At 33.5% G+C, this 72,089-nt stretch overlaps 2 protein-coding genes, 1 long non-coding RNA gene and 1 pseudogene across 5 annotated transcripts; 1 reads left to right on the top strand and 3 right to left on the bottom strand.

The window, feature by feature from the left end:
- The first annotated feature begins 17,568 nt into the window (after positions 1-17,568).
- LOC124836742 (GTP cyclohydrolase 1) lies at positions 17,569-21,601 on the top strand. The gene is made up of 2 exons (XM_047311932.2): positions 17,569-18,198; positions 20,118-21,601. The coding sequence occupies exons 1-2, from the start codon at positions 17,991-17,993 to the stop codon at positions 21,308-21,310; spliced, it is 1,401 nt and encodes a 466-aa protein (XP_047167888.1). The 5' UTR covers positions 17,569-17,990; the 3' UTR covers positions 21,311-21,601.
- Positions 21,602-34,878: 13,277 nt separating this feature from the next.
- On the bottom strand, positions 34,879-38,743 carry LOC124836740 (P-loop containing nucleoside triphosphate hydrolases superfamily protein). The gene is made up of 9 exons (XM_047311928.2): positions 38,620-38,743; positions 38,471-38,540; positions 38,191-38,394; positions 37,517-37,698; positions 37,206-37,392; positions 36,918-37,129; positions 36,103-36,228; positions 35,897-36,000; positions 34,879-35,225 (listed from the first exon to the last, which is right to left on the bottom strand). The coding sequence occupies exons 1-9, from the start codon at positions 38,648-38,650 to the stop codon at positions 35,061-35,063; spliced, it is 1,281 nt and encodes a 426-aa protein (XP_047167884.1). The 5' UTR covers positions 38,651-38,743; the 3' UTR covers positions 34,879-35,060.
- Positions 38,744-46,492: 7,749 nt separating this feature from the next.
- On the bottom strand, positions 46,493-54,339 carry LOC148197559 (uncharacterized). 3 transcript variants are annotated; one of them, XR_015786625.1, is made up of 7 exons: positions 53,995-54,339; positions 52,426-52,619; positions 48,728-48,805; positions 47,867-48,230; positions 47,584-47,788; positions 47,331-47,468; positions 46,493-46,720 (listed from the first exon to the last, which is right to left on the bottom strand). It is a non-coding gene; the product is annotated as an uncharacterized LOC148197559 (long non-coding RNA). The 3 variants fall into 3 exon arrangements; XR_015786626.1 differs by having other exon boundaries at positions 47,584-48,230; positions 52,426-52,472; positions 52,549-52,619; XR_015786624.1 differs by having other exon boundaries at positions 47,584-48,230.
- A 12,786-nt stretch (positions 54,340-67,125) lies between these two features.
- LOC148197558 (secreted RxLR effector protein 161 pseudogene) lies at positions 67,126-67,914 on the bottom strand (annotated as a pseudogene).
- Between the last annotated feature and the right edge of the window lie 4,175 nt (positions 67,915-72,089).

Below are 72,089 nucleotides of genomic sequence, written 5' to 3'. Positions count from 1 at the left end.
TCATTTTGTGTGCATTATTTTGTTTTCAGGAGGAACTGCAACAGGTTAGGGAGAAGTATGTTTGTGATTGGATTCTGGACATTGACAATGTGCTCAGGGAAGAAGTGTTACAACATTTAGGGTTGTTGTAGATGTTGTACAATAGAGATTCTTTCAATGTCATTTCTAGTATTGTTAGAACTGCTTGAGAATGTAATCACTAGGTGTGTATGTACATATTTTTTGTTACAAATTTTCAAAGAAATGTATTTGTTACATTTATTGATAATCAAATTCCAGATTCCTATATTTTAGTGTCGATTTCAAAGTGTTCCAACATGTTGATGATAACAATGATTAATTTGTGTTATTTTTTATGTTGATTATGATAGGGTTGAATTCAAGAATGGACATTTTTTGTCTTAGACATTTGTAGTGTAGCCCCCACCAAATGTGGATGTGATTATGTGTGTTAAATGTCGTATGTACACGATTGTATGTGAATTAATTGTTAAAAAAATGCATTTAAAAATGACTGGCATAACCTTTGTTGACCAAGATGTGCAAGGGTCCTCAGTTATTTGGCCTTTGGTTCCCATGCAATTTTGTACCATAAGTTAGAGAAATTGGTTCCTTCGGGATGAAATTCGATATAAATATCGTAATCATTTCCTCAAGATGAGTTCTATGTACTTTAATTATTAAAAAAAATTCTGCACTTTGAAATGAATGACATTTTCTTTGTAAACCTGGTTGTGCAAAACTTTTGCCTTAGGTCCACAGTTATTTAGCCTTTGGTACCAATGCAGTTTTGCATGAAGAGTTATAGAAAAAATGGTTCCTTGGGGATGAACTTCAATATAAATGTCATAATCATTGCCTAAACATCAGTTGTATGTCCAATAAGTGTTAAAAAACAATTCTGCACTTAAAAATTAATGGCATTTTCTTTGTTGATCTCGTTGTGCAAAACATTCGCCTTAGGTCCCCAATTATTTAGACTTTCCTCCCGATGCAGTTTTGCATAAAGAGTTATGCAAAAATTGATTCCCTGGGGATGAAAGTGGATATAAATTTTGTTATCATTGGCTTAAGATGACTTGTATGTAAATTAAATGTTAAAAAAAATTACAGTTGAAAATGGATGACATTTTGTTTGTTGATCTGGCGGTGCAAAACATTTGTCTTAGGTCCCCATTTATTTAGCCTATGGTACCAATGCAGTTTTGCATGAAGAGTTATAGAAAAAATGGTTCTTTACGAATGAACTAAATGTCATAATCATTGCTTGAACATCAATTGTATGTACAAGAAGAGTTAAAAAAACAACTCCACACTTAAAAGTTAATGGCATTTTCTTTCTTGACCTCGCTATGAAAAACCTTTGCCTTAGGTCCCCAGTTATTTAGCCTTTGCTCCCGATACAGTTTTGCATGAATAGTTATGCAGAAATTGGTTCCTTGGGGATGGAGTTGGATATAAATGTCGTTATTATTGACTTAAGATGACTTGTACGTACATTAAATGTTAAAACAAATTGCACTTAGAAATGAATGACATTTTGTTTGTTGACCTGACTGTGCAAAACCTTTGCCTTAGGTCCCCAATTATTTAGCCTTTAGTACCGATGCAGTTTTGCATGAAGAGCTATAGAAAAAGTGGTTTATTGGGGATGAAATTTGTTGAAAATAGAATGGCTTGATTTCTCACACCAAGAGGGGAGTGAATTGGTGAAATGTAAAAACAAAGTTTTCTTTAAATTTCTTTCTCAAAGTGGATGCCTTTAAAAGCTTTCTTAAAACGCAAGGAAAAAGATTTGTTTATGCAGTGGAAATGTAATCGATTTAATGCAATATGTAGTCGACTAAATAAAAGTGCAGGGATAGAAAGATCAAACACTTGGTTTTTATACCGGTTCGGCCAAGCCTACATCCAGTGTCCTTCCAACCACAGGAAGCCAATGCACTATAATGATTAAGGTTTTTAAACCAAGGTTTTTATAGCGACCTCACGTCAAAAATATAAAACACCTCTCTAACCCTCTAATCAAAATATAGGCATATGCAAAACAGACTAGCATCAAGAATCCCCACTCCTACAAACCAACCCTTTGAGCCACCCTCAAAGTCAAGAACGCAACACGCTCTTCTTCTTGTAATCACAATAGGGAAACAACAAACCAATCTTTACAAGATTGTAGCCTCTGATCTCTCAGTAACACCCAAATGTGCATATATGATCAGCCTTTTGTAAATGAAGTTAACTTGCTCTTCACGAATCCAAAAGTAGATGAACACCACAGTCACTTCTTGTTTCTTGGAGGTTTTCCCATTCCTTGTAAGAATGCACTTTCAGCAAAATATCACAAAACTGTTAGAATCACAAAAGTTTTTACAAAGATCAAGTTTGCGTCAATTTATAGATTTTCACAATTGAGACGCATTTTAATCGTCTTAGCTACTAATGAAGTCGAATGTAACAATTCAGTCAAAGCAGTTAGCAGCAATTAATGCAGTTAATTGAATGTGCAATTAATGCAATCGATCCATAATAAATGCTTGGTCAACATATATAAAAATATAGTCGTTGTAACATTTAACACAAGCATTAACAGAATTTTAAAACTGTAAGAGACTTAGTCAAATGCAAGTTGCATATAATCGACTATGTAACACAATTAAACACAGTTTTGAAAAACTTCTTCTTTGAAAAACCTCACAGCACACTTTTAACAAGTTTGTGCAAAGCCACGAGTTTTAATCGATTCACCCCATAATGAAGTCGACTTAAAACTGTTGTTTTGCCACACAGTAAAAAGTTCAATATAAGTGCTTGTGGTTTTCATTTTGTAAAACATCAGACATGCATTCACCAATAAAATCAATTATATAGCACAGTGAAACGCAATGTATCAACACAATCATATTCTCCATGCTTTAGACAGATTTATACATTGATTAAAACATGTAGCATGTAAGCAATAGAACTTGTAACACATAAACATCACATGTGTTATTAATTATGTTGTCATGATAAAAAACCAGAAGCTCTGAGATATAGGTTCAGCTAAACCAGTGTTCTTCCTATCAACAATCTCAACAATCTCAACAATCTCAACAATCTCCCCCTTTTTTTATGATGCACAACCATGATTAATAAACAACCATGTTGTACAAATCCAATCATATCATGACAAAATGAATCAGTGCAAATGATTATCAAATATATCAGATCATGTATCAAAGCAAAACATTGCAAACATTTTGAGATATTCTCATTTGAATCAGCTAAAATAATCAATTCATATTAGAGAACAAGCGATTCATATCAAAGCACAAACAGAATATAATCATAATATGAATATCAGCGACACTATCAAAGCATTCTCCCAACATTATCAGAAAGATTAACACATACCACTCTTTTTCCAGCATTCTCCCCCTTTGTGCATTAGGAAAAAAGGTATGCCATATGATAATGATATGCTGACAGAGATTTATTGAGAGATGCATCAGTAGTTATTCCAGAACCAATGTTCTTGCAGAACCTTTCAAGATCTTTTCAGATGAAGCATTTTAGAATTATTGTAATGCAAGAAATATTACAGATATAACCTATGTGTGTAAATGTATGAGTGCAATGATAAACAATAAATTAATCAACTTCATACATCACACAATCGATTTCAATCAGATATAAACAGTTACTCAACTTAAAACAAACTCTGATTTCATTGATGTGAAATATGATTACAATCAGATGGTGTCAAAACAAAATGGCATACAAGGCCATTTACAAAACAAGTACTAAAACAAACAAAACATTAAACAAGCAAACTTATATTTTCTTCTTATTCTTTTTCAGATATGACTTAAGGAGCATGTCACTGTTATTTTCTTCAACAATCTCCTCCTCTTCACTCTCATCAACATTCATTCGGGAAGAATCATTAGGTGTACTTCCCTCTTCACCGGACTCATCTTCGTTGTCATCCTCATCAAGAGTGTTCAATTTGAGATGCTCTTTTTTTCCAAGACATAATCTCTTGTAGCTTGACACATAATTTTGAGAGCTTTAATTTCCCTCAGAACTGCCCTTTCAAATTCAGAACGAGCTCTATATGGAATAAAAGACTGTTCTGTATCATCTTCATTTTCATCAACTTCACTTTTAAAATGCCAACCCTCAAATGTGTGCTGCAACCCATCATGTGTAGAGTAGCTTTGTTTATCAGACTAGTACGGTTATAAGATACACTTGATTCATCAATACAATCTACACCAAAGTGGACAATAATCTTTTATATAAACACACAATACGACAGCTTTGCATATTCAAGTCTTGTTATTTTCAACATGTTTTCAGAGATGGCAGCAGGCCAGTCAACTTGAATGTTATCTTTCAACGCTTTCAGCAGAAGTAAGTCTTCAGTGGTAGCTTGGGCGTGATTGCCTCCTCTGGGTAAGAGTATCCATGAAATGATGAACACCGCTAGTCTATCATCCTTTTTCATACCCCCGGTCTTGAAATGAGAATAATCTTGAATGTCATCACAATTTCTTAGACAATCTTGATAAATAGAGAATTTATGGAAGCCATTTATGCCTAAATGTCATTTTTCTCCTTCCATTTTTAGACCAGCAATATCAGTCCAGACCTCTTCAGTGAGCTTGATATCTACCCCTTTTACTTTGGAACAGAGTATTTCGTCACTGATCTTCAAGTTACAGTAAAATACCTTCACAAGCTCCGGCTACCAGGGATCCGCCATCATCATAAATTTCTTTAGTCCCTGATGTTTGATCCAGTTTTGGAATTCAAAGCCTTCATTCCTGAAAAACTTAGTTTTAAAAATTTATGCGTTACCCGACTACACATTTTCCAACAGTCGAGAAACTTTGATTGCACTTCACCATCACTAATCCATCCATCAAGTTTTGAAGGACACTTCTTATTCTTCAGACCAATTGTCTTTACTCTTTTGCGTTGAGGAGAACTAGAAGCCATTTGCAAGAATGAATAATAGTGTTGATCACCGAGTGAAGGAGAGTGATGATTCAAATGTTGCAGAGAAAGCTTAGTAAGTGAACTCCGGTTAATTAGGTTTTTTAATCAACACAGAATTTGGTTTTGGAGGGAATAGTTTATGTTTAATTTCGCACCAAAAATTTTCTTAATCGATTCAAATAAATTTGAAAGATTAATCAGCACAGAAACAACTTAGTCGATTTTATTATTTTCGAAGTTGACTACTGTATGACAAATTTTCACAAAACAGAAACAATCATATAGTAACATAATCGACTATACATATAATTCAATCGATTAATAGTCGTAAAATTGATTTTCACAGAAAACAATCTCAAACAATCAACCAGCAAACAATCAATCATCAAACAATCATTCAAGCAGATAACATTCATGATGCAATGTAAAAATGATTGTTACCACTTGCAAATACTCAAGAAGTTTTATATCATCAAATCAACTCATCCTTGAGTTCTGTACTGCTACAACAACTACTGCTCCTTTCCTGTACAACAATTAAAAGTTTTTTACGTTGGTACCCCTTTGAATTTGGGTCCTCTCTGTTAGTAGCATGAAGGTGTTCCTGGGGAACCCATTTGTACTTTCCCTTTGGAATGCCAACATTTCTAATATAGCATTTTCTAACTGTATGACCAAGTGTATTGCAATAAAAGCATGCATTAGTATTAGGCTTACTCAGATCAATACATTTCTTTGAGTTTATCGTATTACTTTTGGCTTTGTAACCAATATCTTGTCTGTAGATAGCTCTTCCAGAAGATCTCAGCACAACATCAAGATTTTCTTTTCCTTGAGTGAATTTTGCCAATGTGTTGGTTAAGTACTGAATTTTCTCAACATGTTGAGAACAACTATCACACTCTTTCTGAATAATTTTTACTTCAGTCTCTACTGTCTTTGCAGATTTGAGAGCTTCTTCAAGTTCTTTCTCAAGCTTTTCATTGTCCTTCACAAGATTGTTAATCTTGTATTCATAATCTCTTATCTCGGATAGTAATCAATTGACCTTGTACTAAAGTCGCATGGCCTCTGCATGAGCTTTCTGAAATGCATCTAGTAGCATATGATACTTGACTTCTATTGGTTCATTTTCAAAGTCATCATCACTGTCATCATCAGATTGTACCGAGCCAGCCATGAAGCACATATTTGACTCTTCTTTGCGATCACAATCTTCATCACTTGAAGAATCTTCATCATTGTCTTCCCATGCAATATAGGTTTTCCTCTGTTTCCTGTTCTTATCTTGAGGATACTTGGAGGATTCTTTCTGCTTGTTCTTCAAGTCTGAACAGTCAGGCTTGATATGACCATCCTTTCCACATTCACAACATTGAACAACATTGTTTCTTGAATTCTTCTTTCCTCCTCTAGAGAAACCTGCATTGTTAGTTGCAAAATTATTACTTTTCATGAATCTGCCAAATTTTCTTACCATCATATTCATCATTTCTTTTTCTGATATATCAGCATCTGATTCAGACTCATGAACTCTTGTAGCTTTCTTGCTTGTGGCTTTTAGAGCAATAGATTTCGTTTCTTCAATTTCTTCTTCCTCCTTTAGCCTTCCAAGCTCCAATTCATGTTCTCTCAGTTTGCCAAACAAGGTTGTCATGTTCATGCTTGTGAGGTCTCTTTATTCAGATATAGCAGTGACTTTTGGTTGCCATCTTTTGTTGAGGCTTTTCAAGATCTTTATGTTGATCTCTTCTTTATCAAGTACTTTCCCGAGAGCCATGAGGTGATTGACTATGTGTGTGAATCATTTATGTACCTCATAGATAGTCTCACCAGCCTTCATTCTGAGCAACTCATATTCTTGAATAAGAGAATTCTTTTTGGCCCTTTTTACTTCATCCGTTCCTTTATGTGTCACTTCAAGTACCTTCCACATTTCTTTGGCAGTCTTGCACTGTGATATCCTGAAAAATTCATCCATGGTTAGTGCAGAAACAATAACATTTCTAGCCGTAACATCATATTGAGCTCTTCGATTCAAATCTTGAGTCCACTCATAAAAGTTTTTCAAAATAGTTTTTCCATTAACAACATGAGTTGACTCAAATCGACCGTTTAGAGTTGCATCCCAAACTCCTTTATCCACGGATTCAAGAAAGATTTGCATCCTTATTTTCCAAAAAGCGTCATTTTCTCCCGCAAATAGTTACTTTCCCGAGAGCCATGAGGTGATTGATTATGTGTGTGAATCGTTTATGTACCTCATAGATCGTCTCACCAACCTTCATTCTGAGCAACTCATATTCTTGAATAAGAGAATTCTTTCTGGCCCTTTTTACTTCATTCGTTCCTTTATGTGTCACTCCAAGTACCTTCCACATTTCTTTGGCAGTCTTGCACTGTGATATCCTGAAAAATTCATCCATGGTTAGTGCAGAAACAATAACATTTCTAGCCTTAACATCATATTGAGCTCTTTTGCTCTCATCTTGAGTCCACTCAGAAAAGTTTTTCAAAACAATTTTTCCATTAACAACATGAGTTGGCTCAAATAGACCGTTTAGAGTTGCATCCCAAACTTCTTTATCCACGGATTCAAGAAAGATTTGCATCCTTATTTTCCAAAAAGCATCATTTTCTCCAGCAAATAGTGGTGGTCTATTTGTGGATGAACCTTCACCAAAAGTTTGAAAATTTAAAGCCATTTCCTAGGATCAGTCGATTTCAGGAAAAAGATAATCGACTTGTTTTTCAAATATCTTATGAAAACTAGCTCTGGTGCCAATTGTTGAAAATAAAATGGCTTGATTTCTCACACCAAGATGGGGGGTGAATTGGTGAAATGTAAAAACAAAGTTCTCTTTAAATCTCTTCCGCAAAGTGGATGCCTTTAAAAACTTTCTTAAAACACAAGGAAAAAGATTTGTTTATGCAGCGGAAATGTAATCGATTTAATGCAATATGCAGTCGACTAAATAAAAGTGCAGGGATAGAAAAATCAAACATTTAGTTTTTATACTAGTTCGGCCAACCCTACATCCAGTGTCCTTCCAACCACAGGAAGCCAATGCACTATAATGATCAAGGTTTTTACAACAAGGTTTTTATAGAGACCTCACGTCAAAAATATAAAACACCTCTCTAACCCTCTAATCAAAATATAGACATATACAAAATAGACTAGCAGTAAGAATCCCCTCTCCTGCAGTCCAACCCTTTAAGTCACCCTCAAAGTCAAAAACGCAGCACGCTCTTCTTCTTGTAATCACAACAGGGAAACAACAAACCAATCTTTACAAGATTGTAGCCTCTGATCTTTCAGTAACACCCAAATGTGCAGATATGATCAGCCTTTTGTAAATGCAGTTAACTTGGTCTTCAAGAATCCACAAGTAGATGAACACCACAGTCACTTCTTGTTTCTTGGAGGTTTTCCCTTTCCTTGTAAGAATGCACTTTCAACAAAATATCACAAAACTGTTAGAATCACAAAAGTTTTTACAAAGATCAAGTTTGCGTCAATTTATAGATTTTCACAATTGAGACGCATTTTAATCGTCTTAGCTACTAATGAAGTTAATTGAATGTGCAATTAATGCAATTGATCCATAGTAAATGCTTGGTCAACATATATAAAAATATAGCGGTTGTAACATTTAACACAAGCATTAACAGAGTTTTAAAACTATAACAGACTTAGTTGAATGCAAGTTGCATATAATCAACTATGTAACACAGTTAAGCATAGTTTTGAAAAACTTCTTCTTTGAAAAACCTCACAGCACACTTTTAACAAGTTTGTGCAAAGCCACGAGTTTTAATCGATTCACCCCATAATGAAGTCGACTTAAAACTGTTGTTTTGCCACACAGTAAAAAGTTCAATATAAGTGCTTATGGTTTTCATTATGTAAAACATCAGACATGCATTCACCAATAAAATCAATTGTATAGCACAGTGAAATGCAATGTATCAACCCAATCATGTTCTCCATGCTTTAAACAAATTTATACATTGATTCAAACATGTATCATGTAAGCAATAGAACATGTAACACATAAACATCACATGTCTTATTAATTATGTTGTCATCATCAAAAACCAGAAGCTCTGAGATTATAGGTTCAGTTAAACCAGTGCTCTTCCTATCAACAATCTCAACAAACTTCTATATAAATGTCATAATCATTGCATGAACATCAGTTGTATGTCCAATAAGTGTTAAGAAAACATTTGTGCACTTAAAAATTAATGACATTTTCTTTGTTCATCTCGCTGTGCAAAACATTAGCCTTAGGTTCGTAGTTATTTGGCCTTTGGTCCCCATCCATTATTTGGTTTAGTTCACAAATTGACACGTGACATATCATCAACATCCTTAATAATTTTTTAAAAGAAAGCCTAATTAAGGCACGCTTTTAAAAATTAAGATTAAATTAATTTTTTTTAAAACAAGAATCAACTTAACACGCTTCTATTAAGACTAACTAAGCATAACTTAGACAAAAGAAACAACTTAACATCTCCCTAATATATAGATTATCTATTAATTCTTGTGTGGAAGGAATTGAGGATTTCAATCAAATTAATGAATTAAAATTTTAATGCAAATATTCGAAAGCGATTAACATGAAATGTTGTTGGCTATATAGATTATGGATATGGAACATGAAAACTTTATTATCATAACAATGTTTTTTTCATTTTGGTTGTAACATCAATATCAACAGATCTACAACATATTTGTATGCTTTTTTCATCGTCCAAAGTCCAATAAAATATATATAGGACTTTAGTTACAATGAAAGAATAATGAAAGAATGAGAAGAAAGTTTGGTTTCTTTCTTGAGAAAGTTCTTGTACCACATTGAAGATAATTCTGAATCATGATGTATAACCCGAAGACCATACAAAATTGTCGAAGAAAGACCACACGTAATATCCCTTCGCATTTGCTCCATTCCTATAATAGTGAAATGAATATAAATTAAAAATATATCAAACAACATATATAAGAATAAATTTTTAATATTATAAAGAAAAAATTACTTACCTAATTGTGAATAGAAGATAATAGAGATGGCGATAATGATAATTTATTCTGAAAGTGTCCATAACAGATTCTTCAAGTGATAAGGAGGGTTCATTATACTCATTGACACCTATAAAAGTGAAGAAGAATAGGTCAAAAAAATTATGATGCACATTGAATTTCACGTTCTCACGGGTTCTCTCGCGCAAATTAGGTTCTCAATTTTGAAACCCAAAAAATGAACCCCACCAAATGAAAAAAACCCTGAAACTCCCTCTAACTTGCATTTCCACGTCATTTAAAAATTTTCAATTCTCTTCTATACGGACCATTGAGAGCTCAACATGTGGGCAGCGTTAAAAGTTTGTCCAAAGATGGAGTTAAACTATCATTATCCATTAAAATATTATGAAAATTGAAATAAAACTTTAATCTTAAATTTTATTTTTACAAATGGAGAATAGATCTATGAAGAAAAGTATACTATTTTATTATTATTTAATTTTATGTATTTTGTTATTATTATTTTAAAATTTATATTATCAATATTAATTTATATAAATTATTATATTGCACTAAAATAAATAATTAAAAAATAAATAAAATAAAACAATTTTATATTTAATTATAAATATTTGTATATTATAAAGTAAATAATTAAAAATCAGTAAAATAATAAATAAATTTTAATAAAATTGAATAATTCCATATACAAATAGAATAAGCAATAATTAATTAAAATAAAATTTTACAAAAGTAAAATAATTTAAAATTATATATTTCATAGAGTAATTTATTGTAAGACATTATTATTTTAAAATAAAACTTTTTAATTTATTAAGATCTAATAATAATCTTTTACCTTCACTTAAAATTTATTTTAATTATATTTTTTTAATGATTAATTCTTAAAATTATATTTTAAAAATAAATTTTTAAATATACAAAAAATTTATTCTATATCACTCATATATATATATATATATATATATAATCAACATAGAACACACCATGCTAACACATAAAAATGTTATTTTAAGTAGGTATCATATTTTTGTTATGTGTCATCTTATGTTATAAAAAAAATGTTGTTATTCGTACTATTTTGTTCAGTGTAAAAACATGATTTATTGATGAAAGAAGGGAACTTTTATAGTTTGGGGTTATCCTAAGAACAAACAACATCGTTTTTTTTCTATTTGTTTTTTCTTAAATCTATTTATTCACTTTTTTTCAAATCATCTATATAGATAAATCAATACACCCTCGAACATATAATCATTTTCTTTAGATTTGATCATTCAAATATATATATATATATATATATATATATATATATATATATATATATATATATATATATTGATATTGAAGTCTAGGAGCCTTGCACCTAGTGATGGTGAAACAACTCGCTCATACACCAACTACCACACACCGAAGTTAATCCGTCAAACATCTATGATGAATAAATAACCATCAGACTAATGACTTTGTGCCACTCTCCATGACATAACCATCCGTCTCTACTTGAGATTGGAAGTTATTCAGAGTGTCAAAATAACGCTTAATTACAAGCATCTTATATCAATACATACATTATTATACATAACCAACTTAAGAACTTCTCCTTGAAATTTTTTTCATACCATGTACCATTCACACTCCCCATATTATCACATACCACTTATAATCATATCCATATTTAGCATCCATTAAGCATAAACATATAATTCAAAATAACTTAATTCAAACATATCTAAACTCATAACAACACAAAACCTGAGCGAGCATCATACATGTTTACCATCATACTTTAACCATACTTACATTCATATTTAAAATCCATAAAGAATCAACATTTCCATTTAAATATACATTAAATCAATATCACTAAAAGAAAAATAAAAAACAATCCAGAATAGAGAAAACACAGAAACACAAGTACATAACTCAACAGTACAAAACCATCGCTCAATGCCATGCATACAAAGCTCAAAACCAAGTGCCACTGGATGGCCAGCGCTCATCGGCCTATCAATGGCCTTTAACGCCACATCAGCAAACATAATTTCATCAAAATGCTTTTGGGTAACCAGGGACCTATTCAAATGATCATTTTGGTATTTCTGACTTAGTGAAAGGTTATAAAATAGGTTTAGGTGTCAAATTGTACCAATTTGATCAAATAACCAGTTCCTTAATTCTTCAAATTCAACATCAATTTCAATTTAAACAAATGTACTACATACAACAAACATAATAACAACTCAGTATATCAAAATGACCAATTTCATCAATACAAATAGCTACCTAAAATCCTAAATTGTACCAACTTTAACCACTAACATCAAGTTCATTTAAAAATCAATCTCTTATAAAATTTCACCTATCATAACCCTAATTCTAGACAAATTCTAACATCACACCTTCATATTTCTCTAATAGGATTTCATCACTATATTCAACTAACCAAGACTCTAAAATCATCAATTTCAAACAAACAAACACAAGCTTACTTTCAACTATTAGTTCCAACACATAATCCATACAACATACTACCAATTATAAACGAAAATAAATGTATCAAACAACACACTATCATAAACTCAAAATAATGCTTCAATCAATTAAAAGAGTAATTTTAATCAATCATAGATCATCAAAACAATAACTCATACAATAAGTAATCACATATAAATTTTCCATGCCAAACTATCAATCTCAAATCAATTTCAACATGCATAACCGTTTATCAAAGCATCAATAACATCAAAAGTGGTAATTAACTTCCCTTACCTTATAGATAACCAAACCGCTCTAAAAAGATTAAAACAGTACCAAACTGACAGGAAGATCTATCTTCTCCTACGAACAATAGAAACACGATCATGGTACACTATTAAAAGCATTGATGAGTAGAAAGTCTTATAGAAGACTCAAACATCACATGCATCCACAACACATATTCATGCAAAAGAAGATAACAAATATTAAAAAGGGGAGTAGAAAACGAACTTACTATATCTGAGGAATTAATCGGTCTAAATGGAAGAGCTCGCTGTTAGGATCAATCCTATGGTCTCAGTTCTTCAATCAGACGAATATAGAACAAGAAATCCTAGAGAGAAGTCATAAAACTCTAGGAAAGTGATTTATAAAGAAATGATGTGTTTTAAAATTAGGAAACTCTTTTATAATGAAAATATTTATATTAAAACTATTTAATATTAAAATAATTGAGTCTCATTATTTTAAACCACCACTACTTTTAAAATACCATTTTATAGGTCTTTACAGGTTAAAAAGAAGGATTTTGTGAAAACATATATTTTTGGAAAGGTTTGATGTGTTTGTGGAATATGTTCTAGCATAGTGGGATAAACTTCTTTATGTTCCACCATAGTTGGGGAGTTTGCATGAAAGAGTAATGTGTTCCATTTGGCTAGGGAGGCTGCTTAGGAAAACAATGATTGTGTGCATTTATTTTATGTGTTTGATTTACTATCTAATTTTTATATTATAAAAGTTTGGATTTTGTTAAAAATTGTGATATTTTGGAATGAGTTTCATTTTCTTATTTAGAAATAAGATGTGTGAAAGTGATATGAGAAAAACTCTGGCTAGGAAAGACAATGTTTTTAAGTCTTTTCATTTTGACTCACCTCTCTTTTCTTGGGAGTTTACTTGGTGACCTCTCATATGTTTTATTTAATAAGGTGGAGAATTCTTGATTGGTTTAACATAATGCTTACCAAAACGATAAGTATATGATTCTTTGAGTGTGTGATGGGTTTTGAATCATGGAACATGAATAGAATTAGGGAAACCATGGAACATGGATAAAATTAGTGCTGTCAAAATGGGTTGAAACCTCTAAGCCAACCTGGCCCAATACGGGTTCGGGCTGAGTTGGTTTGAAAAAAATGTGAAATTTTGATGCGAGCCAATTTTGACCCAACTCACTAAGAACTTGATTCACCATGGACCCGTGGTGAGCCGAGTTCGCTTACCCACCCACTTATTTCTTTTATTTTTTTAATGAAATGAAACTAATTATTTATTCAATGAAACAAAAAACATTGCAACTTAAATCCTTATTTTGCAAACCCTTTTTTTCATATCAATTAGTCCAATTATTACTGTTTCAATTCGATCATCAAAATAATCTGTTATTAGAATCCTAGAAAAAGAGGGTGAAAAAAAGTTAAGTGAGCCAGTGAACCAACACGTTTAACCCACCAACCCGTGGTGGATCGGGTCAGGTCGGACCGAGTGACCTATTTTGACAACACTAGTTAGGACGAGGGAGTCACGATTCTCTCAAAATTTGTTTATTTTATCTTATATATGTATTTTAAAGTTATATTTATATATTATTATATTGTTTATATTCAGTTTATAAATGTTTTTTCTTTAAGTTTTGATATTTAATGATTATTTTATGGTATGATAGTGAATGAAAGACAATTAATTTTTTAGCTAAAATAAATAAATTATATATGAAAAATCTAATTTAACATGTTTGAATTTTCTCTCAAGTTTAGCTGGATAAAATGCCTAATGAAAACGATGAAGGTTGTTGATACTTATTTAAGTGTGAGGAGTCACTTGTGAGGAGTCACTTGTGAGGAGTCACTTGATGAATGTTAAGAGCTATCGTGTGGAGATTTAAGTTGACAATTGAGATTAAAATGTAGAAAAATTCAATGACTAAACATATCATTATAGAGGAAACGAATGTTAATATTAGATGTTAGCTTCAAAATAATCTTTAAGAAGTAGTCGAAATCGTAAAACTTATATATATTTCAAATGTTTTCTATAATGTTGAAGTAAATTATGATTGTTTTAGTTGAATTTGGTAAAATAATAATTTTGTATTACGTTTTTTTATTACGTTTTTTAATATTAAGACTTTCTAATATTTTTATATATATATATATATATATATATATATATATATATATATATATATATATATATATATATATATATATATATATATATATATATTAGAAATGCATATTTTCTAAAATGGTGTGTGTCCATGAATAGAGGAGTCTCGTTCTTTCTGTCTTTTTTAATTCATCAAAGTTTTAAAAACCAGTTAATATAATAATATTTAAATTTTAGTAAATTTTATGTTTTCTTAATTATTCATGATATAAATGGTCCAGTTTTACTTTTCAAATATCAGTATTAGTTTTAATTTCTTTAATCACTTACATAAATAATATATTTACAAAATAATTTTTTATTGGTTATGCATATAAAATAATAAAAATAAAGTTTTTGCATTTTTATAAAGAATTTAGACTTTAAATATCATAAGACATTTATTCTAATTACTATATATTAGACTTAGAAAAAGTGCTCATAATTAAAAATGTTTTTATAAAGATAATCAATGAAAGAAAAATTATGAATTAAGTCGTATAAAAATATCAAACACCATTTTAATTGAAGTGTTATAGTAAAAGCTTCGAAAAAAAATATTTTATTCACTTTTTTAAGAAAACAAAAATGTATACTTAAATAATAATATTATAATTAGTAAAATTCCATCAATCAACATCTACATACTTTTTTTCTATTGAGTCCAAAAGTTGTAAAAATTGTATAAATAAAATTCTCTCTTTTAAATTAGCATAAACGAAGTTAAGTTCGTGGTGACGTGTCTTATAAAATCTATCCTTTTTTTCTTCTCTCTCATATGATCTTTCTGCAATGTTCAATTTTTTCTCTTTCTATATTAATGATTTTCATAATTTTCATAAACGAACATTTTTTTTTCTTTTTCTCTTTTTGCAGTTTGGTGGTGACAAGGGAGAAGTGGTCCTGGGTGGTGGTGATGACGAAGTAGAAGTGGAGGAGGAGGAATAGGGAGAGGATGGGAATGGAAAGAGGTGTGTTGTGTGGGAAGTGGACCACCACAAGCCACCATCGCAACCTATCACCACCAACAATAATCTTCACCACCATCAAACCCTATTTCGCCTCACCACCATCAATACAGACCTGTAATAAGAAAAACCCCAATCGCGAAGCCACTGCGAAGCCGTCACCACCGACCCACCCCCTTCTTCATCATTCTCGCGCAACAACCTCCATTGCGAAACCTTCACCAACCTAAATCACGCCGTTGTTCAAGCCAGACGCACCACCCCCAATCTTTTACGCGAACTAGATGCATCATCAAACTTGCAAGAAGAGATACCAAACAATCCAAATCCAAAATCACACAACCATAAAAATCGCACATTGCGCCTCGTGTCTTCATCTCTGTTTTCAGGAGCCTCTCGAAGAAGCCGGTGACCCCCTTGGGTGGTCTGGAGCACAAGGTGATGCGGTGGGGAAAATCGTGAACCCAGGATTGGATGAAGTCGACGATGACGCAATCTGGTGGGTGCTGCTCTAGGAAACTGGTGATGGGGACGCGCAGGAACATGCTGGAGCGGTAGAACTTTCCGACACTTTCAGCGTCATTGGCGACGGACATGAGTTGTACACCGTCCGGGAAGCCAGCTTCTCATGACAGCCCAGGAGAAACCCTTTCTCCCTTTTAACTTTGATCCTTTTGTGAAGGGTCTGAAATTTTGATTTAGGAGGGATTGCAATATGGGCATGGGTATTGGAATTGAAAAATTGTGATGAATTGGTTGAATTAATGGCTGAGATTGAATGTTTCAGGAAGGAGGAAGGCTCTTTGGGTGATAAAGATACAAAGGAGAATAAAAAAAACCTTGATTGGGGAGAGAATAAGAGAGAGAGAGAGAGAGAAAAAGATGGCAGCAACAGTAGAGGAAAGAGAAAAAAGTGCAGTCAGGTCAGAACGAACTTAACTCCGTTTATGCTAATTTAACGGAGGAAACTTTATTTATACAATTTGTACAACTTTGGGACTCAATATATTCAATTTTAAAATCGAATACTAAACAAAAATTCATTTCTTAATATGGAAACGAAGTAAGCATTTAAGCCTACATTTAAATATTAAATATGGATGAGAATAAAAGAAAAAATTTCAATATAATAATTAAACATTTTACTCATGAATAAAATATTTTCTAGAAAATTAAGGTGAAACATAGATTTTTGTATATAAATTAAAATTACTTTAAATTACACCCAAAACTACATGAAACCAAAACCTTATTTAAAGGTTAATGTAATTTGTTTCTTAATACTCATATTCAAAACCACCGTTTAATGGAAGAAAAATCATTCAAGGATAGTAAAAAGGTAAATTAATATTCATTATACATACACTAAGAGAGAATACAAAAAATAAGTATAAAAATTATATGATGTGATAAGAAGAAAATGATAAAAAATTAAATATAAAATTGATATAAATAAAATCAAAATTTGTATATATTAAGTGTAAAAAATAAAATCATTGCTCCAAATGGAATTTCATATCTTATCTCATTAGACAAACTAAGGTTGCAATAGATTCACTAAAATTCTTGCCTTCCCTTGTGTCCCTACCAAGACACTTTTTGATTTATAGCAACCAACCATCCCCGTTCACTACCAAACTTACCAACCCCCATACCATTTTGCATTCCTTTTATACTGGCCTCTCTTTTATTTATTTATTTATTTTCTTCATTACCCACTTCTCTTTTTTCTTGGTTGGTTATTATTGTTCCCTCTGTATATGCCTTCTTCTTACACCGATTCTGCCTCTGCCACCCTTTTGCATGCGCTTCTTCATCCCGCATTCAGATTTGTGATTTAAACGATTCCTGTGTTTGTTCTGGATCTAGCTTCTCCTTCTGCACGACCACTCGTTTGTTTCAGGGTGTTTCTCACCCTGCCGAACATATTCTTGAAAATTGTCAAGTGGGCTGGTGAAGATTCAGATTTGTTGTTAAAAAAGTTGTGAACTTTTTCTGGCATCATTTGGGGTTTGGGATATTGAGATTCTTGGCTCCCTTTTTGTTTGTTTTATTTTTGTGGTGTTTCAATGGGGTGTTTGGATGATGGGCGTTTCGCTGTTGAGATTGAAAATGGAGTGAGCAATGGTTGCGATGAAGTGGGGTTAGGGAATGATGGTGGTGCCATTGAGGAGGCTGTCAAGGTTTTGTTGGAGGGTCTTGGGGAGGATGTAAACAGGGAAGGACTGAGAAAGACACCACTTCGTGTTGCCAAGGCCCTTAGTGAAGGAACCAGAGGTGAGTGACTTAACTTTGCCATTCAATTTTCTTTGATGCAAAAAAAAGGTCTTTCTATTTTCTTCTTTTGCTTGGTTTGCTACATAATATGTACTTTGGCATTTGAATGGTAGCGAGTGCTACAATTTTTCACCTTTGCAATGTGTTTTGTGAATGATTGGATCTAATAACAAAATATGGATGGATGGATCTAAATCATTCACTTTAGTGCTTGTTTGAGTTAATTTTGTAAAAAGTACTCTCTATTTTCTTCCATTTTAAACTGAGTTTTAAGACAAACTTCGACAAATGGAAGTTCTTTTTGAATTGAGTTGGGGTTTCCCAACTAAAAGCCAAACATAACTAGAGGAATGGAGAATTTCTTCTGACTGTCTTTTTTGCTTGGAAAAAGGTTAAGTAAACGCCGATTGCAGTTGGAGATATTCGTTTCTTTTATTGTTTGATGACTACCACAGTTAGTGTTTCTTAACTTTTTGGAAAAAGGTTTCCTAGTTCTTTTTACAAAACTTACTCCAAATTGTCTACTGTATTAATCATATTTTTACAAAAATTATCCTTATGCAGAGACTTATTATTTTATTTAATGGAAAAAGATTAAGAGAACACCATCCCAATAGTTTAAGGCTATTTCTGAAAACTGATACAAATTCAACTGAGTAAATCAATGTATTTTCTCAGCTTTGTCATGTAATTAAAAGGGTTTTATATACATGACAAAATGTAGTATTTGTCACTTATCGAAAGCCTTTCTGTATTATGAGTTACTTTTTACAGTGTACTATCTGTTCTTTCCTTGTAAGTTGGACTGCCCTGCTGTGAAAGGGATGGACATAGGTAAGGAGCATATAGAATTAATTTCTTGTGTAGTATTTTAGCCTGTTAATACGAACAAACATCACCAACTCACACAGTCAATGATACTGGGTTGGTTTACAACTTGTTCCTCAAAAGCTTCAGTGCTTAGCCATATTTTTTAAATTCTTCCATACTGTCTACTATAATGAACTTGCTCGATCTCCTGACCTTTACTCAATTACATACTCTAAAGAAAGATACTGATTAGTTTTGATTACTTCCTTTTCTTTAAAAATTTCTAGCATGACACATGGTTAGGCTTTTGGAGAGGGACACTGAATAGTTTACTGAAAAATGTTGACATTTTGTTGTTTAGTCAGTCCCTTCACTGCAACAGAGTTCTTTGTCAAGTTTTTGAATTGCTTTATTTCATTTTTTCTTTTTTGTTAATTTCATTTCAGCAATTCTGCTCCACTGCATACCCTTATTTTGTTTATGTGCTTCTCTTAATGCCATGGCCTTGCTTTGGTCTACATTATTTATCATGCATAAATATTATGGTTTCTCAGCTTAAAATAGATGTTTTTGGTCACAGTTTTTTTTCACAAGGTAGAATTACCAAAGAGATAATAATTTATGTCATTCATGAATAATGATATGCGCCAACTGCTGGTCAAAGTATGTTTTCCGTGTAAACTAGTCATTTGTCTATCTGTTTTATACGACTGATAACTGGTCATAAAGGTGTCTTCCATCCTATGGATGCAGTTGCTAGGTGCATTTTCTTCAATCCCTTGACATTGCATATGCAGTTGGGTATGTATGCAATGCATGCACGTCTATGGGAGAGATGGAAGGTTTTGGCATACTGTTAATTTTTTTCTGCATTACATAATCACTCAAGAAAAGATTTTATTCCATAATGAAGTTCTGTGATCTTAACACACTTTCTTTATATGGTAAGTGAATCTCTCTCTCCATTATTGGTTCGTCACTTCATATGTTTTGCCTTTCTTCATAATTTTCGACAAGAATATTTCCTTTTAGTGTTGTATTAAGATACAAATTATCATATTTCTTGAATAATAAATTATTACCAATAGTAAGGATATCTCTTTTTCCAGGGTACAAGCAAAAGGTGAAGGACATTGTTCAAGGTGCTTTATTCCCTGAAGCTGGTCTAGATAATAGAGTTGGTCATGCAGGTGGAGCAGGTGGACTTGTGATTGTTAGAGATCTTGACCTCTTTTCTTATTGTGAGTCTTGCTTGCTTCCGTTCCAGGTCAAGTGTCATGTGGGTTATGTCCCCTCTGGTGAAAGAGTTGTTGGTTTGAGCAAGCTCTCTCGTGTTGCTGATGTATTTGCAAAACGGCTTCAAGAGCCTCAACGTCTGGCAGATGAGATGTGTTCTGCTTTGCATCAGGGAATAAAGCCTTCAGGTGTCGCTATCGTACTTCAGTGTACACACATACACTTTCCAGACATAGAATCAGTTTTTCTGGACACAAACCACGAAGGATGGGTTAAGATACTTGTTTCCTCAGGTTCTGGGGATTTTGAGAACAAAAGTGCAGATGTATGGAACGATTTCTTTAGTCTTCTTAAGTTCAGAGGTTTCAATATGGATAAAGTTCACTTCAGAGGATCATCTGACCCATGCTGGTGTCCTTCTCAGTCTTCTCTCTCAGCCAAAGTTTCCTCCAAAATTGGACCAGTCAATCCTACAATGATCTCTGCTGTAGCTTCGATCATTGAATCTTTGGGAGAAGATCCTTTGAGGAACGAGCTAATAGGGACCCCAAGTAGATTTGTGAAATGGTTGATGAACTTTCAAAACAGTAAGTTTGATGTGAAGTTGAATGGTTTTCTTCGTGGTGGGATGGATGCTTTGAATATAAATGAGGAGAATAACTTAAACAAAAAAATAACCTCTGAGCTGAATATACCCTTTTGGTCACAATGTGAGCATCATTTACTTCCATTTCACGGTGTTGTTCACATAGGATACCTCATATGTGACGGATTCAATCCTATTGGAAAATCACTTCTACAATCAATAGTACATTTTTATGGTTTCAAGCTCCAAGTTCAAGAAAGGCTTACCAGGCAGATAGCTGAAACCATTTCCCCACTGTTAGGTGGAGATGTGATAGTAGTTGTAGAGGCAAGTCACACATGTATGATCTCTAGGGGAATTGAGAAGTTTGGAAGTAGTACGGCTACGATCGCTGTGTTAGGACGTTTTTCAACTGACCCTTCTGCTAGGGCCTCATTCTTGCAGAGTATTCCAAGTCCTACATCAACTGGGGAGCAATGACTCTTGTTTGAGCTTCACTTCAAATAATTTAGCACTAGTTCAGATCATTCTTTGCACTTTCAAATTTTACTGTGAGCAGTTAAGCAGCCCCAACATGGTTTGAAATTTGAAATTATTTATTTTCTGGTTTGTCTTTTACATGATAGTCATATCCCCATAAGAAAAAAGAAAGAGGGGATTCATCCAGATTTAAGTACTGGCATACAGTTCCTAGAATGTTAATGATGTTAGTGTACCTGGAAGTTATTGGAATGTTGGGTGTTATTCAAATGCTTTGGTGTTTTTATTCTACTGCTAGAATAGAGATCTATTCATTCCATGATACCAATAACAAAGGGTAAGTATGACTGTAATAACCTGAATAGAAGATTGTGTTTTGTGAAGTATAACCAGCAAAAGGTAGTGTTATGCGGATCATATCAAATCATTTCAAATGACAAATCTTAAACAATTATTTATACGTATTAACTAAATTGAGAATGAGTATACATGATTCATTTAAACCAAAATATGCAAAATAAAACAATAAACTTTTTTAGATTCTACGTAGTATTTTCACTTTTTCATTATAAGAACAGGTATGATATTTTTCAAACATTAAAGCAGAAATTAATAATTAATGTAATCTATAAGGATGTTGTTTGAAAATCTATATCGACTAGAGATAAAGCTAATTTATAGTATATAAGTGGGTATAAATTTCATTTTATAAGCTGGTTTTGTGAAGTTGAGTTAGGATTAAAGTTTACTTTTTAATCTAGTATTAGAGCCTGGTTAGAGCCTATCCTAATGAGTTTCGTGTGGACATATTGTTCCAATATCAGAATTCTTTTTCAATAATATTTATATTTATATTTTTTTATATAATATTGTTAAAATAATTAAAAAAATTTCGTGGGTAAGACAATAATATCATATGAAATTAAAAACAAAACACGAGACTATGTAATTTCTTCAATGAAATACTATCAAAATCATCAAAAGAATTAAGGGATGTGTGGAACTAATCATATTGTTGATAGGGGAGCAATGTGATAGTTAAACACAATCTCTTGTGTGTTTTGTTTACGATGATGACAACAACATAAATGTTTCTATATGTTTCTTGCACAACAACGGAAACATTTTTTATATGCATAGTTACATTTACATGTTTGTGTGTGCTTGAACTGATTGGTTTGCATACTTGTTATGGTCATACATGTGTTTATATCTGTAGTATGCATACTCATGTTTTTAAATGACAAAACCACTTGCACAAAGCATATTTGTATGAAGTAATTGATTACGGTGTTTATGTAATAATTAGATTCATCAGATATCAACTAATGCTTAACTATGGCAAACTGCAAGTTTTAACCGATTACATTATATGCATAATCGATTAAAACTCATGCCTTTGCTAACATTTGTTTACTGAGTGCAGTGATGTGTTTTGAGGAGAAAAAGTTTCCAAAATTGCTTAAGTGTAATACTTAACCGATTACAAAGTTTCCTTAATCGGTTAAAATTGGGACACATTAAAAACTGTTTTAATGTTAAATCTTCACTATCATAACGGTCATATTTTAAATTGTTTTGACTTACAATATATGTGCAATCAAGTACATTAATTGCTTAATAATTTAAATCTGTTTTAATGTAAATCTGGCATAACACTGTTAAAAGCTTAACCGATTACATTAATTTCGCAATCGATTAAAATGCGTTAGGATTATGAAAATCCTATAAATAGATGTCTTGGGCGCTGTTTCAAAACGAGATACTGAAAATACAATTTCATAACTAACATTTGATTGAGTTTTGATTACAGAAAGCGTCTACTGATTTGAGTGAAGGAATAGGTCACAATGCTAAAAGTGAAGAATTAACTCAAAGAAATTTACTGATTTGAGTAAACCTTCTACGGTGACTTGTTTCTATTGCAATACTATTAGTCACACTATTAGATCTTGTTATTACGAAAAATTTGGTGTTCCAAAGGGAAAGTTTAAATGAATTCCCAAAGAATCAACTACGGTTACTAACACAAAAGGCCCCAAGTTTATTTAGGTACCTTCTTCCAAACCATATGATGATTTTTACAGGAAAATAAATAGAATTGGTGGCAGACATTCAAGGAAGGATTGCAAAGGAAAAATCATTAACCTCTTAAGTATCAAATGTGGTAATTTTAGTTTAATTTTGTAATTCATGCATCATTCTTGATCTGCAACATTGTTACTGATGTATGTGAGTGATATGTGCTTGTCTGTATTGAAATTGGTTGAAAAGTGTTTTCACGAATTTTAACCGATTATATTAGTAGTGTAATCAATTAAACCTTTCTTAGTGTTTTTGTGTTTTCAAAAGTCTAAGACTAGTTGAAGCTTAATCGATTCAAGAACTAATAAAATCGATTAAATTGTTGTACTGGATTTTTTAAAATTTTCAAAAATTCAAAATGGCCTTCCCTAAACCTAATCAATTAGGTCTTTTATAAAATTTGTTTCATGTGTTCATGAGCTGCACTGCTCCATTACTTGGTCTCTAAAACCCTATCTATGTACAAGTGTCTCTGTGAACCCTGATTCTGTGATGGCTTCTTCATCTTCTCTTCGTGAAAAACGGACAACACCTTTTGAAAGGCAAGCAAATCCCACTGGTTGGATTAATGATGAGGAAATACAAAGTGATTTTGTATGCCTCTAGGGATTCAAAGAAGTAATCGAGCATAAGTTTTTTAGTATTCTTTTATTACGCAATAAACGATTTATATTTCAGGAGTGACTGATTTATCAAGGTCTGGCTAAGTTGGTTTAGTTGGATGGTGACTACTACCCAAACTTGGTGAAGGTTTTCTATGCTAATCTAAGGGTTAAAGATAGTCGTATTCTTTCTCGAGTGAAAGGTGTGGATGTCTGCATTGATGAAGCTATATGAAATACAATTGCAGGGTTTCATCCTGCTAGGATTAAGTCTCATTTGGGCATGTGTGGTATCAACAAAATGGCTATTTACAAAGATTGTATAAGGTTTCCTGAAGAGCCAAGAGACTTCACTCTCTTCAAGGTTGACGACTTGAAAAGGGATGAGTGTGTTTGCGCATTTGTCATAGCTTGGGTTATACTACCTAGAGGTGGAAATCATGCACAACTCACCACTAAAGATGTATATTTGTTACATGCTATGCAGGCTAAAGTTCCCACAAACTGAATTTATGTAATAAGTGATCATATGACCAAGATCACCAGGCAAAAAGTATACTACCTTCCATATGTTGTCTTCATTAGCATGATATTGAGACTTCATGGAGTTGATGTCACATATGAAGTGACTTTGGGTTGCTCAAAGAAAAACATGATTGAGAAACTTGCCTTGCACCATAAGGGACTGAGAAAGGATGAAAAGGGCTGGTCATTCAAGGACGAACATGTACCTGTGGTGGAAGAGATTGAGCCCATAGGTGTTGATAATTCTAAGTACTATTTCAAGCCTCAATCTGAGTTTGAAAATTTTATGGTTGAATAATTTAAGAAGAAAATGACAAGTTATCCTTATTACAAAAATCATTATCTAATGTGCATAGGAAGTTGGACTATGCACTGAAAATCAATTCATTTTAAGGAACATCTAAAGATGACTCGGTAAATGAAGAAAACAAAACAGATCAAGACTTCTTAGAGATAACTGACTCAGATTAGGAGTTTATAGTCTAAGTTGTGTCTGTTTTGATGTTTTCTTTGGTTCTTTTATTTTGAAATGAATGTAAAAATTGGCTATAAAGTCATTTATACTTGAACGCTTGTTATTTTGATAAAATGAATGAAATGAACATATTTTGGATTATATCTTGTTCTTGATTGTTTGAATGAATATGACTAGATATATCTGTTGTATGAGTGCAAAACTGCTTGTTCATTGTCATACATATTATTTGTAAGAAAATATATGGCTTGTTTCTCTTCCCAAGAGAGGAGGGGGAGGGGAGGGGGAGGGGAGGGTGAATTGGTATACAATAAAAACAGTATACCAAGACTTTCCACTATAAAGATTTCATCTAGTTTTCTCTCATGTATATACGAATTCTACTTCTTCATTAATGTCAATGTCACTATCTAAAATACTTAAAACCCAATTCCTTAGCGAAAGCCTATCCTTAATTACTAGGTCACAATTTCTTGCATCCCTAACAATTAATTTTGCATTACGATTAGTAGCTTAAGACAACCAGAACTCATACCTTAATTCTTGAGCAATACTACTACTAGGAATAATTCTCCAGAACCTGAATTGTAAGATACCTTCCGGTACTCATGCAAATCATACATCATGCTAACGAATGAGTTAAACAAAGCAAGCATTGAGTGAAGAAGAATTACCCTAACAATTAATGAAAGAAGCATATATAATTAAGAATATATTCAATACATGAGAGTTTACAAAGATTTACATCATTCCCCAACAATAAATAGAATTTAGTTCACCATTGACATGGTGAAAACTAGAAGAATAATGGAAAAGAATGAATGATAAAACCCTAGAAGTTGAAGATAAGAGCTTCTGCATCCAAATCCACCTCCGAGTGATCAAAGGGTGTGTTTCTGCGACTCTTTTGTCAAAAGATATAATCCCTAGGATGTCCAAGTCCTTAAATAGAACATAAAAATAACAAAAAACGGGTCCAAGCCCACGAAACTGGCGCTCAGCGCCCCTAAACCCTAAATCCTAAACTCTCTTATTCACACCAAACTATGATTTCAAGCTAGTTTCTAAGTTAAAAATGGTGTTTTTAGTATCAAAATTAAGTATCAAATAACGGTAAATTCAATCATTATCACAACCCCAAACTTAGAACTTTGTTTGTCCTCAAGCAAACAAAATGTAACTTAGCTTTCAAACAATCAATACATTGGTTTCAACACATTTCAAAACCTTTTCTTTCAAGACAAGTAATCGCTCATATCAGCTTATTATAAAGAATATCAATCAAGATGAATAAATGTCTTGATTCAATTAACTCATTGTGGTGCTCACCTAATCACAGAATATTCAACAGATGTTACCCTCATGAATGATCAATCAACCAAGCAAAGATGTAATCATGCATACATGGAACTACTCCTCACCAAGGAAAAAGTGTTTCTCTCAAACACACAGGTGTATATAGAGGTGACTCATTCACTCTGCTATCACAATATCACATAAATAAACTTTGTCTTTCATTTAACCACAATCAATCAAACTCACAAGCAATTTGTCATCACAAGGACTTTTCTATGGCTTGTATATGGCTGTGTGATGAGTGCATATTTATGCCCACATTTATGCTTTAAAATTCAAATTTTTGATGGGATAATTGTGCTTAAATGGTTGATTTTAAGTGAATTTGTGATGATTGGAATTGTTGGGTTTTGGGAAATAAAGAGACGTAAAAAGTGAATTTTAGTGCATAAATTATTCTTGGATGTTCTAATGTTTATTTGTGCAGCTGAGAATATAAGTTTTATTGGTCCAAATGGCAATTCAAGGCCCAAAATCAGATTTTATTTGGAAAATTCAGAAGAGGCTAAAGTGCAGATAGAGGAAATTTCAGGGTATTTGTGCAATTTTAGAAAGTCAGAAAATCTAAAAGATAAAATTCAGTTGTTGAATTTAAAATGGGAATATCAACAGAAAATATCTTCCAAATAATTTTATCATTATCTAAATCTTTTAGTTATTTGGAAGATATAGGATATAAGATAATTAAGTTAATATCTATCAAATATTCTTTAAAACTGATTTAATCTAATGAATATTTGAAAGATATAATATATCAACAAAAAATATCTTATCAACAAACTATTCAGAGTCCAAGCCCAATCAAGCCTATATAAAGAGACCCAAGGGAGGCAAAAAGGGGGACTGCACTTCATATTTTCATTCTCTCATACTCCTCTCACTTTTCTTTCATCTTGTATTCAACTCCATTCATGGATAGCTAAGCATCTAGGGCTATTCTGTTGTAATTCCATTATGGATTCTGAGGTTAGATTGATGTAATACGATTGTTTATTTTGATTATTGATTTAAGTTGTTCTTTCTCTATGTCTTTCATCTCTCTATATTGTTAAAAGTAAAGATTTTTGCATCATAATGTTTGAATCTACATGCATATTGATTATATGAGTTCTAGGGTTTCTAAGTTTAATTGAGAATTGATTTAATTTAGGAATTTTCATATGATTAAATGTTTTTTACTATCAATTGAGAATGTACTTTGGTTGATTAGTAATAATTTCAACTATAATCAATTGAGAATTTACTTTGATTGATTAACTTTTAATTTGGTTAGGAGATTTAAGAATAGACATGATTAAACACAATAAAATTTGATTGAGAATGTACTTTGGTTAAATTTATTGTGAATAATTTAGAAAGGTTTTGCATTTGATTGAGAATTTACTTTGGTTAAATGCATGATCGCCCTCAAATTAATTAAGAATGTACTTTAATTAATTTGAAACTTGAATAATAATCAATTGAACAATTATCTGTGAATAACCGATGACGAATCTATCTTGGAAAAGCAGTGGAATTAGCCTATTTCATCATAACTGTTTTTAGGTTTCTTATTCATTCTTTAAACATTCTTAAACCATTACTTTTATTCATAAGCATTGCATAACATTCATAAGAGTCAGATATTCGAAAGCAATTCCGTGTTCGTTGGGAGACGACTCAGGGTTACGTTAACCCTATCTACTTTCTTAATACTACTTGGCAATACTGAAGTTGCCTTGAAAAGTAGTATTAATTTGATAGCTTCAACAACAGCCTATCACTGGGCTAAGAAGAAAATTGGTTTTTCCGGATCACAAAATCCTTGAGTTAAGAGAGTCATTCATAATTTCATCATTTAAACACAATCTCTCTTTTTCAAGAAACCATTCTCACTTATTCCCAACTTTTCTTTGCATTGAGCTTTTCTTTTCTTTCTTTTCTTTTCTTTTTTCTTTTGCTTTTCATTTGCTTAATACTTATCTCAATGCTTATTCTTTTTATTTTCCCTTTTCAGATTTCCCAACAACCCCAAACTTGAACCTTTATCAATACCACACAAATATTTTTAACTTAACTCAAGGTAAAGATTTTCAAAAAGGATTTTCATATCATGTTTAAGGCTAAAGGTTCAAAGGATAGAACACATTGTGCTCTCTTTTATTGGGCTAAAATCATGCATTGGCTAAAAAGGGATAACAACATATGGCCTTGACAATATGACACATGCAAGCAAATGATTCAATCATAGAAACCTGGGCAAAATCATTCATGTTTTCAATGTAATAACAATCATTCACAAAAACTATGGAGTTCAATCCTCACACAGGCTAATTCAAGTTCCAACATTTAGATAAACATCTTGCTCAATATCACAATCACAAGTTACCTCATGCATCTGTTTCACAATATTGTGAGCAACCACCTGTATATCAGCATCATGCATCATCTCAACATCAATCAATATAATCAGCATCATAAAGCAACACTCATCACAAACATCATATCATCATCAAACCATTGCATCAAAGATTAAGTTTTAAGCCAAGTACATCAAATCTTATACTAATAACAGAAAGACGAACATAAATTAAAAAGATAAGTTTAGAAAGTTGGGTTGCCTTCTAGTAAGCGCTTGTTTAACGTCACTAGCTTGACCCAATAAAGCTCAAGTTTGATTTTCAATGTTGATGTGCTTCTTCCTTTCATGACACCAACATAATCTCAGCATCTTTCTTGTCACGAACTTGACTCTCCTAATCTCGAGAACTTCATTTGCCTTTATATCCTTGATGACCCATAACTTGTTCTTGAACTTCACTAGTTTGCCAAGGTAGGGTTCATTATTTTCCATCACAGAGTCATGGTGAACGAGTTTTTCTTCCTTATCTACATCATCTTCCTTCAGCCTTGGAAAGCAAGAACTATGATTCCTCTTGACTGTCTTGGCAGCTTTATCAGGTAAACTAGTCACTGATAGAACTTCGTCTTTAACTTTAGGACTAGTCTTTGTTTCTTGTATTGGTTGCCCAACTTCAAAGACACTGAAAGTCACCTCTTCATCTTGGTCTTTCAATGTTATAACTCCATCAACCACAATGACAACCTTAGTTGTCTTCATGAATGACCTTCTAAGGATAAGCGATATCTCTACAATTTCCTCCATCTCCATCACTACAAAGTCCACCAGAAATTTGAGTTTATCAATTTTCACCACCATGTCTTCTACCACACCATAAGGATGCTTAATGGACCTGCTGCCATTTGAAAGATTGCTTTTGTAGGTTTGACCTCCAGACCACCAATCTTCTTAAGCATAAATAAGGGCATTAGATTGATACTTGCTCCTAAGTCAACTAGAGCCTTCTTTATAATGATTCCCAGTGGTGCAAGGAATAGTGAAACTCCCTAGATCTTTGAATTTAGGAGGTAATGTCTTTTGCAATATGGCACTGCAATTACCATGCACTTCAATTGTTTCCTCATCTAGATATTTCTTCTTTTTGAGGAATTGCTTCATGTGTTTCGCATAAGCAGGGATTTGCTGCAGTGCTTCGGTCAAGGGCATAGTAATCTCCAATTTCTTGAAGATTTCCATGAAACGCCCATATTGCTTCTCTTTTTCAGTCTTTGAAAAGCTCTTTGGATAAGGAAGGCGCTTCTCAAATATTTTTTCTTTTTCTCTCTCCTTTTCTTTTCTCTTCTTTTCTTTTCTCTCTTCCTCTTCTTCTTTCTTTTTTTGTCCCTTATCTTTCTCCTTTTCTTTCCTCTTAACCTCACCTCTTTTCTCTTCATTCTCTTCTTCTTTTTTACTCAACTCAATTTTATTTTTTCTCTCATCTTTTCTCTCATCTAAAATATTGCCACTTCTAGTCATAATGGCATTGCACTCCTCCTTAGGGTTAACTTCAGTATTAGCCCCAAAACTCCGGTCAGGCATCTCCTCCAACTTCTTAGCCAATTAGCCTACCTATATCTCCAAATTTCTAATGGCAGCTTGAGTGCTTTTATGGTTAGAGATAGTCACCTGCATAAATTGATGGAGAGTCTCCTCAAGCTTTGTAGTTCTCTCAAATAAAGAGGGTTGTTGTTGTCATTGTTGTTGCTACTGCGGTGGTCTATTGAATTGTCCATTAGCTTTCCCAGATTGACCTTGACCCATGCTTGAGTGAGGTTTCCACCCTTGGTTGAAATTACCTTAGCGGAATTGATTGCACATATAGTTGACGTCTTCTTGGGTCTCCACTGGCATAACACATTGACCATTGATATGATCACCACCACATAATTCACTGAGTTTCTGTTGAGCCTGTGAAACATTTTACAGCTCCTTTGGTAATTGAGAGAGTTTCTTCGTCAAATTTTCTAATTGTTGAGTAATAATTTTATTTTGTGCAAGCAGAGCATCATGAGATTGTAAGTGTAGGACTCCCTTCTACTGAGGTGAAGCTCCTATTTCACTATGCATCTCATTGTCATTGGTAGCCATGTTGTCAATCAATTCATAGGCTTCCTCTAGAGTCTTGCACTTAATATTACCTCCAACTGAGGCATCTAGCATCAATTTGGTTTATGAGCCAAGACCTCCAAGGAAAGAATGACTATTGTGGCTTCATCAAAGCCATGTGTGGGCGTCTTTCTCAACAAGCCTTTATATCTATCCCACGCTTGACCTAACGTATCGTCCATGCCCTACTTGAAAGAAGAAATTTCATGTTTACCTTTGTTGATTTTCGACTGTGGGAAGTATTTGTTTAGAAATTTTGCAACCACGACTTCCCATTCAGTAAAGCTATCCTCTGAGAAAGAATTCAACCATAACTTAGCATTGCCTCCCAATGAGAAAGGAAACAAACTAAGCTTTATAGCGTCATTCGACACTCCATTGATCTTCACAGTGTTGCAAATCTCATTGAATGTGGTCAGATGCTCATATGGACTTTCATGAGATAATCCATTGAATTGGTTGCTCTTCACCAATTGTATCAACGTAGGTTTTACTTCCATGTTTGCAGCATTGACCCTCGGCCTTGCTATGCTGTTAAAGTGATGAGGGCCAACAACTGTTGTGTAATCTGCCAGAGTGCGTCTAGCATTATTCTCTCCAGCCATCTTTTCAATGCTCTGGTCAGATCCTTGCGGTGAAAGTTGTAAAAGTGTCTATGGAGAAGGAAATAATTCTCTGAACGTTCTGTTTCTTCTTCTCCTTCTAGTCTCGTTCAATCCTTCAAGAAGAGGTTCAGAGTTTTTCTTACTTCTAGTACGAATCGTATCCTACATACACAAGAAAAGAAAACTCTAGAAAACAATTATTAGCACAAAACAAAAACAAAATAAAAAAAAATTAAATCAAAGCTAATCAATAATCACAAAAATAGAATAGTTAAACCACGAGTCCCCGACAACGACGTCAAAAATTTGTTAAGACTCCGGCAAGTGTACCGAATCGTATCAAGTAATAAACATGGTAACACCAAGTATCGTTTCCCAAGAGACTCACGGCCTAAACAATAATGTGATTTCTTGGTTTAGAATGCAAATACAGAAAAGTAAATATGCATGCAACTTGATCAATTGGACAAAAGTGTAGAGATGAACATATGAATTTGATATTATGGAATGAATATGTTGTTGGGGTTAGATTTCACCTAGTTTGCTCTCATGTATATACGAATTCTACTTTTTCATTAATGTAAATGTCACTATCTAAAGTACTTAAAACCCAATTCCTCGGCGAAGAAAACCTATCCTTAATTACTAGGTCACAATTCCTTGCATCCCTAACAATTAATTATGTATTACGATTAGTAGCTTAAGACAACCAGAACTCATACCCCCATTCTTGAGTAATACTGCTTTTGGGAATAATTCTCCAGAACCTGAATTGTAAGATACCTTCCGGTACTCATGCAAATCATACATCATGCTAATGAATGAGTTAAACAAATCAAACATTGAGTGAAGAAGAAGTACCCTAACAATTAATGAAAGAAGCATATATTATTAAGAATCAATTCAATACATGAGAGTTTATAAAGGTTTACATCATTCCCCACAACAAATAGAATTTAGTTCACCATTGGCATGGTGAAACTAGATGAATAATGGAAAAGAATGAAAGATAAAACCCTAGAAGTTGAAGATAAGAGCTTCCTCATCCAAATCCGCCTCCGAGGGATCAAAAGGTGGTTTTTGCGCCTCTTCTGTCAAAAGATACAATCCCTAAGACGTCAAAGTCCTTAAATAAAACATAAAAATAACAGAAAACGGGTCCAAGGCCACGAAACTGGCGCTCAACGCCCCACTTAGGGCGCCCAGGCGGCGTGCCGAATCATATGATGCTCAGGGTTAGCTCAAAAGGCAAGCAGGCGTGGTGCAACTCGAGGAAGTATCATTTGTCCTTTTCGAATTTGCAATTTATTGTAGTGAATTGAAGAATCCTTATTGTTTTGTGTTTTGTCTACACATTTCGTGGTTTCAATTATTTTTTTTCTCTTTCTAAGTTTTTAAATTCCTTCTTATTTTAGCAGCCCGACATAACCCGTTTTCATGTAAAACATAAAACATTTTAGTATGTTTTCATGTGATATTAGATTTTCGATGACAGTAAAATAAAATCAGGTGAGCCAGTCTGCCAGCTTGACAGTTCAGCCGAACCAAGTTATAAAGTTTAATTCATTTTCAATTGACGGATAAGTCTGACCTGACCCTTTTTTGAAGGGTCATTATTAAGTCGAGTTTAAATGGGCTTGATTGACCCGTTTTGCCACCTGTTTCTACTGAAATAGGACGAGGATAACCGCCTACCCTCCTTCCGTACCGAATGTTCTCCTAGCTCTGAGCTTTGACAAACCGACTGACCTTATAATCTTGTAATATTGGGTGTCGAGCGTTCTTGTTCCTTCCTTAAGGATATTAAACACCGGATGGGGGAGACCTGCAGAAGATATTCTGAAAAATCAAGTCAGAATTTTTCTCTATTATGAGTAATCAAAAGTCAAAAAGTCCCTTTACCTTGAAAGTAAACCCCTATTTATAGAGTTTAAAGGAGTCTGATCAATTAATTTACCTCTTAATGGTCATTAATGCAAACCTTAACCACTTAGCAGTAGTCGTTATGACCTTAATTGCGTCTTAACTGTGCTCAACCGTTGTCGAGACCGAGCGGCTCCAAGACGTTTTCAAGCGTCTACCACATGTACTTTGCAACCCTTACCAATCGGTTAGATTCGGGTCCATAGTAACACCACCCCTATTATTTACACTTTGAAAATTTACTGTCATAAGCAACATGGATAAACTCAGAAGATATTCTATCATAGATAATGTTATGTTTTTCAGTGCTCAATTTTTTTTTTACAAAGGACATTGTTTAAACTGGATGCTTTGCAAATGTTGTAGTGATTTGATTCTAGTGTTGGAATGGTGACTATTGGTGCCATGACACAAGTAACAAAGGGTAAGTATGTGGATTCTTCTACAGCGATCGAATGAAACTAACCATTGTTTCACCGATTTATTTAATATTAGTTGGATCAAACCCAGAATTGAAGGGAGTTCTACAATGTTAATCCTAAGCTAAACTATCTTTTTTTCAGTGTAATTAAATTTGAAAACCATCCATGATCAAGCAACTAAGTAATTACTTAATAAAGAACAAGTATTTATAACTAAGTTCTCAACAAAGAGTTCCTGCAGAGATTGATTAACTCAATATCTAACTTCAGAGTATATGACAGTAGATAAGATTACTAATAAAAGCTCTTCTTGTAAGAGTTCTAACTCTGTCCTAGAATAAATTTTCTTTCTTTTACAATGATTCAACTTTTAGTCCATCTTCTTGTGTTGCATTTTCCATGAATGATCAATTAGAAAGTATTTTGGGAAGTGTAACCAGTAAAAGGGAGTGTTCTGTGGATCATATCAAATAATTAGAAATGAAAAATCTTAAACAATTACTTCCACCTATTAATTATATTGATAATGAGTACACATGATTCATTTAAACCAAAATAGTATGCAAAGTAAAACTGTAAATTTTATTGACCCTCAATTTTTGTAGATTGTACATGGTATTTTTGCGTTTTTGCATGGTACATAAGTTAGAAATTCGCATTCTTCCCAATCACAATAAACAGGAGAAGTTCATCTAATTATTCATCTTCACCTTTTAAGTCTCCTATTTCTGAAAGTTCATCTAAATAATCTTTATTGTTGTTCAATAAGTAAAATGATACTTTTTTATTTTTTTATTTTTTAAAGTTGAGTTGATTGAAAAAACTTAAGGAACTTTAAAGTGTTGGTCAGATCTTTTCTATAGAAAGAGCAATTCCTAAACATTTCAACCTAAAAATAGTATTACATTTCAGAAAAGAAAAGGTAAAACAAATTAAAATTAAGAAATTTATTATATTTCTTTCATTCCCTAAACAGAGACACTCTAAGCAGGAAAGAAACACAGTAAAGTTTTAAATTTAGTGTTTTTCACTTAATACATTAAGTTAAAATAAAAAATAACCAATCCACTATCTCGATAGATTTAATGATAAACATAATAAATGGCAAAGATTTATTAAATGAGATTCTTCTAATTATTGTGATTTAAAGGTATATTATAATATATTTTGTGATAATTCCTATACATTTTCATGCTAAGTGTTGCCAAATCAACCAAACTAAAAATCTGCATTATGTGCCTAATTTTATGCCATATCAACAATATTCATAACTACCATATGTGCCTAATTTTATGCCACTCTATCTTTGGCTTGCTCTTGAGAACTCTTGTTTTTGGATGTGGAACATGTCCTTCTGTATTTTGTGCAAAGCCAATAGCCACTCCTATTCCTAAAATCAGCATAATCATGTATATTGACAGAGATACCTTATGAACCTGCAACCACCCTCAGATAGCAAATTTATTAGTTATTCTTTGGCAGTGCCAAAAGAGCATACTATAAACAACTTAATATGCAAGAATGATGGAAAATAAAAGGACTTTTTGACAAATAACATATAGAAACTAATAAAGGAAAAGAAAAAAAGACAATTGATACCTTCAAAACCATCAAAATAAAAGGAAAAAATGTTAACCAATCTCATAAGGACGGATTCATTTCCAATGCAGCTCCAATGACAAAAGACTTTATTTTCTTGTTTTAGTTTGTACTTATTCTTTTAAGAAGACTTTGCTTTGTGTTTATCTAATGAGCTTAATATAGGCAGTTTTCCACTTATTTTAATAAGCTAATTTTCTAATTTTAAAACAAATGGTTTTTTATTTTAAATTATTTATTTCAAAATACTCAATTTTAAGTTTAAGCAAATTGGTAAGGGATGAGATTAGCATTAAATTCATTTTCAGTAATAGCTTGGTTAACACCCTAATAATAGGAAAAACCAAAAAGAGAGCACAAATAGTAAGAGAGAACTGATATCAACACACTTTCTTATACTCTATCTTCTAAACATATATCCTATTATTGGCTGAAAACTATGGAAATCACAAACGCTGGAGGGTTACATTTCTCATTTAATGAATTTATTTGGGCAAATAACACATACCTTATCCTCAACAATGCATTTCCGAGGAAAATTTCTGTCAGCATGTGCAAGACTATATCGTAGCATTCCAACTATGGCAGACACAGTTACTGGACAATCACAATCTGCAGAATAGATAAAAGCTCTTAAATTTCTATGAATTTAGTGATATGAAATAACATTCAATGAAGAGGAAAGGTGTCAAGGTGAAAAAATTAGAAAGGTACCTGGGATGTCAAATATTTGCTTGGTGGGTGGAATTCCCAATACTCTTCCCAGATGTCCTCGTACATGAGCACGCTCAGTGTGTGAAAGGAGATCCCCATGAGTGAAAACCAGTACTGGTTTGTCATCTGTAGGTAATAGAAATAAGCAATCATATTCACTATAGGAAACAGTAATTTGGTCTACGCCACGGTGTATATAAGATGAATGATGAGAGATCTGGTTAATGTCAAAGTTAATAGCGCATAGTCCTTAATTTGTACAATACATTATGAAGAGAAACTACATTGGCACTCATAGGAATTCAAGTCTGAGTCTGAGTCTTATATCAAGTAAAAATGAAAAAACTGGATAGTATATAAGAAACAAGATCCACCAATCCATTATCTTGAGAATTTGAATAAGAGGGATGTCGTAATCTTTTATATGGGTTGTCTAGGTTTTATAGTACTAGAATTGTCTTCTATAATTCACTGTCATATTGATATAAACTGATGTCAGTAACAAAAAGCTTTTACATAGTATAACTATCATAAGAAAATGAAAAGAGAGATGAACTCAAGACAATATACAAAGGTCCTGTGTCCTGTGTCCAAAAGTCCTAACTTAGCACATTCATTTTCTGTCTCCCTCTCTCTCCCCTTCTCTCACCTTCTATCAAGATGACAAACACCCACTTTCACATTCCTCAAGTAAGTCAGAAAAATCATGTGTACTTCATATAAGATAATACGAATTCTGAATCAATGTGCAGTTGCATCATGTAGAAATTATTCTAGCAGTATAACATTCATAGAAGGTTGAGCAATGAAAGTACCTTTAAAGGATAGGAATGGGCATTTGAAAGTAGAAACAATTGTTTCAACGTACTGTGTCTCCAAAGCACCAGCATTCTTCATTGCTTTCAGAACCAGAAGACCATTAACAACATATATTACAAAATTAACTTTTCTTGTCTCACTGGAAAAGTAACCTTTCTTGTGAGCTTTGCTCTCCAGACTTTTCCTCAATCTCTCATTGTCTGTTTTCCTGATATGTGATTACAAAATTGAAGTAAAAATTAATGTGAGTAAATGAGGTAATTAAGTGTATTAAATATTCAAACCTGACAGCAAGCTCTCCATGACGGACACCTTTTGTCATCCAACCATTCATCATTCTAATGTTCTCATCTTTATCTTTGTCCAAGTTATATGACAAACTGCGTGTATCATACAAACAAAAAGAATTTGAAGATCTTGGCATCATATACTCCTGCAGGAAGTATGTTCCATTCTCTGTATATGAGTTATCTGGCATAAAAAGATATAGGAAATTCTTTAGGTGAATAATGTACTAACATATATGCTATCGTGAAATGAAATTATTTCTTCCTTCTTGAAATTGATATGTAAATTGATGCGCTAAAAGTTATACATGATTCTTGTGCTCTTGGTGGTGCAAATTTGTCATCCTCAAGCACTTTAGAGATTCTATTTATGAGACTACTTTTCCCAGATCCAGTTGGACCAACCATTAAGAGGCATGTTGTCTTTGGTACATCATAATCACTTCTCTCTAAGCCACCAACCTTCTCAATCCATGCTCCAGGCTTATATCTGAGCCAATGAGACCACAATATATGACAATCAATATTAAATATCACACTTGCAATAGCCTTACTCATAAGCTCTGCAACTATGCATACTCTCAAAAACATTTAAGATGATTTTAGAATGATATGCATATCAGTTTCAATCACATACTTAAGTATCAGTTTCAATCACATACTTAAGTATTACAAAAAAATAAGGATAAGAAAGAGGAGGATAGGCAGAGGCCTGCATTTATAGAGCATAGGGGAAGCTCAAAATGAGGCCTTTCAAGGCATTACAAGCACAAAAAACAAGTATAAAATTAGATATTGACTAACAAATATTATGATCTAATCTACATGATTCTATTCTAAATTTTTTGTGCTCAAACCAAATCATAGAAAAACTAATCCTACTTGACCACAATTAGGAACCAAACAACTGTTGATGCCTAAACATGCTGCATACTATTAGACAAACAAACCATCTGAACCATGAAAAACAACAAATAAACACCTCAAAATCTTTTGTTTCTCCCTCTTCAAATCCCTTTTATGAATCTTCAATTCATCAGAACAACATTGTAGGTAGTTACTAGGTTTTATCTTTTCAGTGACTTCAAGATTAACCGTAGAAGGATTTGTGCTTTCTTCATCAATTTCACCGTAAATCGACCCGCTTTCTATCTTGTTTCTTTCACCCTGCAAGATCATACTGTCCCTGAAACATTGGAGATCAAAAAATCATCACCATAACTCTATTCTAACGTCAACCAAGTGATTGTTAGTTGTCATACCCGATACCAAATGAGGAATGAGATGAAAACCAGAGAGAATTTTCCTCGGAGCAAGAATCTTCCTCTGTACCTGAATATTGGGACATGGATAATTTGATCAAACATTAGAAAGAACATTTTCTTTCAAGAAATAGCAGAAGACCAAATACCATGAGGAACAATATAATCACCACCACCCATGTTGATGCTGATATATCGTACTTTTTCCTTCTGATTGCTAGTTTCAAGCTAAGTCAGAGGTCCGGTTTAAAAGAATGAACTACTAAACAAAATACCAAAAACACTAACAGATAATGTCACTGTCACACTACTAAGCTGTTATTAAGATGTTTGATATTTGCAACCGTAGATAGAGTTGACTAGTTAGGTTAGTTATGGATGAATGGTTTCAGAATAAACAATAATCATTATTTTAATATTGGTTACAATATAAATATTTATTTTAAAATAAAAATGCTATAAATAAATTATAGTATAAAATTATTTTTAGTGTTAATAATTTCTTTTTAAACTAAATTAACAAGTAATGGCAATTACTTAATTGTCATAAATATGGTATTCATACACAATTTTAATATTTATTTTAATAATAAAATTATGTTATAACTTTAATTGTTAATGGTATTGATATTTCTTTTATTCATTTTTTTTAAAAATTCTGTAAAATTTTATTTTAGATAAATATATTTCAAAATTTTGACCCATCCATTTTTAATTCACAAATACATAATTCATCTATTTACATAATTACAATTAATATCATGTTAATAGTTGGAAATATTAATCTTATATATATATATATATATATATATATATATATATATATATATATAAGAAAATAACATGTGTTGCTCTTAATCTTTGAATAATTTATTTTTATTTTTTCATTTTAAAATATAATTAATCATAAAATAAGAATATAAAGTGTGCACTTAAAAGAGAATTTCTTTATATATTGATATAATTATTTTAGTTTATTAAAAATAAAATAAAAACATGAAATATGTACACTAAAAAAATGCCTTTATATATTGTTATAGATTATAGATTTTAAATATAAATAAAGTTAAAATAAAAATATGAAAGAAGAATTTTCTTTATATTGTTATAAAAATATATAAATAAGATTCTATTTTATATATATATATATATATATATATATATATATATATATATATATATATATATCAATGTTTTTTTATTGATATTTCAATTACAATGAATTATAATTTCTTAAAAAATATAAAGGTATGGAATGACTATTCTGTGTGTAAAAGATATTTTTAGGTTTAATGTCTTAATAGGTCTCTATTTTCGTTAAGAATCTCAAATAGGTCCCCTTCTTTTTCGGCGTCTCAATTGAGTCCTTATTTTTGTAAAATTGAATCAAATAAGGTTTTACAATCAAATTGAGATGACGTCGTTAAGAAGGGTATGTTGACAGTGTAGTTTTTTATTACGTGGCATTAAAAATGTGACTGAATTATATTTTTTTAATTTTTGAATTAAAAAATAAAGCATACAGAGTAAAAACTGATATTTAAGTAAGGACAAAGTTGTAAATTAAATCTAAAATTAAGTGTTGAAAGTCTCATTCTTATTTACATTGAGAAATTCAATAGTCATCCCTGAACATAAAATTAAAAAAGAAAAAACATTTTAGGGAGAAAATACATTTCAGCCAATGACATGCTGCCACATCACCACCTTGACATGTCATCATCATCTTCTCCAACAATCTGAAAGTGTAATTCCCAAACCAAACCCTAGGGCGCCATCAGCCACCACTAGCAACCACCTTGCCACCGCACCATCGCATCAAGCCAACACCCATCTTCCACGCGCAAGTATCTTGATCGTCTTCAACACGCCATCAACGGCGGTGTTTCCATTCGAAGCCACCACGCACATGCCGCCGCAAGGCCACCAACTATCAAAGCATCTTCTCCCTCAAGCGTCAGCTATATCACGCCACAACCATCAATCCCATGTGCCGCCGCGAAAGACCACCATCACACAGCCACCTTCTCCTTCGTCCTCACCATCTTCCTCGTGTCTCTACAGTTCGCACCATCACGAAGCCTCACGCTGCGATTAATGTCGTCATCGCAAATCGCATTTCTTCCACAGAACAATCCCAAATCGCCACTGAACGTCCACCGCAAGCCTCTTCACCAAAGCGTCGTTGCCTTCGTTCTCATCCAAACTCCATGGACGCCGCACCTCCGTCATAAATCTCGCACAACCATGGAAGCTTGCTCCTTCGCACAACCTGCAAACAGAAAACTCAGAATCGCACCACCTAGAAAAACCCCTAAATTGAGCTACAATAGAAAAATCTTTGCCACTACAGCCCACACCACGAACAGTTGTAAGCTTAACTTTGTTTGCCATGGATATCAGAGAAATCTTTTGGAAAATTTATTTAAAATCCTCTGCTCAATCATGTTTCATCAACCAACCACCACTGGAAAGAGTTAAAATCATGTTTCATCAATCAACCACCAGATGAAATTCTCCCACGAACCCTAAACCTCAACTTCCCCAGTTTCATTTAGATTTGGATTTTGCAGTTGTAGAGAAGATCAACATTTAATTTTATTTTATTTTCCAACTTTACCCTTACTTAAAAAGGTCTTTCCACTTTGTATATTTCATTTTTTAATTTAAAAATTAAAAAAATACAATTCAGTCAGATTTTTAATGCCACGTAATAAAAAACTACACTGTCATCATACCATTCTTAACAGCGTCATCTCAATTTAACGGAAAGCCCCTATTTGATTCAATTTTACAAAAATAAGGACTTAATTGAGACACCGAAAAAGAAGGTGACCTATTTGAGATTCTGGACGAAAATATGGACCTATTGAGACATTAAACCATATTTTTATGTACATTTCATATTTTTATTTTATCTATAATTGAATTTGAAAATTAAAAAATAAAGTATCTTTACAATAAAAACTTAAAAAATAGTTAAGAATAGTAATGATTTTAAAGATGACAACTACTTATTTTATTAATAAAAATATTAATTATAAATAAATTTTATGTTTATAACATCTCATTTAATAAAATATATTATAAAATAAAATATCATAAATTTGATAATTAACAGAAAATAGGTTGAAGGAAACACACTTAAATATGGTTAGAGTTATCCAAGATAATAACTATAGTACGTAAAGGTCTCTAAAAACTAACTCAAAAAGTAATATTTATGTGCTAGCAAACCTAATAAACCAGTAGTCTTCATTCTCCAGTAATGGCATGTCAACACTTATTTTACCCTCTACTCACACACATAGATAATCATTGCAAAAGATAAAATCACACAAATAGAAAATAGAGTAGGGTAAGCTAGTATTTAAAAAGAACTTTCATAATACAAGTGGTTACATCATATATTCATTCAACAATTATAATATTGTAACAACCATGTAAAACACAAAACTAGTTGACTCTAGACTCAATTGTCCATATACATCCTTTGACATATGTATTCATTATATATAGGTGTGCACTCGTAGTAATATTTATATTTTGCAAAGTTATAAACACAAGGGTTATCACCCTACTACTTACGAGGTTAATCTTTTATACCTGAAACAAAGTCTAGAGAGTAAAGACCTTTTGTCATTCTAACCCCACCTCATTATCTCTATATGAGTTTAATGGTTAGTAGTATATTAGGATATATAGTTTCAGAACGTCCATATTTTAAAGCTCACACTACAACACATCATCACCAATTCCCCTTGGATTAATTCCTACATTATGAATTCCATATAACATATTATCAATTATAATATCTTTTATAAATTAACATATCATAACATAACTTATAAGTAACACATCTGAAAGTTGTATTAAACTATGTCACTCTCACCTAGAGAGGCCATCTTACTGCTTAGCGAGTATTGTGTGCAAATATACTCGCTTGACGACTGAATAACTCTCCTAGTGAACTCAACACTAGAGTTCCCAGACTTAAAATACGAACATAATTCACCCATGAAAAACTCACTCAGTTATCTACTAGAAGATAGGGTTAGTCTGAATATTAAACTCACCTAACGAGGGTAAAGTTAGTGAGCTCATTGACTTTGTTTTTGCACAGCGAGAAAACTCGCACAACGATATCAAATTCAGTAGATCTCTGACTTTAAGCTCGCCTAGCGAGATTATTCTCGTCCAGCGAGTCTGGATAATTATGCAGAGTAACAATTATGCAGAATTATGACTTGCTAGTCTTTGCAACACAATCAAATACTCATTTCAGATGCACAACCAACCAAAATTCTCAACTTATATATAATCAATTGATAAAATTCAGTACAAACACCAGATAGATCATTCAATCATTTGAAAGATTCAAAAACATATAATTCATAGACCAATTCCAACATTTACAATCCAACTCAACAAGTCAAAAATAATCTGACAACTGAAGCACAAAATTCAATCATCATATAGATTAAAACTTGTTCATCAACTATAATTAAACTAATTAACTTCCTTTACTTGTTTGATGACTAGATGACTCTAAGAAATCTATAACGGTTCTTCTAGCTCCAAAAGCCCTACTTTCTCCTACACACTAAAAAATCTTGATTAGGCCATACTCTCAGTACCACTGACAAAGAGTCTTATAGAACACCCAAACTTCATATTGATAGAGAAAAACTCAAACATGCATAAAACACCTAAACCTAAAGAAAATAGTATAAATCAACTTACTCTTTTGCAGAAATTGATCGGTTAGAAAGGAATATCTTGCCTCAAGGATCATTGAGGCGGTCTTTGATCTTCACATAGATGAACAAAGGATTAGAAATTGTAGAGAAAGGGCAGAAAGCTCTTAAGATAAATAGTTATAGAGAGATAGTATGTTTTAGATAATGAAACTCCTTAATAAAAAATTTTATTTATACTTTTGATTAAAATAACTCAATATCATTATTTGAAACCCTTTACCACATCTAATACACGATTTTTGAGGCTCTTACAATGTTAATCAAACTTCATTCTATATATATAATTCACAATTTCTCTAGAATTTTTTCTAAAGTTTTATTTATCTTTTCTCTAACTTTTTAAGTTCGTTTATCATTGGTTTGACGATGAGAGACCACAAGTGGATTCACGACAGAGAGATCTACACTTTTAATCGATTAGAATATAAAATAGATTAAATACACTTTTTTCTCTACTTTTGAATTAGTTTAACATTGAGACACATGTGGTTTTAGGATCCATGCATGTGATTCAAAATAGCTTAAAGTGAATCTTTATTTAACTATGATTGTTATGATATGCTTAAATCTTTGATTTTATGTTTGTTTAGGTATTGTGAGATTTCAAGTTTTAGGAGCAGCTTTGAGAAAATAATGTTTTTTTGCACTAGGTAAGGAAGTTAATAAATTATGATAGTACTTGGTATGGTGAAATATGGGATTATAGTTTGGAGTAGAATATATTACTTGCAATGTTTGATTTGGCATTGTTGACCTTTTAAATTACGAGGTTAAAGTATTTCATTTTAAATTGATATGTTGATGAATATGAAATTTTAAACTCTTTATTGGTATTTCGAACTAGGATGATGTTATTGGAAGGGGTAGATCTCTAATATTTTCTTTCAAGTGAATGATTTTCACTCAAGTAGAAATAGAAAAGAGACGTAGATCCTATTCTCTGTTATATTTTTGCTCGAGTGAAATATTTTTTGCTTAAACAAAAATGAGTTGTAGTTAAACTTATTATCGGTCTTATTTTTACTAAAGCAAAAGGTTTTTCACTCAAGAAAAAATAGCACTGCAATTTAACCAAGTTTCTGCCATATTTTCTCTCGAGCGAGGATAGTCTCACTTAAGCTAAAATATTTCGTTCAAGCTAAAATATTTTTGCTCAGGCTAAAAGAAGACTTTATTACTTAAAATAATTATTTTTTGTTTATATTAAAGTTTTTGAAATATGATATATGAAATGATATTGATGAGGAAATTGAAATTGTTATTATCTTGTAATATGTATGATTGTATGTTCTATTGAGATTGTTGAACTAAGTTGGCTATAGTTAAACTAAAATTGGTGAAAGATTTTAAAAGAATATGAAATAAATAGGAAATGTATAAAAGTAAAAATTTTAAGAATGTACGTTAATATGGATTTGAGTACTTTCTTAGGATGATATTGGTAATGTATGAATTGCTTGAGTACAATTAAAATACTTTAGATTTTATATATATATATATATATATATATATATATATATATATATATATATATATATAGACAAAAATACCCTTATATATCATGGATTCTAAGTTTTAAGGTTAAGGGTATTTTAATAATTTTCATTCTCAAAACTAAAAAAAAACCCAAACCCTTACTCACCTCTCTCATTCCTCTCAATCCTTTCTCTTTCATCTCTCTTACTCCAACCTTTTCTCTATCATCCTACTCTAGCCTCAATTGAAAAAAATAAGAAACACTTGTCGTTAAACAATTTGTCTTTGTAAAGAGTTGAGTCATTGACATATTCACCTTGAGGCAAAGGTTCATTCAAGATCTATTTAATTTCACCATCTTCACTAACCTCTCTAATTTCATCATCTGCATATGTTGAATCATCATCTCTAAAAAAACCCTCCAGGCCAATTATCAATTCCTTCATATATCATTATGCTTGTGAAAATTAGATAAAATTATATATGACAAAAATTATAAAATGAAAACTCATTATAAAATCATTTTTTGTAAGAAATTGTTTAACAACGCGTGATTCTGATTTTTTCCAGGCCAATTACCAATTCCTTTTATGTCATTATGCTTGTGAAAATTAGATAAAATTAGATAAGACAAAAATTATAAAATAAAAACTCATTATAAAATCATTTTTTGTAAGAAATTGTTTAACGGCGAGTATTTCTGATTTTTTTTCCAAGTCAATTACCAATTCCTTTATGCTTGTGAAAATTGGATAAAATTAGATACGACAAAAATTATAAAATGAAAACTCATTATAAAATCATTTTTTTAAGATTGTTTAACCACTAGTGTTTCTGATTTTTTTTCAGTTGGGGCTACCATAGGATGACAGAGAAAATGTTGGAGTGAGAGAGATGAAAGAGAAAGGGTTGAGAGGAATGAGGGAGGTGAGCAAGGGTTTGGGGTTTCTTTCTTTTTTTAGTTTTGAGAATGAAAATTATTAAAATACCCTTAACTTTAAAACTTAGAATCCATGATATATAAGGGCATTTTTGTCTACTAAAATCCGGTACACATTGCTAAAATGTACCAACTGAAAAACAGGTGTACGCGCATTAGCAAACCCCATATATATATGTGTGTGTGTGTGTGTGTTTGATTGTTTGAGATGAGATATGTGATATGAACTATATAGGTTGAGAAGGTAGTGATTCCTAGAGTAAGAATACTACTATTTGTGGTGATATGTGAAGTGTATTGATGTTATAATTCAAATGAGATTATAACTATATTAGTATTAGACTCACATAAAGAAATATACTTTAGTTGTGAGATGTGATGGAGGTTCTCTCTTTTGTAGATTTAGTAAGAGATTGAATCTCACATATATAGGATTTACCTTGTTATGGTCTTCGGGAGGGGTGTTGTCTGACCATGATATAACTATAGCTTCAATGAGATAGGAATGAGTTATGATCGGTTTACTGTCTCATATTCTACTTAATATACTAGTCTTTCGATGGTCGAGTCAAATGTTTATCTATGTATGAAAAAGTCATGAAGGTCTTTGTATGTGTTGTATTATTTATTCTTTGATGATTGAGTGTGATGTGTGGCTTGTGAAAAGATGTATGACTTTTAAACTTAGTAGTATGATTTAAATTTAACCTAGCTTACCATGTGTGCTTTGTTGTGGTTTTGATATCTGCTTGCTATAACCATATATTTCATAAGAGGATAATGTAGGGGCAAGAGAAGAGCAACACTAAGGCTGCATTGAGTATGATTTACCTAACACATCAATAATGAGTAAAATAATCAATATTGTTTCTATTAACGCATCAAAATATAATATTTACCTAACAAAGTTTCTAAAGATATTTACCTAACATAGTTACACATAAAATAGTTCCTAAACTCAAAATGTAATATTGAAACATCCAATCATTTACAAATGGTTAAAAGAAATGCAGCCCACTGCTCTCGAACATCCTTTATGACATGTTGCTCCATTGGAGACGTGTCATCAAATATCTACACAATGAATAATTTAAGTCAAGTGATAATATTAATGGCTTAAGATCTTAGTTATAAAATGATCACGTTACCAATTTTCATTAGTCAACAACATTTGTGGATATAATTTTCTGCATATGCCTCGTGACATAATATTCGCACTCAAAGCTTCCCGGTTGACGTGAGCAATACAAGTTAAATTTATAAAGTATCATAAAATTTATAATTGTATTTATAGTTTGAAAGATTAACTACTTATAGTTGGTGCAATGAACTGCAACTTTTTTCTAGAGACGATATGTGTTCCCTGCATACTTGAATATGCCTCAACCACTCTATAAAGTTCAATGTACATTGAAATGAGTCCTAAGGAACTTAGTAAAATCAGTTATTTGTACACAACAAATAAATTATTAAAAAACATACAATATTAGTGTAAAGTGTGAGGTTTTTTTGTGCAATGAACATAAGAGAACTACAAGAAACTGTTGAGGAGGAATTAATAACAATTGTCAGTGACCTCTACAAATTCAAACAATAATAGTGTTAAATAACATTTACATAAATAGAATTTTATTAATAAAAATTATATACTTATTGTTGTAAATAAGGTGCTAAGTAAACTTACTTTTTTACGTTTACAAAAGCCTCTAAAAGGTACTTTTGGACCTCTTCACCTTTATTCCCAACTCCTTGAATGGCAACAGGGTTAATAAAACCATAAATGTGATCATTCTTCCTTTCAATGCTCAATCGATGTAAATACCTTAAACATTAAAAATGAATAATGTTAAAATAAAATATTGAATATATTTAAACTTCATAAATGTAGAAATTTACTTACAACAACCAAAGTTGTAGTACTAATATACATAACATACCAGTGCCAGATAGAATTTCAAAAATTTCCCTCTAACATATGAAGAAAGAGAGCGAAGATGTCCTATTTGTGACTTCAGGAGGCATTTGTAACTATATAGGAGAAAGGGACTGCCAACACATCAAGTTGTTCTAGAATTATTTGTGTGGCGGTTGTGGCGGTTGTTGTAGTAATTCATTCATATATTCCTGTCCTTGTGTTTCAACCTGGTATACATATTTAAAAACTTACAAAAGATTATTATTACCAATAAAAACAACAAAGTGCCTAATTAAAACAATTACCTCCTTTACAATTGCTCTTGATAATCTAAAAGGCCAAAAAGGATAAAATTTTCAGGGCCTGTCCCACTGTCTAAACATCCAGAGTGGGCACAGGGACTCGAGAGTCACTTACACTTGGCATGTCTATTAATTCACCATGCCATGTCCACTTTGTGTAGCTCTTTAGGAATCCATCACATAGAACATGCTCTCGAATAACTTCAGCTGGTAGTTTTCACTCATTCAAACAATTAACACATGGGCAATAGAATCTTCCATTATTGTCTGGAACATTCATCTTTACAAATTCAAGAAATTGTTCTACTCCACTCTCATATTCATTTGTTGTGCGTATCAAATTTATTCAACTCCGATCCATTGTTATCTGGAAAAGCAATCACCTCTACAACAGTCAAACGTAGAAATGCAATTTTTTTTCTTTTCCCTTTTTTTTAAAGAAAAAAGGTAAATAGCAAGAGAAATGAAAGTTTTTTATTGGAACAGTTATCCCATATAATAAGAGGGTGGTAATTGTTAACAGCATTCTACAAGTCTAAAATATAAGTTCTCCCTAGTGTTAAAAATCTGAAAAATATACAAAATTGTTGGATTTGGTACATTGGACTATATTATCTTTAGGAGTAAAAAAAGATGATTTGTCAATTTTGCAATGTTGAATTATATGAAAATATAAAAAGTATATTATTTAGACTCAGACTTCAGCAATTATCAATATGGAGGAGAAAGTTTAAGAAAATAATTACTAGCATTTCTAAAATAAATTTATGGAACAAGTTTATGGAACAAAATTACCAAAATAGTCAGAAAAAACTATGTGCAGAAGCATTGAAGATAGAACTAATCCATCCAGGATTGTATTACCTCAACCCACACTGAGGTTGTTTCACTTCCAGTGAACAGGTATTGACCAATAAAAATAGTATCACCCTTCTTCACAGCCTGCAAAATTGTAGATACCTAACAACATGAAAAATAATACAAGTAATAAAAAATTGTATTAGTATAGTTTGGTTCATGGGTGCAATTGGATTCCTATCTTTGCCTCTTCAAACTTTCAGTGTAAATTATGTTGGAAATGAATTTCCAAGATTCAGTTTATCCAATGTCTTGTTAATTTTAAATACGGATTTTTTTATCTTTATATTTATTGTTTCATTAAATTCTTAATTTGATAAATTCTTTTATTAAAGTTTAAAACTAGTAAACATTACAACAAATAATTTCTTATAATTATATAAATGTTGTTTTTGATAATATAATTATTGTAAATATGACATTATCAATTTAAGTATATAATTACATATGCATATGTCTTTATAAAAAAAATATTACTAATTTATAAAAAAACAAGATTTCAGGAATAAGATTTTAAGAATAAGTTTTCCACACATATGAGGATGTAAGTAGTAATATGAAGGTGTAAGCAGCAAAAACCGTCGTTTTGTTATATATATATTTTTTCCTTTATGTTGTTTGATTTTTTTGTTTCTCTTGAAAGATAAAAAAGAAAACAAGAAGGCTTAGAGGAAAAGAGAAATTGTTTGTTTAGTAAGGAATGAGAAAGTTTGAATCTATAGTATGGATGGAAATAATAATTCAAATAACTATTTCCTTGTGTCAGACCTCATTTAAAACGCACCTAAAATCCCTCTACGCGTACGCCAAGTGTCAAGCATTTAGGATTCTGAAATCAGATAGTGGAAGGCAAGTGTCGGCAGGAGAGCGGACGCTCGTTTGAACATGGGAAGAAAATGATTTTCTGAAACTTTCGTCTCACTCTTCTCTGCATGCACCCTTCTTCCAACTACTCTGATATTTCATTTTCTCCTTCTTCTCACTAGAAAATCTAGCTTCTCTCTAAGAAAACTCACCCTTTCCCTTCTTCGATCATCATTCAGAGACCGTAGAAGCGTTCTCGGCGTCCCAAGCTTCAACTTGAACCGAACAGTTTCGAATTCTGAAGCTGGTAAGTTTCCTTCCCCTTAGCCGTTCGTTCTTGTGGACATGCAAACCAAGTTCTGGTTGCATGAGTCCTTAGTTTAATTCTGAACCCTTTTGGTCTGTTGTTTGATTTTGGTTTGAAGAATAGTTGAACGTTGAGGGTAGAAGGAATCGTAGTTTGACAAAACCGAGTTGCGGTCTGTAGGACATTCGTTCACACTAAAGGTAAGGGAAGCTTATTAATTTAATTTATATGACTATGTCTTGCATGAACGTTCGTTGACTTGATTGGATATGAAAAATGATGGTGTTATGTTATGGTGCATAAAATGTATGAAATTTCTATGATTGGATGGTATGAGATATGAAAAATATTGATTATGGTATGAATGTATAAAGGTGTGAAACTATATGTTAAAAACTGAATTTGAATAATATTGATTCTGATAAGAAATTCCCTTAAGAAAGTGTACGTACGTTACTAAACGGTCCTTGACCGTTCGGTTTTCTAGTGAAGTTAGATTTGTAGTGGATTCTTTCATTTGGGAAGAATCCTAGTTGAGGACGAGCGTCTTCACTTCAGAATACTATGCATGAGCGTTCGGCCAAGCATAGTTGAGTATTAACGTTCGGTTATAAATCTAAGTATATATATATGATTGTATATTTTATAGTTCGTAAACACTACTTCAATATTATCGTACTATGTTTATCAAGCCCTTTTATGTTAAATTTATTGGTGCTCGGTCTTACACCAAGCACTCGTACTGAGTAGTGCTCGGTCTTACACCAGGCACTTGTTCCATCTCCTTAAGTTAATTTTAATATGAGCATTCGTTTAAGCCCTCTAGGGTTCGCCTTCTATAGTGTTCAGTTTTTGACTGACATTTTGATTTCTTGATACTAAACTCAATCAAACACAAGTGTTTGGTTTTCTTCATGTGAATCACCCTAAGTACCAGTTTTTAGATGCCTTAAAATATCCTTATTCATTTGCTTCACCCTAGAGTCCACGTTCTTGGTTAGTATTTTAATGTTCTGAGTGAGTTCTCAAGAGTCAGTTCATCTAATTGACTCAATGTCGAAATTGACGTTCGTCCCATTCGTCCTTGGAATATATATTATTGTGCTCGCTATCTTTCTTAAGACCGATGTAAACCCTCGGTCTTAATCTATTCCCAAATTTGAAGATCTCCCGGTCTCGCTCTATATGTTCGGCCCAGTTTTTAAATTCGGGTTGAACGTTCGTCATTTTAAAGTTTGTTGGAACCTTTGTACGAGATAGTTCACCGAGATATTTATTAAGGAAAGATGAAGAAAATGTGATTTGGAAATGTTGTGAATTATGGACGAGCGTTCCGGGGAGGAACGACTCATGTATGAATGTTGGAAATTGTAAAGTATGACTATGGGCATGCTAAGCTGGTCGTTCATCCTGATGTTCCGTGAGTACTCGTCTTCACGTAGAAGAGGGTAAGTCATGTGTGGGAACGGCAGGAGGTCCTAGTCCTTAGGGGTACTTTGGACAGATAGGGCTAACCTCGGGTGGCAGTTGTTGAGTGTATCCCAGTTACTACATCACCCGGGTGCACGAACGCCTGTAGCTACACAGATTTCATACAGTCCGGACGGTCAGTCTAGTGATAGGCTTTGTATGATACGTACGTTGAAATGTTCTTGTGTGTTGGATTGTTTAATTTATATGTTGATGTATGAATTAAATTATATAAGCTTACCCTGTGTTTTTCCTTGTGGTGTCTCGTCTTGTGCGTTCGTCTTGTCATTGCAATGATCATCCGTGTGGATGTGAGCAGATGGAGATGCGCTGCTGGAAGAGGCGCTAGAAGAGGAGAACTTAGTCGAAGTGGAAGTAAAGGTCGAGCCGTAGGAGGTTCGGTTGATAACTAGTAGTTTAGTATGAGGTGATCGTTCGATCACCTCCTCTCTTTCGTTTGCTATCTGATCGTTCGGTATCTGGATTTTTAAGCCGTTCGGTCATGTTTTCCCTAAATCTTGTACAGCTTACTTTTGAAACTTTATGTAATGTCGTTCCGCCTCAAGCGTACGCTGTTTAGTGTAAGACTGAACTGAATTATTATTAAATGTAATTATTCTATTATATGGTTTATTACTGTATTTTTGGGATGTTACACCTTGAATTGTTCAAAAAACCTCTTCCTCTTCACCCAAGCATCACCATTCTTCATATTTATTTATTTTGAGTAAAAACCATTCAGAATACCTAACAAAACTAATACGATTATGTGGCTCAGAATGTCGATTTTGAAATTAATGTGAGGGTTGCATAAGATATTATATACATCATTACACAATTTGAATAGTTAAATTTACAATTGTAACAATATCACAAATTAAATTCATTAAAATGATACAAATTAATTGAACTAATAAAAAAAATAATAGAAATATCAGCATCACACACTCAATTAGACATTTTACCATTCCTTGATCACTGATGAATCACTGCAAGATACTATTATGTTCACCCCAAAAAATAAATCAGCTTTAATCAAGTGCATTAATCAATTTACCAAAAAGATGGAGGAAGAATAGGGTATTAGTTAACAGCACAAATAGGAGACAGAAAACACACTCACCTTACTTTCTGGGCGGGCCCAACTTTGATCTTCACCAAAAAGTTCAGCTACAACATTAAAGTAAATAGGAAAAAGTATAATTAATTAACCATAACACTAAAGCAGCAATAACATAAAAAATACCTCTCTGAGTTGTAGGAGTTGCTCCCTGTATATCGCACACGCTCACAACCTTCAAACCTGGAATCTCCAACCTGTAAAAAATAAGTAAAAATTGAAGTTACCAGAACTTTTTAACACCACACTATTTTCAACTCTAATTAGATGGACCTTATGTGTGGCTCTATGAATTCTAAAACTGCATATGTGCATCATAATGCACCAGATTAAAACTGGTTGTCATCCTAAAGCACACCTTTTAAAAAAAAGAAGTTAATTACATTACCTACTTCTGCTCTTTGTATTTTGGTTTCTAGACCATGTTCTTGATTCTGTTAGTCTTAGTCTACTGAAGTTATTACTTACATACTTGCATAATGTGCATGATAAGTTTTGATTGTTACATATATTATATTAATTTTTTTCTCCTGATTATATATTGGCAGAGTTTCAGGATGCATGTGTGGATTCTTGGCTTACTTCATGGAGAACCTTTTGTCCATTTTGCAAGTATAGACAATTTTCTCCTTCTTGCCCTTCTTTCCCTTTTTGTTGCTCCTTTTCTCCAATAGCATATTAATTTTTTGTTGTTTCTCCTCCATGTATGAGTGGTCACATTTGTTTCTTTGTAAAGAGTTAAAAAGCTTAATGTCTTTTATGGTTAACCAATTGTAGAAATTTTTGTCCGTGCCAAAAAATTACAAAGTTGCTGTAATTTTAGGGTCTTTATTCAAGAATTGAACACTTTATTTTTACAAAGTGGTTTCCAAAGATATTAATGTTCAAGTAGCCTAAATTCAGGCTGAAGAAATGAACTTGATATTACTTACTAAATCTTTCAAATTTTTAAAGGTTATAACAAACCCGTAAATTACTATGCATAATTGATATTTCTACAAAACCATTCTTTGGCGGTTGAAGACTTTCCTAGTTCACTCTTCATGAACATCAGGTAACTGGATTTAATGGTAATGCATTTTTTACACAGTTGAAATGAATCTAAACTATGGTGTTTTTTCTTATAATCATGTTATGTACTAAACACATTTTTTTTAACTTTTTAATAATATATTACTAGTTCAGGCTTTCCATTATGATAATAGAGGAGAGTTTAAATACAAGTAGTAATCCTGTTTCATCTGATAAATTGTTTGTTAAAGTTTTGGTTAATTTGAGAGATAACCATGTCAGATGTATTTATGATCTGTATATTCCCCTGTTTCTAACGTCCATGCCAAATTTTCTAGCATCTTCCTAATCAAATCTACGTTAAACTCAAAACATATACCAAACATTGCAACAATTTCTTTTGTTATACCAAAACTGCCAAGTTTGCCATAGCCCCCAAATTGAGTAATTATTTTCACAAAACAACAAACATAATATTCATATTAAACTTCACCGAAAAAACAATGGCAACGAGCAAAACTGAGGAGTTCTTTTCACAAAACAACAAGCACAATGGCTTACCTTGTTGTTGTTGGAAACCCGGCAAACCACGTGATGAAGGCCAAACGCACCACCACGAAAGCGAAGCACTATAGAACCAACCACAATGAGGGCTTCACAACGACGAACAATAGCTTCAACCAACCACCTCGGCGAAAGCTTCAACAATGGCAACGAGATAACGATTGCACGAGAAGAACGTCAACCGTCGAACGAGTGAACAACAACAATGCACGACTGAACGACAATGAAGAAAAATGTGAAGGAGTGAAGGAGAAGGAGAACATTTGTAGAACGATAACGTTTGTAGAATAGAAAAAGTGAGTTGGGAAATAGAAAAAGGGAAGTGGAATGTGGAGTAATCTAAACCAGTTATAACATCTAATAGTTATAGAAAAATAATCATCATTGGCTCTAAGTTTAATAAGTATACAATTATTTATATTTTATTACAATTTTGCCATCACACCAATTTTTATATCTGTTTTTAGTAAAATCGGTGTAGAAAAATTTTTCTTATTTACGATAATGCCACCGCACCACTTTTTATACATGATAGATCTCAACAGATGTAAAAATTTGCTATAAAAAATATATTTTTCACTGGTGCATGTTATAGTTTGGTCTCTGTTTCGGTGTGGGGAGTGGGGTTTGTGAAACCAAGACACTAACCTTCAACTTGTGTATTCCGCTTGTACGTTCCAGTTTAGATTGATTGGTTGTCACTTTGGGCAAGAGGGGAAGGTACCTGCAAAAGGCACTCCGATGCTCAAGTTAGGAGCGGTTTTATCAAATGGTCTATATTTTATTATCATGGACCAAGGTGTCTTTACCTCGGCGTTTAGCCTTATATTTATAGGGCTTATAGCAATCAAGCACATTAATCCATATTTGATCTGGCAATAAATCCAATAATACTTGCTAATACCTGTTAATCGTCCATTAATATCATATTCTTTTGCAATATGACCTGTCAATCACTCATAAATAGCGTATATTCGCATTTAATATGGCCATTAATGATATTTACCTTTCCTGATTAGTGTTTGTTTGACAGTCGGTTGCTTGTTTTGGCCTCGGATTCTCCTTAGTCGATCGGTCACCGAGTATAGTACATTAAGTCCCCCAAGTCCAAGTTAACCGTGCAGCTTTAGTTGAGGTTAACTATAGGACTTATGATTTTGAGGGAGGTTGTTGTATCTTATTTGAGTCGAACGGTTTCAACGAGAGGAGTTTACCTCTCGGCCGAGTGGGATTTACCGCTCGGTCTTTGTCTACAATCTTGACGAGAGGGATTTACCTCTTGGTCTTTAATTTCAACGAGAGGAGTTTACCTCTCGGTCGAGTGGGATTTACCCCTCAGTCTTTGTCTTCAATCTTGACGAGAGGAATTTACCTCTCAACCAAGAGGGATTTACCTCTTGGTCTTTAATTTCAACGAGAGGAGTTTACCTCTTGGCCGAGCGGGATTTACCGCTTGGTCTTTGTCTTCAAACTCTTCTTGAGAGACTTCATCATTGAACATGAACTTTAACAAAGTTAGCAACCAGTGACTGATCATGAAATGCTAGGTTTAATTTATTCCATAGTGAAAGCATAAGACAAGAACAGTAATCTAAATCAAATGAAATTGAATTTAAACATGACATTAATAAAGTTTTGGATGCTTCTCCTCAATTTATAAATCCACGGACTGATCGTTCACGATGACGACTTGGACCGCAGCTATAGCTCCGCCTCCGCTCGTCCTTCCTATGCGCCCGTTCGGGGCTTCTCCGCAAATATCCTTCCCTGGGGCGGCTGCTTCTTGCTTCCTTAACATACCTACTAAGATGTCCCGCTCGAATGAGATTTTCTATCTCATTTTTCAGCGTAATGATTTCTTCTGTAGTATGTCCATGGTTCTGATGGAAACGGCAGCTCTTCCTTTCGTCTGCATTTTTTGGAGATGGTTTCCTCCGTGGTGCGAGAAGTTCTGCGTTGAGGGCTTCTTCGAGAACTTTTGCCCTAGGTGAGTTGAGGGTTGTATAATGATTAAACTTAAATGTTCGGGGAAGCTCCCCACTTTTATCATTATTTTCGAACGATCGTTTGCCGTCCCTTCTGCCTCCACCTACATCGGCTCCTTGTTGTCGCTTCCTCTGCGAAATTTGCATTTCTTCCATACGGATGAACTCAGCTACTCTCTCCTGAAGCTCCTTCATAGTCTTTGGTGGCCGCGCATACAACTTTTCCGCAAAATACTCTGGTCTCAGACGTGAAGACAAATTGTTGATGATAAAAGAGTGATTGACCTCTTTAACTCGCCTTGCGGTTTCAGTATACCTTTTCATAAAGGCCTTCAAAGTTTCTCCTCTCTCCTGCTTAGTGTTTACTAAATTCGTCGATCTTATCTCCCATTTTCGATTGGAGGCGTATTGCCTTCTAAAGAGGGTTTCCACAATGGCGAAGCAATCCACTGTGTTGGGAGGAAGAGTGTTATACCATTACAATGCCTCTTCCTTGAGTGATAATGATAAGGCTCTGCACATGACCGGGTCGTTGTTGGTATAAAATGTCATTGCATTACCGAACGTCCTTAAGTGATTGTCCGAATCGGTTGAACCATCATACTTATCCAATATGGGCAGAGTTTTTTCTGGCATTGGAGTTTGCATGATGGTCGCTGATGAGTCGTTATTTCTTGAATTATATTTAGTTTATTGCACTTAAATAAACCAGGGAATTGTGTTTAATTGTTTGTTATTTCCCCCGTTTTCCGAATTCTGCTTAATTTGGTCGGAAATTTGTAATTGTGCTAATTTGGATTTTCTGAGCTGATTAAGTGCATTTTTGAAGTGCAGGAAAATTTCGGAATTACATTTTGGGACATCAGGAAGAATGCCAAATAAATTCAAGACTCTCCAGACAGACATTTTAGAATTAATTAAATTGTAATTCAGTAGTTTAAAATTTCTGTATCAACTTTTATATTTTGGGTCAATTTTTGGTAAATTAGATTAGACCCAAAATTAGAAATTAATGACTTGGCACCCTAGGGTTTTATTTGTGTGGACCCTACCCTAAAACAAAGTGACACACGGCCCTTAGAAAGGCCCTAGCCGCCACTCACTAGGGGAGCTCTCGGTTTTGGTTTTTACTGCTTGTACAGAGGCACATGTCCTGATTTCAATTGAAAAAGAACAATGCTTTCATCTCATATTTTTTTTAGAATAGGATGTGCTGATTCCAGGACCTGTGAGGTGCATTCGGTGAATCATTTTCATCTTGGCTGGTGAGTAGAATTTTATTTTCTTTGCTGCACGGTTTGGTTGGTGGAAGAAGCACACTGCTGCACGGCTGCAAGCAGCGTTGAGAGTGAAATGATTTAAATTCACGCTGCTGGAGTTTTTGTTGGGACGAAGCAAAGAGGGAATGGAGAAGTGATGCACGAGAATGGATGGGGGTGCTGATTCAATTTCACGGAAGAAGCAAGCGACGCCGATTTCATCTTGGGAAGCTTTAGTCCAGTAATGCTTCATTATGGGACTGCACGAATGAAGCGGTGTTGAATGGTGCAAATCTTTAAGCGCTGCCATCGTGTTGGAAGCAAAGGTGGAGCTGGAAGCATGAGGTGTCCCACGGAAGATTGGCAAGGAGCTGGAGAAGGTGTGATGTGCAGCACGTTAATAGAGAATGACTTGGAGAATAAAGAAGCGGCTGGAAGAAGAAATGGAACGGTGATTCATGGGAAACAATTTTAATTTTTGAAGCTCTGCACGCTGTTTTTAATTCCCTTATTGTTTTCTTTTTTAGAAGCACATAGCTTACTTTCAGCATTGGTGTTACAGTGGGATCATCTAGAAGTAGGACACATATCATGAATAAAAAAAAATGAAAGTGAAGAGTGGACTTAAGTAGGTGTCACGGTTTTAGGAATAAAGCCTAGGTAGTGGAAGCACATGGTGACTCACGGCTGGAAGAAGTGTTCACACGGTGATTTTGATGAGGAGCTCACACACTTTTGCATTGAAGTTTTATTCAAAGTTACATTGTGCCTTTCATTTATTACCAAATGTTGCTTCTTTTATTCCAGCTATGCATTTAAGATTTATTTCCGCTGCAATGTGTAACTAATTTGTTAGCTGACGCGTTGCATTTCATCTCCAACTTCTGCGTTTTTTTTATTTTTATTTAGCTACTTCTTTTCAAGAGGGTCATACAAGTTTTCTTAATTTAGTTGTGATGTTAGCTTAGACCAATCATTTTAATTCTTCGTTTCTTTCCGTGTTCACATTCACATTTTAATTTAGTTCATCTGCATTCACAAAACCCCCCCACAATGTGTTTGATCTGAGACTGAACCCAATTTGGTCCTTGAGAGACGACCTAGGAGTCACTTCCTAGCACTATACTGCATTCTTTTATGCACAGCTTTTGTTGGGAGGTGCGACCCTCTCAACAAAATGGCGTCGTTGCCGGGGACCAATGGTTCAGTCTTAGGTTTTTGTTGTGTTTGTGTGTGTTGTGTTTGTGTTGTGATGTGATGTGATGTTCTGTTCTGTGTGTGCGTTTTGCATGTATAGATGTGTTGTGTTTTATTTGTTTCGTAATTTGTAGTATTTTTCTTTTCCCATGTCTACCTATTCTGATTTCGTGAATACTGCTTGTTTTGCTATTGTCTCTGATTATGATTCTCCTTATGCATGTTACTCTGATTGTAATTCATATTCTGCTGATTTCTGTGTTGAGAGCAATACGACTCATCCTCTAATTTCTGAGAGTGCTCTTTGTGAGCCGGTTTCACTTAAGGAGGATGATCTTCATTGTGATCTCACCCCTGGACTGATACATTTGCTGCCTAAGTTTCATGGTTTTGCAGGAGAATGCCCACACAGACATTTGGAGGAGCTCCACATCATGTGCTCTTCAATGAAGCCTCCAGATGTCCCTCTTGATTACATTTTCTTGAGCGCATTTCCGCATTCATTACAAGGAGCAGCTAAGGATTGGAATGACTCTCTTCCTCTGAGATCCGTTACCGATTGGGGATATCTTGAGCATCAATTTTTGAGCAAATTTTCCCCTGTGCAATATGCTTACAGCAACGGTCTTGGATGGAATGACCCTACCTCAGGATGGTATGATGCTCCACAGCATCAATACCAAGAACCGCCATTCCAGATTACTTTTATGCCTCCACCAGTCCAGCAATACGAGAGTCAGCAGTATAGTGCTCCTGCCGAAATAGCTCCTCAGCCTTCTACTTCTGAGCCTACATTGAAGGAGTTGGTGGAGCAGATGACCATGCAGAACCTTCAGTTTCGGCAAGAGAACATGCAGTTCCAGCAAGAAATAGGAGCTGCCATTCAGAGTATGACTGATCAGATAGGGCAGATGGCCACTCAACTCACTGAGGAACAGTCTCAAGATTCAGAGTTACCATTTCAGATTGTTCAGATTCCAGATGATGATGATAGTGGCATTAACATAGAAGATGGGGAGAAGAGTCATGAGCTTACTGTTGCGCCACCTACTTTCCCATCGTCCTATGTCCCTACTCTTGCACCTGAGGAGACTGCTGAAGATCTTGAGGACCAGGTAGGTATAAGCAGTAATTTTGAATCAGGTAGACAATTTTCATCTTCCACCACTTTTCCGATCTTTAGGGAAGTGGAGGAAAACATACCTAATTTTGACTATGCTGTCCATGATTATGATGTTGATGGGTATGTTATTGATGATCATATTGTTGCTGAGCATGTTTTTAATTCTCCCTCTGTGCATGATGAGAACCACTTTTTGATATCACATCCGAATGTTTATTCTCAATGCACTGAACATGAATCTGAGTCTGTTATTGATATTGCTTGTGATTTTGAAATTGATTCATGTTCTGAGGATGTATCTGAGGTTCAATATGATAATTTGGGTGTTATACCCCTGCATGTTATTTCTTTGGAACCACATTGCACTAACCCTATTGCAGGAGGTACAAATGAATTTGACCAACATGCACCCATGCTGGAAGATAAAGGTGCTAACACTGACAAAAGCTTTAAGATCAATAGGCACCAGCTGAACCTGCTCATCAACAATCTTTGCTTCTTAGATCCAGCTGTGGATGATATCTCCCTGCTAGATCAAATTTGGAGGATGAAGCAATTCTTCCTCAAAACTTCCTTGCTGGATCCAATGGTGGAAGACATCCCCCTGCAAGTCCAAAATTGGCAACTGCCACCATGATCAGGGGAGTTTTCCTTCTCTTTTCTTCCCCTTTCCCTACTTTTATTGCACTTGTCCATGATTTGTTGATTGTTCTGATTTCTGATCTTATGCTTATGACACATTGAGGACACTGTGTAGTTTAAGTGTGGTCTATTGGGGGAGATTCTGATTTTTCTTTGTTAGTTTTTGTTTTTCGTGTTAAATTTTTTTTTTTCTTTTCTAGGCAGTTTTTGTTGTGTCTTGTGTACAGTTTTGCATGCTTTTTGTGAATTCTGGATTGTGGTTAGGTTGTCAGTTTTCCTTCACTTCATTGATACTCTGAGATGTTGGATTCCTTGCTTTTCTTTGCTTGGGAGATGATCATGATGTTTGAGAGTTGAATTGATTGTGACACAAATGCCCTGTGTGAGAATTTGAGCCACTTTATGTTCTTTCTTGTGTGTGATATGTCTCTTGATTGCTTGCACATATGCCTTGGCTTGACTCTTGTTGATAATTCTTGATTGATATGCATGTTTGGAAGTGATAAAGGCAGTTTTGTTCTTGAGCCTCTCTAGCCAAATAAGCTCACCTTGTTCTAATCCTTTGAAAACCCTTTTAGCCTATACTTTCCACCATTTCCTTGTTTTGAAGCTCATACACTAGCCCTCAGTGAAAAACAATGATTACCTTAACCTTAGGGAATTTTGGAGCTTTGGAAGTGTTTTGGGAACAAGTGTGGTCTCTTGGGGGTTTCTGATGAGTTGGCTAGTTGGTTCCTCTCTTGTTTTGTTTTGGTAAATATATGTGTATCTTGTCTTTTACAGTTTTGTTTTGAAAAGGGAGAAAAGAAAAGAGACAGGATGAAAAAAAAAAGAGAGCAGAAAAATAGTGAAAAAAAAAATAATAATAATAAAAAAATTTGTGGGAATAATTGTGGATAATGGAGTCAAGAAGAGGATGGTATTAGAGGTTGTGGGTGTGTTTGAATGTGTTTACACTTGTTCCCCATTGCTCCTCTGTTCCTTATGGTTTGTAGCTTCTTATCCAAATATACCCTCCCTTGTCCTTGGCCCCATTACAACCATGAAAAGACCTTTTGATTTGAACATGCATGTATTTTGAGTGTTGATATTAGAGGCTTGCCAAGTCTATTTGTGTTTGTTTTCTTGAGTGCATTGAGTGACATTGATTTACCTTAAACACTTGAGAGAAACACTGATTGTGTGCATCTGTGAGGCTCTGTTGCTTTTGATTCACCTCTTGAGCTGAATAATCATTTTGCCATGTCTTGAATTGCTTGGATGATTGACTGCTTTCCTTGTACTAAATTGTTTGGATGATTCTTTGAGTATCTGCTTTCGTTGACTCTGTGTTGGATTCTGCCTATACCTTTTACTGTCCGGATTTCGTGAGAATTGTGCAACTGTGTTTCTATTTTGGAGTCTTTGTTGTCTGTCTGTCGAGTCTGTGTCAACTCCCTGATGTTTGAGTAGTTCCCTGGTTTTCGTCTTGGTTTTGCCCAGGAGTGCAAAAGACTAAGTGTGGTCTATTTTGATGAGTCGTTATTTCTTGAATTATATTTAGTTTATTGCACTTAAATAAACCAGGGAATTGTGTTTAATTGTTTGTTATTTCCCCCGTTTTCCGAATTCTGCTTAATTTGGTCGGAAATTTGTAATTGTGCTAATTTGGATTTTCTGAGCTGATTAAGTGCATTTTTGAAGTGCAGGAAAATTTCGGAATTACATTTTGGGACATCAGGAAGAATGCCAAATAAATTCAAGACTCTCCAGACAGACATTTTAGAATTAATTAAATTGTAATTCAGTAGTTTAAAATTTCTGTATCAACTTTTATATTTTGGGTCAATTTTTGGTAAATTAGATTAGACCCAAAATTAGAAATTAATGACTTGGCACCCTAGGGTTTTATTTGTGTGGACCCTACCCTAAAACAAAGTGACACACGGCCCTTAGAAAGGCCCTAGCCGCCACTCACTAGGGGAGCTCTCGGTTTTGGTTTTTTTTAGGGGGCTTTTTGTTTTGAACGTTTTTAAAAATGTAAGATTCACGCTGTCTTCTGGAAAATGGATTGAGCACTATTTTTTGTCTTCTTGATTCAAAAGCTGTCACGGTCCATTCATTTTTCATAGAAGAATAGAAGCTCTCGTTTTCTTTTTACTGCTTGTACAGAGGCACATGTCCTGATTTCAATTGAAAAAGAACAATGCTTTCATCTCATATTTTTTTTAGAATAGGATGTGCTGATTCCAGGACCTGTGAGGTGCATTCGGTGAATCATTTTCATCTTGGCTGGTGAGTAGAATTTTATTTTCTTTGCTGCACGGTTTGGTTGGTGGAAGAAGCACACTGCTGCACGGCTGCAAGCAGCGTTGAGAGTGAAATGATTTAAATTCACGCTGCTGGAGTTTTTGTTGGGACGAAGCAAAGAGGGAATGGAGAAGTGATGCACGAGAATGGATGGGGGTGCTGATTCAATTTCACGGAAGAAGCAAGCGACGCCGATTTCATCTTGGGAAGCTTTAGTCCAGTAATGCTTCATTATGGGACTGCACGAATGAAGCGGTGTTGAATGGTGCAAATCTTCAAGCGCTGCCATCGTGTTGGAAGCAAAGGTGGAGCTGGAAGCATGAGGTGTCCCACGGAAGATTGGCAAGGAGCTGGAGAAGGTGTGATGTGCAGCACGTTAATAGAGAATGACTTGGAGAATAAAGAAGCGGCTGGAAGAAGAAATGGAACGGTGATTCATGGGAAACAATTTTAATTTTTGAAGCTCTGCACGCTGTTTTTAATTCCCTTATTGTTTTCTTTTTTAGAAGCACATAGCTTACTTTCAGCATTGGTGTTACAGTGGGATCATCTAGAAGTAGGACACATATCATGAATAAAAAAAAAATGAAAGTGAAGAGTGGACTTAAGTAGGTGTCACGGTTTTAGGAATAAAGCCTAGGTAGTGGAAGCACATGGTGACTCACGGCTGGAAGAAGTGTTCACACGGTGATTTTGATGAGGAGCTCACACACTTTTGCATTGAAGTTTTATTCAAAGTTACATTGTGCCTTTCATTTATTACCAAATGTTGCTTCTTTTATTCCAGCTATGCATTTAAGATTTATTTCCGCTGCAATGTGTAACTAATTTGTTAGCTGACGCGTTGCATTTCATCTCCAACTTCTGCGTTTTTTTTATTTTTATTTAGCTACTTCTTTTCAAGAGGGTCATACAAGTTTTCTTAATTTAGTTGTGATGTTAGCTTAGACCAATCATTTTAATTCTTCGTTTCTTTCCGTGTTCACATTCACATTTTAATTTAGTTCATCTGCATTCACAAAACCCCCCCACAATGTGTTTGATCTGAGACTGAACCCAATTTGGTCCTTGAGAGACGACCTAGGAGTCACTTCCTAGCACTATACTGCATTCTTTTATGCACAGCTTTTGTTGGGAGGTGCGACCCTCTCAACAGTCGCCGTAAAGGGAAGTAAACTGGTAGGCCGAACGGTATGCAAGGGTGTTGGTTCCCTTCTACCCTGACCGTTCGGGTTGGTGTGATTATGGCTTGCTTCGTTGTCATTCTCCCGATTCGAGGCGGACCGTTTGAGAGGGACCCGTTCGGCCCTTAGCGCCACCATCTCCTCTGCATGACTCTGCTGCATCTCTTGTTGTGCGTGCGCCTGCGCTTGTATGGTCTGTGTCTGTGTCTCAATCTGGGCTTGTAACTCTTTGATCAAATCCCTGGTGCTCTATTCTTCCATATTTATTGTGGTCACCATTGGGTGTCTTCAAGCCTTGGCCCCACGGTGGGCGCCAAAATGTTTCGGTGTGGGGAGTGGGGTTTGTGAAACCGAGACACTAACCTTCAACTTGTGTATTCCGCTTGTACGTTCCAGTTTAGGTTGATTGGTTGTCACTTTGGGCAAGAGGGGGACGTACCTGCAAAAGGCACTCCGACGCTCAAGTTAGGAGCGATTTTATCAAATGGTCTATATTTTATTATCATGGAACAAGGTGTCTTTACCTGGGTGTTTAGCCTTATATTTATAGGGCTTATAACAATCAAGCTCATTAATCCATATTTGATCTGACAATAAATCCAATAATACTTGCTAATATTTGGTAATCGTCAATTAATATCATATTCTTCTGCAATATGACCTGTCAATCACTCATAAATAACGTATATTCGCATTTAATATGGCCATTAATGATATTTACGTTTCCTGATTAGTCTTTGTTTGACAGTCGGTCGGTTGCCTGTTTTGGCCTCGGATTCTCCTTAGTCGATCAGTCATCAGGTATAATACAATCTCTATTTCTTTTGAAATAATATGATACAAAGTTTTTCATATGGGAAACTATACATTATATAACCATTTATCTATCTATAATTGTGTGCTTTGACATGATTATGTAGTACCCTATTTGATAGAAATTATCTGCTATATTTGGGTTGTTACATTTTTTTGTATTAAAGCAATTTGTATTAAGGATGACTTGACAGTAATGGGTTTGTCGTGTTTATTTTGTATGTATTAGTGTTTATGATTAGAATGCAGATATGGTTTATGAAACTAAAAGTATTAAAAAAGAAAGAATATTGATGGAGTGACGAGGGTCGTGACTAAATCAAAGATATATAATTTCCTATCTTAATTGTAAAAGTTTGGGGAAATAAGGATAGATAAGAGGTCATCGGTAGAGTATAAGTTTTGTAACCAGTAGACATTTGGAAGTGTATACGTAGAAGAATTAGTTTGCAAGAGAAGTTGAGCTCTTGAGGTTGGAAAAAAGGGAGATGTTTGTGCATGCTAATGATGCACAGTTGTTACATAAACGTAGATGTTTAAAATTTTGTTTGACTCTGTATTAACACACTCCTTTGTGTCATCTACATGTGTGGATGGGTTGGAGTTGCCTCTGAGGGAGTTAGACTTTGAGTTGGTGGTTTCTATTCCAGCTTCGGTCTATGTATAGCATGTGTTATGGTAGTCAAAGGACAAATTCAAAATCAATTTGATTTATTTTCCTTTACAATATTACAAAATAAAGTTTTAGAATTTAGTTTTCATACTTCCAATTTAACGATTACCAAAACCGACTACGTTCATATGACTTTTCTCACAAAAGTGTAAAAAACAAATGGATTAAAATATTTAAATTGATAAAAATAAGAATATATTATATAATTAATTGAAAAAGAACAAAATATGATGAGCATCCACTTAATATTAATTTAGATGTTTTTTAGATATACTTTTAATTTTGATATATAAAACTCACAGTACTTACAACACCAAATATGTATAAAGTAAAATTGAATCCGTTGAAAAAGATGAGAACAGTAATATTGTCTTTTTCTTTTACTAATATTTTATTGTAATATCAAAGTAAATATATAACAAAATGAAATAAAATATTGTTCTAATTAATATTGTATGGAATCAAATAAATAATGTATTATGTATACGAGCAAATATAAATACATGTGTGCAGGAAAAAAAAAGGTAAGGAAACGAATAAAAATTTTCTTTTATTTTAACTCCCCCTCCCCCTTCCTCTCCCCTCTATATATACATATATATTAAAAGATCCGCTACCTATTACCCACGGATAATAAATATCTACGGATAATAACTATTCGTCATGGGTTTTATTCACGGATATCCACAGGCGTGGATTTTTTTGCCATCCATATATATATATATATATATATATATGGTGTATGTTTAAGTTGTATTGTGTATAATTATTGTACAGTCTCTTTGACGGATTTGTGTATAATTAATAGTTAAATTTTAAAGTTACATTTGTAGTAACAAAGGAGTTTGTTCTTATGATGACTTGATGGTTGTAGGTTTGTTGTGTTCCTTCTGTGTTTAAATAATTGTTTAAGTTTAGTTTAAAGATATAACTAAAAAAAATTAGTTCAATATTTGGGAATTTATTTTAAATTGTGATGTACTAAGTTAAATGGTTGTTATGAATCAAAATGTAAGTATTAAGAAAAAAGGAATCTTGATAAAGTGATGAGGACTCACTCATGATTGAGTAAAGATGATTTTCTTGTAAGCAATTCTTTGATTTTTTTTTTTTTTCGAATGAAAAACACACACAGGATCTTGAATTTTCATGATACTCACTATTCTCTCATACACAGTGGAAAAGAACTTACATGGATCCATTGGACAGTTTCTTCCTGTCAAACATTCTCCCTTCTCTTACTTCGCTTTAATGCTTTCTTGATGATATAGAAATTCTGAAGGATGTCAATCTCTGTCAAAGTCTCAGTTTTCTTTCTTTTCAGAGAACATAACCTTTTCTTTCTTTCTTTCAAAAACATTTACGTCAACCGTAGACTCCTCTTTTCCCTCTTTTATGATATTTAATTAACTTTAATAAAATACCAAAATGCCCTTTATTCAAGTGATAAGAGAGGGATTAATTTTAATAACTCTAAAATAATCCCTATAACTTTAATACATTATATTCTAATAATCATCACATTAGAATCTGTACATCAAAGTTATACTTTAAATTACATGAACCAATCTTAAATCTTAATATAATTTAACATTCTCCCACTTTGTTCATGTGATGACTTGAAGATCTAAAACTAAACTTTAAGTGCGCACCATTCATTAAAATTATCAAGTCATCATCCTTATATGAATTGAAATGAGTGGATCATGGCGGGCAAAAGTCATGAACGACAAGATTCCTTCCATGTATCACATAATCAAACCAACTCAACATAACTTTAATCAATATTTTAACTTTCATGTCTCTAAAAGAGATATAACATGTTACCACAATCAATAATACATGTATATAACTTAATGTGGATAACAATAGATTAAAGAGAAACATAACTTTAATTGAATTCACAAGTGGCATGAGAGTACAAGCATATAACTATACATATCCATATAGATAGATAACATCATTATGTTAATATTGACTTATCCATAATGCCCATACTTTCAACATGGCCAATAAAAGTTTTGGGCGGTAGACCTTTAGTTAACGGATCTGCTATCATCAAATTCGTACCAATATGCTCAATCAACACTCTACGTTTCTGCACTTCTTCTTTGACCGACAAGTATTTCAAATCCATGTGTTTAGCACCCTTTGAGTACTTGTCATTTTTAGAGAAGAAGATGGCTGCAGAATTATCACAATAAATCCTTATCGGCCTAGCAATACTGTCAATAATGCCAAGCCTCGATACAAATTTTTGCAACCACAAAGCATGAACCGTGGCCTCAAAGCATGCCACGAATTCAGCCTCCATGGTGGAAGTAGCAACGATTGATTGTTTTGCACTTTTCCAAGAAATTGCTCCTCCAACTAATAGATAAACATACCCAAATGTGGATTTTCTTGAATCCACACATCCAGCATAGTCTGAATCCGAGCAGCCAACCATCTCAAGATGATCTGACCTTCTGTAGGTGAGCATGTATTCTTTGGTACCTTGTAAATACCTAAGAACTTTCTTTGCGGCTTTCCAGTGATCCATTCCGGGATTACTTTCATATCGGCCTAACATTCCAACAGCAAAATTGATATCTGGCCGACTACAAGTTTGAGCATACATCAAACTCCCAACCACTGACGCATAAGGAATAGACTCCATGGCCTTTCGTTCCAAATCATTCTTGGGACATTGCATTTGACTAAACTTGTCTCCTTTTTGAATTGGAACTATTCCAGGAGAACATTTTTTCATTCTGAATCTCTCTAACACTTTGTTAATATAGCCTTTTTGAGACAAACTTAACAATCCTTGTGATCTATCACGGAATATTTCTATTCCTATCACATAAGATGCCTCATTCATATCTTTCATTTCAAAGTTGCTAGAGAGAAACTTCTTTACATCATGTAACATACCAACATCATTAGTAGCAAGAAGAATGTCGTCAACATATAGAACCAATATAACAAACTTACTCCCACTGATCTTCATATATATACACCAGTCAACGGTGTTCTCTACAAAACCATATGAAGTTATGATATCATTAAATTTTAGATACCATTGTTGGGAAGCTTGTTTAAGTCCATATATTGATTTCTTCAATTTACACACCAAATTTTCTTTTCCTGTTATTGTGAAACCTTCTGGTTGGTCCATATAAACTTCCTCTTCTAAGTCACCATTCAGAAAAGCGGTCTTTACATCCATTTGGTGAAGCTCTAAATCATAATGAGCCACCAAAGCCAAAACAATTCTCAAAGAGTCCTTCTTAGAAACAGGAGAGAAGGTCTCTTTGTAGTCAATGCCTTCCTTTTGAGTGAAACCTTTGGCGACTAATCTAGCTTTATACCTTTCAATATTGCCTTTTGAGTCATGTTTAGTCTTAAAGACCCATTTACAACCGACTCTTTTTGAACCCTTAGGCAATTCAACTAGATCTCATACTTTATTGTCATCCATTGATTTCAATTCTTCTTTCATAGCATTCAACAAATTCTCTGAATTATTACTTTCCATGGCTTGTCTGAAAAAAAATTGGATCCTCATCAATGCTTAAGTCACATTCATGTTCAACAGAGTAAACCACATAATCATTCGAAATAGCAGGTCTTTTCTCCCTTACAGACCTTCTTAATGCTGCTTCTTGTGGTTCCTCTATCAATTGCTCATCTATGACTTGCTCATTTGTGACTTGCTCATTGTCAATTGGCTCAACATTTATATGTTCATTTTGTGGGATTGGAACATTAATTTTTTGTCTCTGCTTGTTGTGTGACTGTGATACAACAAGAGGGATAACAACTTCAGAAGAGACATTAGATGTAGAAGCACTATTAGTATGCTCTTGAATATCCACTATTCGTGATTCCTCACTCCCACTAAATTGACCATTTTCAATGAACCGAGCATTTCCAGACTCAACTATTCTTGTAATATGGTTAGGGCAATAAAATGTATATCCCTTTGATTTTTCAGGATAACCGATGAAGTAACCACTAATGGTTCTTGCATCAAGCTTCTTTTCATGTGGATTATATAACCTTACCTCTGCCGGACAACCCCAAACATGAAGATGTCTCAAACTGGGTTTCCTTCCAGTCCATAGTTCATAAGGAGTTTTAGAAACTGCTTTGCTAGGAACCCTGTTAACCAGATATACAGCAGTCTTTAATGAATACATCCACAAAGATAAAGGAATATTACTATGACTTAACATACTCCTAACCATATCCATAAGAGTACGATTCCGCCTTTCTGCTACACCATTTTGTTGTGGTGTACCGGGCATTGTATACTGTGCACATATACCCCGACTTTCAAGAAACTTTGCAAATGGACCTGGACATTGTCCACTCTCATCAGTTTTACCATAATATTCACCACCTCTATCAGATCTCATCACTTTTACTTTTCTATCTAATTGCCTTTCCACCTCATTTATGAACACCTCAAGGGCATTCACTGATTGAGATTTTTCATGTAATAGATATATATAACAATAACGTGAGAAATCATCAATAAAGGAGATAAAATATTTTTCACCACTCCAGGATTTAATGTCAAAAGGACCACAAATATCAGTGTGTATTAACTCAAGAAGTTGACTGCTTCTTGTGGCAGGATATTTTGATATGTGTTTTGTTTGTTTACCCTTAATACAATCAATACATACATCCCAGTCATCAAAATCCAATTGAGGCAAAATTTCATTTTTAACTAACCTCAACATCCTTTCTTTGGATATGTGACCTAATCTTTTATGCCATAAGAAAGCAGAACATTCTTTTCCTACACCACAGTTTCTATCAACAACATGTTCAACATTAAACAGGGATTCATAAAAATTAACATCAAGATTTAAACGATATAAACCATCCAATAATGTACCAGAACCATAATAGTACGAAAGTTTATACAAATGAAAAATACCATTTTCAATCTTAAAGTTAAAACCTAAATAATCCAACTTTGCAACAGAAATTAAATTCCTAGCACAACCAGGAACATAGAGACACTTTTCAAGATTCATACAATAGCCAGTGTCTAGAATCAATCTGTAAGTCCCAATTCCTTCTATTCGTGCCTTCATTCTGTTCCCCATATATAAATACTTTTCAGTTCCTTTTATGGGCTGGATTGAAAGGAATCCCTGCATAATATTAGAAACATGAGTAGTAGCTCCAGAATCCAACCACCAGGTATTATTAGGCACTTCAATTATATTTGCTTCAAAACTTACAGAAACATAAAAAGTACCTTTCTTTTCGAACCAAGATTTTCTTTTCGGACAATCTTTCTTGAAGTGACCTACTTTCTTGCAAAAGAAACATTTCTGGTCCTTCTGGATATTGCCCTTATTCACTTTCATTAGGGCTTTGTCCTTCTTGTTCTTCTTTCCTGATTTGGCTTTACTGAAGCTAGCACCTTCATGAGTTGTGAGATGGATAGAATGATCTTTCATTTTCTTCAATCTCTCTTCCTCTTGTATCAACATGGCTTTAATTTCTTGAAAGTTCCATTTGTCTTTAAGAGTGTTATAGTTCACTTGGAACTGGCCAAATTCAAGAGGAAGAGAGTTCATGATGAACTGTACTAGAAAAGACTCATTCACCTCCATTCCCATTGACTTCAATCTTGCTGCTATATTTGCCATTCCAATTACATGGTCATGTATGGGCTGCAACCAGTCAAACTTTTTGGTAGTCAGCTCACTCATAAGAGTTCCTACAATAGACTTGTCAGTTATGTCTGATTGTGAGTACTCCTTGATCAGTTTCACGAATTCCTTTGCGTTTTCCGTTTTAGGCATAAAAGGCTTTACATTCTCTGCCATAGACATGCGCATCAAGTTTAGTGACAGCCTGTTAGACCTATGCCAAGCCTCATGAAGAGACTTCTCATCATCTGTACTAGTCACTGTAATGGTTGCGGGCATTTCATCCATCATAATTGCCATGTCCAAGTCTAACACACCCAGTTGGAACTGGATTTGTTTTGACCAATCAGCATAATTGAGCCCATTAAACTTGACCACATTGTTGCTCAAATCTGATAAATTCATGTAAGCTGGAAATAATACAGAAGCTCATACATTAATGCTTTGATAAAAAATTAATGGATTCAAACAACTTACTACACTAGTCATACATTCAAGTTGACCTTTGGGTGACACTTAAACTGATAGGTAATCATTTAAGTCATTCATTTAAGTTTACCTTTGGGTGATTCTTAAACTGACAAATTCCATATACACTTTGATAAACAATCCATCATACTTTAAGTCTATATGTATGTTATCTTTGGATATACAAACATATTTATTAAGTACATGAATTGTCTTACTTTAATGTCATCAATTATAAACAATGGTTCACCTTTGGGTAATCCATATACACTTTAATATTAATGACTAATTACTCTCCAAAATTCAACTTAATTGAATTTCCTTCTTCCAAATACATATAATTCATAAAACAAAATTATATCATATATGTTAGTAGATACACTTTTCAAATTAAAAGTATTTGAAACCTTCAAACTTTTAATTCACATTTAATTTTGATTCAGTACAGTAAGAGTAACCATGTTTAAAATATAATAATATAAGCTGCAATAGTAAATTGCTTTACTGTGAGAACAAGTGCCGCAACAGTAAAGTTGCGTTATGCCAAAATATAAAAAGAAAAACCCCGTGGCTAGAGTTATGAAACACTAAATTGCTTTAATGCAATAATGAATAAAAATTGCTCTAATTGAATTGAAAAAGTAAACAAAATTGCGGCTTCTAGGGTGAATGAAATTCACGTTCCAGTGAATTCAAATAATCATGTAATAGTAAAAAAAAAATTTGCTTTACTGCTTTTTCAATTGGCTTTCTTTTTCAATTCAATTAGAATTGACATTTACGGCATCCAGATGATTTC

Source organism: Vigna umbellata, chromosome 5 (assembly GCF_029865625.1).
Source record: "Vigna umbellata cultivar VRB3 chromosome 5, Vumbellata_1.0, whole genome shotgun sequence".
Taxonomy (NCBI): Eukaryota; Viridiplantae; Streptophyta; class Magnoliopsida; order Fabales; family Fabaceae; genus Vigna; species Vigna umbellata.
The sequence above is the reverse complement of the archived record's forward strand: the minus strand, read 5'-3'. Positions and strand labels throughout refer to the sequence as shown.

Excerpts from the sequence above, each read along its gene's own strand:
- LOC124836742 (XM_047311932.2), top strand. The coding sequence starts at position 17,991 with ATGGGGTGTTTGGATGATGGGCGTTTCGCTGTTGAGATTGAAAATGGA. Across the intron at positions 18,199-20,117 it reads CCTTAGTGAAGGAACCAGAG|GGTACAAGCAAAAGGTGAAG; the intron begins GTGAGTGACTTA and ends CTCTTTTTCCAG.
- LOC124836740 (XM_047311928.2), bottom strand. The coding sequence starts at position 38,650 with ATGGGTGGTGGTGATTATATTGTTCCTCATG. Across the intron at positions 38,395-38,470 it reads CATTCCTCATTTGGTATCGG|GGACAGTATGATCTTGCAGG; the intron begins GTATGACAACTA and ends CCAATGTTTCAG. Across the intron at positions 36,001-36,102 it reads GCAAATATTTGACATCCCAG|ATTGTGATTGTCCAGTAACT; the intron begins GTACCTTTCTAA and ends TCTATTCTGCAG.